Source organism: Delphinapterus leucas, chromosome 19 (assembly GCF_059928025.1).
Source record: "Delphinapterus leucas isolate spDelLeu-1000000601 "Yukka" chromosome 19, BTC_Dleu_Yukka2, whole genome shotgun sequence".
Lineage (NCBI taxonomy): Eukaryota > Metazoa > Chordata > Mammalia > Artiodactyla > Monodontidae > Delphinapterus > Delphinapterus leucas.
In genome coordinates this window covers 52005641-52076635 of record NC_143147.1, presented here as the reverse complement: position 1 = coordinate 52076635, position 70995 = coordinate 52005641, and the positions used below count along the sequence as shown (strand labels likewise).

At 50.7% G+C, this 70995-nt stretch overlaps 1 protein-coding gene across 1 annotated transcript; it reads left to right on the top strand.

Moving 5' to 3' along the window:
• The first annotated feature begins 31618 nt into the window (after window positions 1-31618).
• MEOX1 (mesenchyme homeobox 1) lies at window positions 31619-54750 on the top strand. The gene is made up of 3 exons (XM_022565206.2): window positions 31619-32672; window positions 46905-47077; window positions 48248-54750. The coding sequence occupies exons 1-3, from the start codon at window positions 32204-32206 to the stop codon at window positions 48368-48370; spliced, it is 765 nt and encodes a 254-aa protein (XP_022420914.1). The 5' UTR covers window positions 31619-32203; the 3' UTR covers window positions 48371-54750.
• The last annotated feature ends 16245 nt before the right edge of the window (window positions 54751-70995 follow it).

Here is a 70995-nt window from a genome sequence, read left to right as displayed (position 1 = left end):
AAGAGGAAAGGGGAAATTAGACAGGAAAGAGGGCTTTGTGTGACAGATTAAGGATTTCTACTTTATAAATTGGCAGTAAGAGCTAATGGATGGTATTACACAGGGAAAAGACATTATCAACTTGGGGTTCAGGGAGGTGAGTCAGACAGCAGTGAAACTGTTGCTACTCATGACTTTTAACCATTAGGTGTCAATTTTAAAAATATAGCATCTATTAATGTAAACTACTTAGCAACATGGCATCCTGGGGAAGGGATTAAAACCTGGTTTTATCACTTACCAATGACCTGGAGGAAGTTAAGTTCTCTATGCCTCAGTTTCCTCATTGGCAAAAGGGGTATAATAACAACAGCTCTCTAGGTTTGTTGTGCCGATTAAATGGATTTATACATGAAGCAGGGGAGTGTTTGCTGAAGTACCCAGGAGCCGGGACGCCTCAGGTTCTGGGGGGGGACCTCTGGCTCTCGCGGCACAGCCAGCCCGAGCAGTGACCCACTTGCTCACTGCCCTCCGCAGCCTCTCTTGGCTGACAAACAGGAAGGTGGCGGGGCTGCCTGGGTGCCCACCGCCCCTCACAGCCCTGTGTCTGGCCCCAACCCTCCGCCTCTACCCGACGCTGCGGTGAACTTGGATGGTGCTACTCTCACCACAAGCCACAGCCCATCGCAAATTGCCCTGTGGCGAGTTGCAAGCACATTTATAATTGATGAAGTCGGGGTGGTGGTGGGGCTCATTGCTGAGGTGTTTAGTAAACAAAACTCTGGGCCCTTGGGTGGGGATGGGGATGCTTGAGAGAAAATGAGGGGACAGAAGAGGGGGGGGCAGCTCCCTCCAAGAGCACTGGAAAGGCTCCACCTTTTGTTTTTATTATTAAACGTATTCTGAAATTGTTCAGTCCTACAGAAAAGGTGCAAGGATAGTATAAACTTCCGAACGCCTGTCACCTAAATTCACCCAGTCTTAGCATTTTGCCGTATTTGCTTTAGTTCTTTCTCACTGTACATATGTATATCTAATATAACAAAATACACACTATTCTTCTTAGCCTTTTATCTTGCTAAACCATTTAAGAGTAAGTTGCAGAGATCACGACCTTCCCCGCTAAATATTTCAAGGACATTTTCCTACATACCTACAGGAAAATGATCAATCTCAGGAAATTGAATAGCAACACAACACTATAATCTAATTTCCAATCCATTTTCTAATTCCACTGACTGTCTAATACCCTTCCTTATAGCAACTTCCTGTTTCAGTCCAGCCCGACAAAGTCTTCAACAGTCAAGGTCCCAGGAAACAGACCCCCTTTGCCCCTCGCCCCATGGCTGGCCAGGACTCTGCAGTCAGATAGGAGGAATGAAGCTGTGATCAGGTCAGAACACAAGGCCAAGCCTGGGATGGCAAGTGGAGCCAGACATAAGATCTGGCTAAGCTTGGGGAGTCCTGGAAGCTTCCTCCAGAGGGTCCCACGGGATGGAGTCCAGGTGAGCAGGGGAAGGGGCACACTGGTTCTCAAAGGTACTTGGAGCCCAAGGGAGACAGGAGGCTCCCATGCCTCCTCTTACAGCAGCCAATTCCTAGGCCCAGATAAGTGGGGGCAGGAGAGCTGTGTCAGGGAGATGGGGAGACCACCAACCTTTCAGGCACAGGAGCTGGGAGGAGAGGGACAGCTTTGTCATCTGAATGCTAAGTGGCTAGTTTGTATATTCATTCAACAAACGTTTATTACACCCTTGCAATGTACTGAGAACTATTCTAGGTGCTGGGGATAAGGCTGGATAGGGCCCCAGCCCCAGCCCTGTAATGTTTATGTTCAGCTGGGGGATGTGATAGTTTGGATTGTGGTATGGAAATAGTCACTCGCCCACCCGCCCCCGCCCACCCCCACATCCACATTCACACACCTGTTGTAAGAGGTGTATATTTCCCCACTCTGCTTATGTTAGACTTGGCCGTGATGCTTCTTGTTTTGTTTTTTTTTTAATGGGTCTTTATTGGAGTATAATTGCTTCACAATACTGTGTTAGTTTCTGTTTTACACCAAAGTGAATCAGCCATATGCATACATATGTCTCCATATCCCCTCCCTCTTGAACCTCCCTCCCATCCTCCCTATCCCACCCCTGGAAAACAGTATGGAGGTTCCTCAAAAAACTAAAAGTAGAACTACCATATGACCCAGCAGTCCCACTACTGGGCACATACCCTGAGAAAAGCATAATTCAAAAAGAGACATGTGATGCTTCTTTAGCCAGTAGAATGTTAGCGGTGTGTCATGAGCATCCTTAAATGTGCTGCGAGGTTCGGCTTGGCTTTTAAGTTCCTGTCATTCTGCATGGAAAGAATAAGTCCCACTAGTCCAAGGAGAATGAAGAAATACTTGGAACAGACCTACACTGAAGGCACTGCCTGGAGCTGCACTGCCTCCGCTGACCCACAAACTCATACATAAGAAAAAGAAATGCTGTTGTTTTAAGCCCCTGGGGTGGTTTGTTACACAGCATTATTTCAGTAATAGCTGACTAAGAAGGGCAGAGACAGAACATAAACAAGCCAACTAGCAAATGCATGACGTCAGGTGGTGAGAGAAACAGAAAGGCAAAGAAAGTTGGAGAAGAGGAAGAGAGCGGTGGGTGCTGCCGAGATAGGGCAGCCAGGGAAGGCTGTCTGATAAGGGAGCTGAGAGCTGAAGGAAATGGGGAATGAGTCATGTGGTTATCTAGGGGAGGGAATTTCAGACAGCGGAAACAGCAAGTGCAAAGGTCCTGAGGCAGGAATGAGGTGTCTGGAGGAGCAGGACCCAGCGGAGGGGCAGGGTGGACGTGATGCGAGACGGCTCAGGGAGGGGGCTGGGGCCAGACCCTGTGAGAAGGATGTGGAATTTTATTCACATCATCTAGTATAGCTTGTTTCCAGCTGTCTGATGAAAGAGCCTGAGAATGTGTGAAAAGGCAGAGGGGGGGTGGGGAGGCCACTGGCTGAGCCCCCTGCTTTGGGATCTGTAAGGAGAGGGCCAGTGTAAGCCACAGTCGGGCCAGTGTCCCGGTGCCTTTTTCCAGCTTCATCCTCCTGCTGGCGAGGCTTTCCCCACCCCTTGCCTCGGTGACCCCTCCCTACACTCACTCCCCTCCCACCTTTCCAACAGCCCCAGTGCCTTCTCTGCTCCCCGAGCCCCTCACTGGGCCTGCCCCACGCTCAGCCCTCAGCTTCTTGGTCCTCTCAGTCAGCCCGTCTCGGCTCTCGAGGTGGGGGCGACTCCCAGCTCTCCAGCCCCACCCTGTCTCTGGGACCCTGGGCATTCCGTCAAGAGCTCCCTGCTTGGCTGTGGCCCCCGGGGTGGCCTCTCACCCTGGACTTGGCTTACAGTGCGCCCATCACCGGGGAGGACTGAATGAAACCCAGGAGCTCCGGAGACCCCTCCCCACCCCCACAGTCCATTCAAGTTCACAGCTCAGCACCCCTGGGCCACTGGCTCCATTTTCTTCAAACGCTGACCCCAAAGTGTCGCTCCTCAGCCGCTGTGTTGGGTGGCTGCTCTCCCCCTGCGATGGGGGAGCCCTTCAGGGCCGGCACTGAAAGGCTTCTCCGGTTGGGTCTCAGCTGGCCTTTGCTCCCAGAGTTGACCCTCCCCTCCAGCTTAGCAGGAACCCCCCGCACTCCGCCCCCTGCCCCGGCCTCCAGCACACTTTGCACCTCGGTCCACGCCTTGCCTCAGGTATTTACTGAGGGCCTACTGTGCACAAGGCACTGTCCAGAGTACTGAGGGGCAGAGGGGTACCCGCAGAGCCTACAGCTCCTAGAGCCCCCCAGGGTGCCCCCACAGCCCTCCCTGCCCTCCTTCCCGCCCCTCCCTCCATGCGGGGCCACTCAGGGCCTCAGTGACCAATGCCCCTCCTGCCACTTGGCCTCTTGGCACTTAAGCATATCTTGCCTTGGGTCTGATTGTTGTTTTAGATGAAGATTTCCTTAAAAAAAAAAAAAAATTGTATAGCCAGGACATGGAAGCAACCTAAGTGTCCATCGACAGATGAATGGATAAAGAAGATGTGGCACATATATACAATGGAATATTACTCAGCCATAAAAAGAAACGAAATTGAGATATTTGTAGTGAGGTGGATGGACCTAGAGTCTGTCATACAGAGTGAAGTAAGTCAGAAAGAGAAAAACAAATACCGTACGCTAACACATATATATGGAATCTAAAAAAGAAAAATGGTCATGAAGAACCTAGGGGCAAGACGGGAATAAAGATGCAGACCTACTAGAGAATGGACTTGAGGACATGGGGAGGGGGAAGGGTAAGCTGGGACGAAGTGAGAGAGTGGCATGGACATATATACACTACCAGATGTAAAATAGATAGCTAGTGGGAAGCAGCCGCACAGCACAGGGAGATCGGCTCGATGCTCTGTGACCACCTAGAGGGGTGGGATAGGGAGGGTGGGAGGGAGACGCAAGAGGGAGGAGATATGGGGATATATGTATAGTTGATTCACTTTGTTATAAAGCAGAAACTAACATGCCATTGTAAAGCAATTATACTCCAATAAAGACGTTAAAAAATTGTAGAAGTAATGTATGCTTATTGTGGAAATATGGAAGATACAGAAAAGATAGAAGAAAAAAATCGCATAATCTAAGAACAGTTAAGTCTTCCCTTAAAAAAAGGTGTCTTCAGCTGCTGGTCTTCCACACCCCTTCCTAGCAGAGAAGGGCAGCGTGGATTTCCCCGGCAGGAGATGGGGCCGGCACTGGGGACCCCACAGTAATTTGGGCGTGAGCTACGGTACGGTGCAAGCGACCAAATCAAATCCTTTTCTGGGAACGGGAAGAGTTTTCCAGGGGTGGGAAGAGAAAAGAAAGAACGTTAAGAAAATTGAGTTCTTAATGGAAAGTTGGGGGGCCCCACAGAGGGGAGACCCAGAGTCCGGGAAGTCCAAGAGAGCATGGTAGGGGCTTCCCTGGTGGCGCAGTGGTTGAGAGTCCGCCTGCCGATGCAGGGGACGCGGGTTCGTGCCCCGGTCCGGGAAGATCCCACATGCCGCGGAGCGGCTGGGCCCGTGAGCCATGGCCGCTGAGCCTGTGCGTCCGGAGCCTGTGCTCCGCAACAGGAGAGGCCACAGCAGTGAGAGGCCCGCGTACCGCAAAAAAAAAAAGAGAGCATGTTAAAATGGAGAACAGAGCCCCGAGAAACACCAGGAGGACCTGGCTCCTTCCCCACTTAACTGACCCTCAGCCTCTCTGAGATGCAGTGTTTCCCTTGAGAATGGGCATCACCACACTTCATAGGGAACGGCACGTGCCACAAAATCCCTTTGTAAACTGTAATGTCCAGCACAAATGGGAGGGTGTGCTGCTGTCCTGTGCATGTCCAGCTGGTCTGTGTCCCATATTTCAAGGACAAAAACCACATTTATTCATATTTCTCCTCTGTGTGCCTTCGTGCCCAGCACCGGGGAGGATGGGAAGACAAACGTTTATTATGCACCTGCTGTGTACTAGACACCCTGCAGGGGTCTCACATGGATGGGTAGAAGGAACCTTGGGGCTCAGATCCACCCTCTGCACAGAAGGGGAAATCAAGGCTCACAGTGGTGACTCGACACTCCCAGGTAGTGACGGAGCTGGCACTCAGGCCCTGAGGAATGAGGGAGGGAGGGAGTGAATGGAGCATGAACGAGAGTGGATCCATAGTGAGTCTTAACCTTGCCTTTGCTTAGTGACCATAGCACTACCGCTGTCTCTCCCGGGTGTGGACTTGCGTCAGTGGGCCTTGCCATGGGCTGCCCAGCTTTGTCACCCTGCTTCAGGAGCTCCAGCCTCTCCCTAGGGCGCAGGATACCACCCCCGGCCACTCCGGCCCAATTTCTTACAGGCTGCTCTGGGATGGCAGCGTCCCAGCACTGCTATAAATAGCATCTCTCCTGGGCCCCAGACGGCCAGTTGGCAAACACTGTAATTTGCTGAAAAGTTTGGAATGTGTCTAAAAATGAAGAAGGCAAATGAGACCAGCCTTGAGGGGGTGCAGCCAGCGTATCCATTTCAGAGAAGCGCTGAGCTCCTCTCCTGCCCCTCGCCGACGTCTTTGTGAGGACACCGAAGGCAAGGCTTCAGGGACGGGGGACAAATGTGAGTCTAGGAAGCAAGTATTATCGTTTCCACCGACAGCGGCCACCTCCTGTATTGGCCTCACCCCTGACCTTCCTGTCTGAAGAGGGAGAGGGGCTGCCACCACTGGAAGGGGGTTGCCATGGCTTAACCCTTTCTTGGACTGTGCGTGCTAAATCAAAGGGGATGTGGTGAGCACGTAAGGATTATGGGAGCCAGAAGGAAACCCCCCAAATAATTTTATCCAGCTCCCCCAGTTCGCAAACGAAGAAATGATTGGATAAAAGCCAAACAGCAAATTGGAGCAGAACCAGATTTAGGCCGAGGTCTCTGGGATTCTGGTTTGGTGCCAAGTCTTGGACCCATGGCCTCCTGTGAGGGGCCACCTCTCTTAGGGAAGGGGGAGGTGTGCAGGGGAAGGGTCCGTGGCTCTCTGATCACACTGAACATTGACGAGTCTTTCTGATGTTCTGGTCGGACCCTCACTGCACTCCTGGAAGCCACAGCCCCTGTTCTTCTCATGGCCCCAGGGATGGAGATTCATCCTTATCCACAAGCCAGAGAAAGGTCAAAGGGGAACTCACCCATCTGTCCTCAAGCCAGGATCAGGGTTTTTCCCAACTCTGCACAGAACTCACTGACTCAAAAGCCATCTTTTATTGTTCTTTGTGCTATCTTCTGGGGTTTTGATTTTCCCCTGAAGGAAGAATCAGAGCATTGAAGATAGTGGTAGAACAAGAAGCAGGAACTCTGAGCTGGAGCCCCAGATCCAGCAGCGTCTCACTGCATCACCTTGCGCAAGTCACTTCGCTTCACAGAGCCTCAGTGAAACCATATATAAACTTATAATGACAACGAAAGCTTCCATTGATGGAGGCCATAACCATGTGCTTTGCATGCATTCATTCTCTTTCTCCTCATAACAACCATACACACAAGATATATTCTTATCCCATTTTACAGATGAAGAAAGTGAGGCCAAGAGAGTATATAACTTGTCCAAGACCACACCATTTATTTAAAAGTTTGAAACCCACTGCACTAGATGTTCTGAGGTCCCTTTCGACCCTCATAATTCTGCTTTTGGTGGCTCTAAACAAAATGGGAACTAGTAATAGCTCAGTTGGTAGCTCCCAGCTCTTGTCTGCTGAGAGGCTTTGGGGCAGGGGCAGGCCAGGAGTTGGGACAGTTCATATCTGAGGAGAGGCTATACATAGCGAAGGAACCGGGATTATCGAAGCCTTGGTCCTTCAGCAAAGGCCGTGTCTCTGCAGGGTCACATAGTGGGGAATTGTGGCCGAAAAGCTACATCTTGTGGCCAGTTTTAGAACTGCACCCCAGCAGAACTCCGTTCTTAATTTCCAGGGCGGGTCTAGAGGACAATGAAGAAGCAGGGAAAATAGTATATTATAAATATTATAGCCTAGGATGGTCATCTAAATTCTTTGTAGAGTTTTTAAAACACAGGCTTCAGGGCCTCACCACAGACCTAGAGAACCAGAACTTCAAGATAAGGGAGCGGGGAGTCTGGTTTTTCGGTTCAGGTGATTCTGCTGCAGCCTAGCTGAGAAACCCAAGTATAGAGCAGTTAAGGGGGTGCCACAGTGCTGGTCAGAAGACCTTCTCAGTTGCAGTGGTCCAACCGGTATTTCACTCCTTTCTGAGCCACTGGAATTTTCTAGGCTGCTGACAAAACTAAATCCATTAGGTATTATTTACAAAAGGAAGTCTAGCTGCACCTTAAATGTGACTTGTGCTATACTAGGAAATAAAATGGCAGCTAATAAAGAAAATGATCATATGGAAATGGAATCGGTCATTTTAGATCAATTTCAATGAATTTAGTCCATAGGCAGCAGATACAGAAGTCTTTCTTTCTTTCTTTCTTTTTAATGTAGTGGTTCTCAACTGGCAAGGGGTGGCTCCATGAGTCCTTCAAACACTAGCAACAACAGAACTCGCACTGTGGTTTATACTTTTTTTTGTGGTACGTGGGCCTCTCACTGTTGTGGCCTCTCCCGCTGTGGAGCACAGGCTCTGGACGCGCAGGCTCAGCGGCCATGGCTCACAGGCCCAGCCGCTCCGTGGCATGTGGGATCTTCCCGGACCGGGGAACGAACCCGTGTCCCCTGCATCGGCAGGCGGACTCTCAACCACTGCGCCACCAGGGAAGCCCTGTGGTTTATACTTTTCAAAGCACTTTTCATGTACTTTACCTAATTGATTCTTTCCAATCGTCATGACCTCCCGTTAAACGAATAAGCCTGAGTCTGAGGCTTGGGCGGTTATGACCACCTCAAGCCACAGAGTAAGTTAACAGGAGCATCTGTTTTCTCATGTGACCTGCTGCCTCTCAGTTCCTCCCTCACCCCCAGTTGGATTGTCATCCCGCCCTTCCCCTGCTCAGGAAGCTGCTCTGTCTCCCCAGCAATCAAGTCCTAGTGCATAGGCCTGGTTTCGAGGCCCACACAGCCTGGAACGACCTTCTCTCCACTTGTATTTCCTGACTTTTCCCAGCTGGGCTCCTCCCCCTACCCCTCCCCCCTCCCCCCTCCCCCCCACTGCTGATATTCAAGCTGTTCCCTTGCAGAGCACCCCTTGGAGGGAAAAGATGACACGGAGAGGAATAGAGGGAGTGCTCTGCGGGGTCGGGGTGGGGGGATGCTGGCAGTGGGTCCCCTTCACAACACTTTCAAATCCCCATGCATCACTTCTTCAGCCCCTACCAGTCCCTCCTCCTCCAGGAAGCCTTCGTGGCCTTGGTTGAATAACCACTGCCCAGCAGGGCATCACAGCTGCTCATGGCCTCCTATCTGCTCTCCCCCACATGTATGTCACACATACACCTGCCATTTGCCCTTTCTGCCCAGCACCTTAATTTTTTTGAGTTACTTCTCTTTGTCCCCTCTGTCACCTGAGGGGGTGGGTGGATAAGAGAGTGCCACCGTCCATGCTGGAACCCACTGTGGGTGGGTTCATGAACACAATGGGGGTGACTGACAGGGCCCCTCCCTCCTGCCACCCCGCATGCGGGGCATCGGCAGAAATCACTGCTGGCTACTGTGACCTCTAGGGCACTGGTCAGCACTACAGAGTGACCCAGGGGTCTGCTCTCTGGCTCTGGTTGTGAAATAATCAGAGCCAGTCTGGGGTCAGGAGGGCCAACTGGGAGTGGGGGGCTGGCATGGGGGAGGGGGCCGAGGGGCGTGGAGTACTTGCCACGTGCCACTCTCATGCCATCCTTGGGGCACAGAGGCAAAGATTTTTACCCAGTACAGGTGAGAAAACAGAGGCCGGTGAGGCAGCACTGAAATTCACAGGCAGCCCTTTCCGCCTTTAACACCTGAGCTTGGCCCTGAGGCCAGAGCTTCTCAGCCCTGGCGGTGCAATAGAATCACCGGACGCCCTTTAAACACCCCAAGTCCCGGTCTGCACCCAGACCCTCTGTGAGTGGGACCCAGGTGACAATATTTTTCAGGTCCCCAGGGGATTCCGGTGTGCAGCCAAGGGGAGAACGGACACTAAGGGCTGAGATAGCACTTTGCAAACTGTCCCTTCGGGTCACTGTGTGGCCCCTCGTCCACCTGAGCCTCTTCCCTGGCCTGTGAAATGGGGATAATTGCAGCCCCCTGAGTTGACGAGTTGAAGTGCTTCCTTAGTTAACATCACGACCTGCACACTTGGCTCCCTTTACCCCGCTCCTCTTGCCAAAGCCCTTATCACATGCAATCATACTGTACTTTATATTTTCCGGAGTTATCATGTTCACACATTCAAGATTGACACGCCTCTACCTCTGCTAGGACATGGTCCGCATCAGGGCTGGGATCTTCGTCTTTGCTTCATTTTATCTTTTGCTGGATCCCAATCACCAAGCAACTCACACAGCACTCGGCACATGGTAAGGGCTCAATAAATATTTGTTGAATGAATGAATGAATCACTGTGCTGGCACCACAGCCGGCCTCTAATAAATGTCACTGGCATCACTGCTGCTGCCATGGTCATGGCCACAGCCTTCCAGCCTGAACTGCTCACCTCCCGAGCTGTGCGCAATCCTAAAGCCGCCCAAAGTCAAACTGACTGTCCCTTCCCCTAGAAACTAGCCTCTGTGCCCTGCTCCTCAGGCCCCTCCTTTCTGGGCACCACCTGGGAGGAGCAACAAAGTTTCAAGATTTCATTTGTAATTCTTCGTAGATGAAATGTCAGAAATATTGGAAAGGCAGAGTCATAAATCTATCCTAATATAGCATAGAGCTTATTAATGAAGAATAAATCACCGAGGGAAACCTCCCCAGAGTACTTTGCCAGGGCCTGCAGGGAGGATGGCATATTTATGTGCAAGTGTATCAGGTCTTTTACTTTCTCAGATATATAGGCAAGGCAGATTTGTCAGGGCAGTAGCCTTAACATCCACCAATTATATTTTTTTTCCTAGTAAAAGTTAATCTATTCTATAGAAACCTCCTAAGCATTTATTGGATTAAGACCACATCCAAATGTAGAAAATTAAATATACATACACGGCACGACACACAGCACTGTAGGAATTTGGCAAGCCTGGAAATAGAACGACTATACGCCTGGCCCCAAGAGGCTCCCCCAGCAAAAAAAATCAGGTTGAAGGAGCTGGAAGGGCCCATCCTCACTGCAGAGGTGGGGAAACCAAGGCCCAGAGAGGGGACATGCCTTACTCATGGTCATGGTCACCAACTTGGCTAAGGCTGATGTGAGATGAGAAACCCTGGTCCTTATTCCCACCCCCAAAAGATGTCCACATCCTAGGGAATTCCCTGGCGTTCCAGTGGTTAGGACTCTGAGCTTTCACTGCCAAGGACGTGGGCTCCATCCCTGGTCGGGGAACTAAGATCCCACAAGCCATGTGGCATGGCCAAAAAAAAAAAAAAAGTTCAAAAGATGTCCACATCTGAATCCTCTTGATTGCCCTAATGTCAATATGTTACTACACGGGAGGATAGACTTTCCAGGTGTGATTAAACCAAGGATGGGGAGATTATCCTCGATGGGTCTAATATAATCAAAAGGGTCCTTGTAAAGGAAAGAGGGAAGCAGGAGAGTCAGAGAAGAAGTGAGAACAGAATAGAGGCCAGAATAATGTGGCGGCTTCTAGAAGCTGGAAAGGGCAAGGAAGTAGAATCTTTCTTAGAGCCACCAGAAGGAATGCAGCCCAGCTGACACCTTGGTTTTAGGACTGCTGACCTCCAGAACTGTAAGAGATTAAATCTATATTGTTTTAAGCCACTAAACTTGTGATCATCTGTTACAACAGCAAGAAGAAATTAACACGGTGTTAAAGAGAAACTCTGTCCCAGGAAACTGCACTGGGCAGTGTGTGCAGACAGTGCTAGACAGGGAACCCCATCCCTGAGGGTCACCCCACGTGATCCCCGGCAGCAGGTGGCTCCTCCTGTCCAGAGGCCACGGGCCACTGCCTCCCACCTGCTCTCTGTGACACTCTCACCCTTCCGTGCTGGGTTGCAATGGGCTCTTTTCCCATTTGCTTGGTCCCTTGTCTGCAACTTTTCTGCAGCCTGACCCACCCCAATCTTGGGAGAGGAAGTCACTCCCCTCCAAGGGTTATCACTACGCCCCCCTCATTTTCTTACCTCTGAGAAGCTAAGGAAACAGCAAGATTGTCCAGGGCATCCTTCCCCCCAACCCCTGCAGCCTCTCCTGTTCTCAGCTACCAGCCCTGCCACCCCTCACGGCCTCGGGAGCCACAGAGCCAGGAGGCCCCTTCTCGATGCCTCTTTGGGGACCTGCTCCAGTCTGGCGATTGCTCTCTCCAACCCTGGGTCCTCAGGGACAGAGTTGTGGCTCAGGGCTCCCAGGGGGAGCACCTGGGGAACAGACCCAAATGGAGGGGAAGAGGGAAAGTGGAAATTTGTGAAAAAGAGGTTGGCAGCGGCTGTGGTAGTCGTTCTCGAAGTCTGGCCGGTGGCCTGCCTAGCCTGGCTGGTGGCTTATTAGGGTGCATATTCCTGGACACCACTCTTTTTTATTAATTATGGAAAGGGTGTGAGGTCAGCCACTCCGGGCTGAGCCCTCCCAGTGTGGGAAAGTTAGGCAAGCTCTCCAAGTCCCAGTGTCTCTTCCATAAAGTGGGGGTTCTGATTTGCACATGACAAGAATTATGAGGATTAACATAAATACATAAAGCACAGAGGCAGAGGCTGTGGTTACCCTGCCTATATCCCCCAGGGCCCTATCATCTTTGAGCCCAAAGGACCTAACTTCTGACTGTCTGCGGGCCTGGAAGTGCCACAGAATGAATGCCCCCGGCCCACTCAGCAGGCTCACACAAGGACAGAATGGACTTGGTGTATAAATACCCCAGCTCCCTCTTCCCTCAGGCAGATCACTCTGAGGTATGGCTCCCACACTGGCTCCCTAAGTCCCCCAGTGAGATTAAGCCCCAATCACTCACAGGGGTAACCTGCCTGGTAACACACCCCTTGTAAGCTGCCTTCCCTTCCCTGCCTCACTTCCCCATGCTCCTGCTGGAGCTGGCTGTGAGCACCTCTCGGATAAACAACTTGCCCTTGATTCCTTGTCTCAGGTTGGTGTCTGGGGAACTCCGGGCTGAGATGAGCCCTAGCACAGTGTCTGGCAGCCAGGAAGTGAATTCTGTTTGGCTCTCAGTGTGGAGATCAGGTTAGTCCAGATCAGGGGACGTCACTGCAGGGCCTTAGGTAGTGCTGTGGCCTGGAAAGGGTTGTGCAATCACTGCTGTCCAGGAATCCGCAAGGATGGGCCAAATGCAAGAAAGCCATTGTGGTCCCAGGGAAGTCACTTACCCTTTCCTTTCTTAGATCCCCAGTTTCTGCTAGCCAGAGAGCTGAGCTATATTCGCAACTCCAATAAGCCCATCTCCCCTGATCCCAAACTCCTCCAACTGGATTCACCCCTAACCACCACCGTCTCTTGCCCCATCTCTTTTCCCAGTTCCTCCAACAAAGCAAACACTCTTCAGAGACACCTTGCCTCTAAATCTTGAAAGCGCCGTGCGAAGCCCCAGCTGTCTGGACCCCCAGCCACATGAATTCTAGTCCCTAGGGGCATTGAAGTCACCTCCCCGAGAAATCCCTATGATTTCATCTTCTATTTAATCTTTATTTCCCTCATACTTTTTAGAACTTCAAATAATTTCTCATTTGTAGTAACTAGGAAGCCATAAATCACCCCTTTATGTCTGAGGAAAATCAATTGTTATTTGACATTTTACCTTAATATTCCTGACTTCCTTCAACTGTAATAAAGCTTCCATCTGCCTTTTCTTTTACAGGCAATTAGTAAGTCACCTTTTAAAAATTTCTCCACATTTTCTATCAAATGAATGCCAGGATCGAAAGGCGAGAGCTGTTTTATGGGATTGAACTCACCGAGTAGAAGGGGTTTATCTGTAGCTTTCGAGGTACCAACACTCATTAATGGGTTTTATTGATTCGGGGGCTTTTTAACCCTTAGCAATAATACAGGTGTCACCTGCCTGTGGCACTTGAGAGGGGGCAGGGATGCTGGGAGGGGCAGGGAGAAGCCCACAGTGTCCAGAGAAACCCTTTGAAATGTGATCACTCCCGGCCCAGCTATACTCTCAGAGGTAAATCACAGGCCAGACGCCCTCTTTTTCCAAGAGAGAAAGTTTGGGGATTTTTTTTCTCAAATTACCCAGGGGAATGTGACACTGCTGCCCTCCCCCTGTGGGATCAAAAGAAGGAGGCCTGTTCTTGGGGTCTGAGGAGCTGGGCGTGTTTCCCGGGGCTGCCTCTTTGAGCCTTGGGCAGGTCATTGAAAGAAAGGAAGGCTTAGTTTCCCCAGCTTCGAAGTGGGGAGAAGACTCTCCTCCCTGCCCCCACCCAGGGCTGTTGGGGTCTGCCTGCCAGACCACATTGTGAGAAACGCTTGGAAGAGCATGGAAGATGGAAGAAACTATACACGGAACTAACCAGAACTATGGCCAAGGGTAGAAATCTCAGTCCACAAACTCCAGAATGACACCTTCCTTGCTTTTCTAGAACTCACCCTAATTGGTTCTTCACCTCCACTCCACAGGGCCTTTCCCCAGCATGTTCTCCAGAACCCCCAACTGCCTTCCCCCTCATCCACAACGCCCTTTCCTGCAGGCCACTGTGTGACCCCAGAACACAGGAGGCCTTTCTTGGTCCAGACAGCAGGGCTGGAAGCTTTAGAGAGGTTAGCAAGAGATGAGGAAGCAAATATAGGAAATGTTCTTGGTGACAGGTGTTCTAAAATTCTTTCAACATTGCTAGATGCTTGAGAGTTTTGCATTAAAATGTTGCAGAGGAAAAAGAGCCCAGTCTGGGGCAAATCTCCCCCAGGTGGAGGGCCTGCCTGTGATGGGAGAAGGGAACTGGTTTGAGCAGAGGAAGAGGAGGGCAAGGGCCTTCTGCATCCAGAGGAATCTGCTTGCAGGAACTGCTGCATTATTTGTAGGCCCAATGCAAAACGAAAATGCAGGGTCCCTTCTTCATACATGACTAAGAATATCAAGACGGCAATAGCAGAGCATGAAGCTATAAGTGTGAGGCCCTTTTAAGGCAGGGCACACCAACGAAGCCCTGTCTGCTTGGATGAAAGGTCTGTTTTGACCAACTCTTTCCCACGCATCTCTCTATGTCTGATCTTAAAAGATCAGTACTCTGAACCTAGCATCTGATGAAAGTGGGTAGGTTGGGGCCTCTTCTAATAATAATAAGAGCTACTACTTATGCAGGCCTTGCCGTGTGCCAGGCACTGTTTCAGCACTTGACATTGTATTAACTCATTTAATCCTCCCAACAACAGATGAGATTGGACTATTATGACTCCCATTTCACAGATGAGGAAACTGAGGCACAGAGAGGATAAGTCTTGCCACAGGTCTCAGAGCTGATAAGTGATAGAGACAGGCTGACAGTCTGGCTCCAGAGTCTTGCTTTTAATCACTCCTCTCTGCTGCCTCTCTGAAAAGATAGCCAGGAAAAGCCCGACGGTGACAGCCCCCTGGCTGGAGTTTTTGCTTGTGTTTGGAGGGCCACCTTCTCATCATTTCTAGCTCAGTGCTTCTCAACTACAATGTTACCACACACCATCTTGAAGTATGTCATAGGTGTCATATTCCTAGTTTTAAAGTACCAAAGTCTGTGAAGAACTGAACTTGCCCTTCATGGTCCTTGAGGTAGATTCTCAGGGGAGTAGGGCACCAGCCAATATCATCACAAGGTGTTGCAGGGCAGGAGAAGCAAGAACTGCAGCTCTAACCTCATTAATGCAGGATTGGAGGAGTGCTGAGAGGGCCTCTCTCAACACAGCTGCCCTAGGGACACCACTGACACCTGGTGGCCACCAGTGGGATTGCAGGCCCAGTGTCTGGGAGAGACAGGGCAGGTTTGTCCTCCGTCTGCTAGCCAGGGAGAGGATCTATATTCCCAACTCAATAACCCCATCTCCCTTAATCCCAAATCCCTCAGTCTGAAATTGTCCCCAACCACTACCTTCTCTAACCCCATCCCCCTTTCCTAGTTCCTCAAATAGAAAGAAAATCCAGCTGTTTCCCCTCTTCAGAGTCACCTTGCCTCTAAATCTTAAAGCCACCATGCCAAAGGGTAGTCAGTGCAGTCACAGAAGGGAACAGTGTATCAGCTGTGCTTGGGTGAGTCAGGAAGACCCCCTGGGGATGAGGCCCTTAAGGATGGGTAAGAATTAGCCAGGAAGACAACAGGGGAAGGACACTCCTGGAAGAGAGGACAGAACTGAGCCAGGCTTTGTAACAAAAGGATATAAGGCATGTTTTGTACCAAGGTGCATGCTATGGTTATTATTTCATTTCACCCTCACAAATAACCTTGCTCACCCTTTAATAGAGGAAATTAAGATTCAGAGAGATAAACTTACCTGCACAAAGTAATCAGATATCTAAGTGGCAGGGCCAGATTGTCTGATGTGAGTTGTGGAGGACTTGAGCTGGTACAGATCAGGAAGAACTCTAGATCACCCAGGAAAAATAATTAACATTCAGGGTGGCTTTCAAGCGCCTTCATAGTCCTTGGTTCTGAAGCCTGCCCGGTCCTCAGAGGCACTGCCAGGACGATAAGGATCCCACCAAGGCAGCTGGCACTGGCTGGGCTCGGCTTCCATGCAGGACAGAGAAGGCTGCCGACATTGAGATTTATGATGGTCGTGGCCTTCATGACTTAATGGTCAGGAGTTGAGCTATTTCATCTCATCACACAGTTTTGCCTAGAAATAGCTGCAAACCTGCATTCCAGGATGGCTTTCAGTCATGAGAGGGTGACCTGTGTCTCTCCTAAATCATATTAATGCTCAAGGCAGCAGGCCTGTGCTTCCTTCCCTCTGCAGTATCTTTCGCCTTCCGCCAGCCATATTCTTCTCTGAAGGAAAGTCTCTCTGGACCAGCAATGCTGAGGAACACAGAGGAGGGGCAGGAAGGCCACTCTGGTGTGACCCATCCTTGGGCCATCTGCCCCCAACACACACACAGACCCAGGCAAACCTTCGAGGAGCAGCAAATTGGCTTGGCCTCCCCCAATCTCTCTCTCTGAGGATTAACATAAATCCCCTCCCCCACTTCCCTCCCTCTCTTCTTCCCTCTCCCCCCTCGCCCAGCCTCACCAAGCTGCCCCGCCAACCCCGCTCCCACCCTCCAGGACCTCCCTGGGGTGGGACCACTTGCTGAGCAGTTCAAATGAAGGCATGACCCCTTCCTCCCAGAGGACTCAGTCCTTGAATAAGACCCTTCAGAAGACCCTGTGTGTAAGGGGGTTCCCTGTGTTCCCCTGAGCCCCCCTCCCAAGTACAGCTCCTCTCCCCACCTGCCTAGGAGTCCAGGGACTTGCTTTAGGGATCTAGAGGTCCAGGTAATGGATAGAGAGAGAGAGAACTTCCCATCCTGGGTGCGGACTTGGGGATCCAATGGCAGGTCCCTGGGCACAGACAGTGGGGCCATCTCGGCCGTGGGCATTGGCTGGTGATGACTCTAGTAAACAGTGTCCTTGCTGATCCTTTTCACTGTCCACTCACAAGCACTTCCTGACTCAGGAGGGTCCTTGTGAGCCACTTCCCCAGATCTGTCCCTAAGTCCACCCCCTTGCTTACTCCCCCTCCCCTCATCCTCCCCTGGGGTCCCACTCCACACCCTCTTGGACCTCCATGGAAAAAAAGCTCCTTCGCTTTTCTTTCACGATATATCTTGATGGCCCATTAAAAGCCAAAGCCAAAGTCAAATCATTAGCAACAGACAGTTGCCCTTCTCTAAAAGCAGGCAGGGCTGGTCTTCAAACCCTCCCTGGGAGGTGAGATTCATTTGTATCCTACCCTGTTGGAATCATGCCCTTCCTTCACCCTCAACCCCCAGAATAAGCAGTAAATAAACGGAAGAAAATGAAAACAGACCCGTGTCCATGATGAGACACAGGATGACTCCCCTGGGACCGGTGGGCACATCCCTGCTGATTTCTGGGGGGTTGCACCAGGCAAGGCGGGGGTGTAGCTCTGGGATCGGCCAGCAGGGGGAGATGGGAGGCTGTGGGCGGCCGGCTGGGCGGCCGTGGGACCAGGAGTCCGCTTTCAGCGCCCAGAGCAGGGACAAATGGGACCCGTGGGCTCCTCTCTCCAAGGCTCCCTGGAGCCAAAATCTGTGGGCAGGTAGGGGCCAAACACTGCCAGGGCGTTTCTCTCGCATCGGGAAACTGGGAGTCCCTGGACACCGCCACCGCGTTCCGGCCGGCTGCGGAAAACGGGAGATGCCTTCTCAGTGTTGCCTCTTGGGTTCTGGGCCCAGTCCGTGATGGAAAGGCTGAGGATTTCTCGGTGCCTCTGTTGCCCCATCTGTGAAATCTCAGGGTTGGCGCACCAAATATCCCTGAAGCCCTGAAGGCAGTGTGTGTGGAGGGGAGGGCGCTTGTCCTCAGCTATTTCAGAAACCCAATTGAGGGCACACATCTACCTTCTAGACGGCTGCCCAGAGTTGCCCAGACAAACCCAGGTGCCAAGGGCTGACCGCCCTGCAGGAACTGGTGCTTTCTGTGATCCTGAACTAGGAAATGTCCCTGATGATCGATATGAGAGATGAAAATAAATGCAAGTACATGCAGCTTCTTTGGTAAATAAGAATATCAACTCACAGAGCCCATAGGAATTGCGGGTTGGTGTTGGTGGTCAGCCTTCCCTTCCAGCTCTCCCAACCCTGCCAGTCTTTCATGCTTTCTCCTCTCTCCCTATGGAGAAATTGTCACGAATCTCCTTAGCCTGGATGTTCCGTGTCCTCCCCACTCCCCCTTGCCAAAGCCATCAAACCTCATTACCGGAAACAGGGCTTTATTCTAAGAGGAATAAAGTGGGGCTGGAGGCTGAGTCCCCACAGGCTCTGTTTCCTCTGGAAAAAAAAAAGTCGGAGTGCTTGGGACACGGTGGCGAGGACCCCCGTGGCAGTGACTTTGCCCAGCATCCTGTGGTCGAGGAGGGATTCACGGTGCAAACTCTTCTCCAGGGCAGGGACAGGTGACCCAGGCCTGGAAGAGGCCAACCGAGTGCACAGCGGTGGGAGCCGGCAGGACTTTGCTGTGGCCTGGGATCTGGGAGCAGTCACCACCATGCCTTCCTTTAGCGAGGAAAGAGGCACAAACGTCCTCCACCCGACCCTGGGGCAGTGTCTGCGTGGCCTGCCTGGGGCCTCAGAGCCTCTGGAAGTGGAGCTGCCTGGGAACCTTGCTCACCCCAGGGCAGCAGCAGCAGCAGCAGGACTCATGACCTTTCACCTTGACCTTTCACCACAGCCTGACCCCTCTGAGGTGGGAGTGAGTGCAGGGGCACAAGGTGGGGGGTGTCCATGTCCGAGGAGAAAGGGTTTTTAAACCAGAGAAGTTGGAGCACTGAAGACAGTCTTAGCAGCCACCTCCTGGATTCGCGGGCTTACAGGAGTTAGGAGGCTCCAAGATGCCCTCAGGCATGACCCTGGTCCCAGAGCCGGTGAGGGGCAAAGCCAGGCCTCCAACCTTCTTTTCTGATTCCCAAGTGAAGAAAGAAAAGCAGACGTGTTTGCAGCCAGAGGAGCACCAGGCCGTGCCCATCCTCGGGGTGGCAGTGGGGGGAGGGCCTGCTCTGCCCTCGGGCCCCTCCCGCCTGGGATCTGATTGCTCTGCAAGTTCAGTGACCTGTTTAGCGACAATAGACAAGGCGGGCTGGACTGCTCCCGACAAATACAGGTGTGCCCCGCCCCTGAATTTATGCGACCCCCAGACCTGGGGGGCTTGTGGCAGTAATTCAAGGAGCCATCTGCAGCCCGAGGAGCATTCCAGAGACCTGTTGAATCCAGAGCTGCTTCCCCAGGGACCATTAATGGGCACAGATGCCTCCTGCAGAGTCCTCCGTGGCCCTGGCCTCCCTGCTGCCTTCCCCTCCCCCTCCTACAGCCTCCTTCCCCCTCCAGGTCCTGCCCCTAGTCCACCCTCAGGGCAACCCCATGCCCTGTGCAAACACTCATCTCCCCCACCCCCCACCCCCACACACACAAACGACTTCAGCACCTTCCAGTGCCCTCTGACTCTTCACCCCGCATTCTCCATTCTGCATTCTGCCTCTCAGCGACCCTTCCAACGTCCTCTCTCCTTGCTTTCCACCAGAACCGCTCCTTCTGGCTTGTTCCTGTTCCCCACTGCCCTGACGTTAGGATGCCCCGTGGGGCCCCCAAGGACCCCCCGCAGGACCCCCCGCAGGAGCTCCCAGGCCAGGGCCTCTTCTCTGATCTCCTAGGGAGGTGCTCAGTGCCTGTCTACGGGTCGACAAGTGTTCTTACATTTACAGTCGTCTTCTCTGAGCAGCGCAGGGAGAATGAGATGGGTTCTCTGAAATTTCCACTCCTGCGTTTTGCAGGGACAAGCCTGCTTGGAAAGTGCATTGCAGGGGAGGCAGGTCAGGCCGCTTCATCCTGAGTGTGGACCCCAGCCCTGTCCTGCTGGGCCATTTGTCCTTCCACAAACCCCACTCTGCTCACCCATTCTCAGCCTCAAGTCCCAGTCTCTATCTGGGGTTAATGGATCTGCCATCTTCCCTTCTCTGGACTGCGAGCTCCTGGGCAAGCGTCCTATCACCACCACAGCACCCGGCCTGTCACTGTAGGCCCCATGGGTGCACCACCTTTGCTAGTGGTGTAGTTACCATGCTGCCTTAAGGTTCAGAGAGGTTTGTGGGCTCAGCATGGGTCACCTCGCCAGGAAGGGGCTCAACTGGGGAACAGTGCCTGGCTCAGTAAATACATGTTAAATAAATGATCAAGACACTTTCTATTGTTCCTGAAACGTGGCAGATTTTATTCTCAAAGTGACACTTCCCATCCCCTGCCATCTTTTGCCCAGACTGTGCCCCCTCCTGACTGCCCTCTCCCCTCTCCTCCATGCTGCCATGCCAGGCTCACACCTTCGTGTCCTCCATGATGACTTCTGGGACTACTCGGAGCCCAAATGACCTTCCAGGCCTCCAGTGCCTATGGATGCCACACTGTTTGGTGTGTTTCTTATATGCTTGGGTCTCTTATATCCTTTGTTATTATTCATATGAATATGTCTCATCTCTGAAATCGGACTGTATGACAGGTGGAGGAAGGGACTTACCATTTGGTATCACCAAGTGTTCAGGGTGGTACTGAGTCCCTGCCAGTTTCTTCACGGAGAATGCCCAGAGCTGCCTTAATTTCCATTTTGGAACAAGATGGGTAGCAATGCGTAGTAGTGTGCCCCTCCTCCCCCCCAGCTATGTCTCTGACTACATTTCTGACCACTCTCCATCTCGCTCACTCTTTTCCAGCCTCCTTGCCATTCCTTGGGGTCTCCAAGTGCCCCTGTGCCTCAGGGCATTTGCACGTGCTGCTCTCTTGGCCCAGACTGTTTTCTGGATATCAGCATGCTCCCTCCATCCCTCATTTCCATCAGGTCTCTGCTCAAATGTCACCTTTTCGGAGAGGCCATGCCTGAACTTAGTAAGACAGGGATTCTTTTCTCCATATTAGAGATTCTGCCTGTGGCAGGTACTGTGCCAGGTGAATTTGTGGGCCCGGGCAGGTGAACAAGGCAGATGCAGGCCCTGAGAGCATCTGCCTTCCAGTTCTGCCACTGGGTCTCACTGGAAGGGACACTGCAGGCCTGTAGTGGGGACAGCTGTCCACCCCACCCCCCGGCTTTATCTTCCATTTAAAATCCAGAAAACAGAAGCTGGGACCGACATAAGCCTGGGGTGCTTTGGAGGGGAGGGGTTCAGTAAACAGCAGGTAGCTCTCTTCCCACTCTCTGTGTCTGCATGCAGCTGTGGGGCCACAGACACTACAAGGGCTTGATACCCCATCCTTCCCCCACCATTCTAGTGTCAAAAGCAGGTCCTCACACTCTGGAAGAGGTCGAAGCTTAGACCCGGGTTCATTGTAGAATGCGCTGCAGTTCTTCTTCTCACCACAAGATGGCGCCTCAGAGCCCAGGGCCAGTCCTTAGCTCCAAAATGTTTCAACCTTAAACCCTGAACCCGTTTTTCTTACTCTTCCTTTCCTTGTATAATAGGTGGAAGCTCCTCCAGAGATTATAAAGCAGGACCCTTTGACCAGGGTGTGAGATGCTTTGAAGGTCCAAGAACTGGGACATTAACTGTTTGTGTGCTGAACGTGGGAGTTGGGTTGTGGGTTAAGCTGACAGAGGAGATGAATGCTGTTACTGTTTGAAAACGGAACCAGCAAAACTAACCCAAAGGCTGAGGACACGCGTCAGTGTGTGCATGCGAGTGTGCGTGCACGTGTGTGTGAGACCAGAGCGCCCATGTACATCGGGGTTTCAGAGCTCATCTCTTGTGTCCAGCTGTCTGAGAACTTGGACTGATAAAACCGTTCCTTAGAGGGTTGGGGAGGGTGAACATTCATATGTGTAGAGGGAGAGGGATGTGGGGACACTTCCGTCCTGACGTGCCTTCTAGTGTGTCTAGTTGTGTGTGTGTGCAGGTGGGAGTACCTAGATCAAGCATTTGTGGTTGTGCCGTGTGTGTCTGCCTCTGCTTTGGTATTTCTGCCCAGATGACGAGGGCTCTGCCCTAAGCATGAGTAGGTCACCCAGTAGCTGCTCTGAGAGCATCTGCCACAGACACACATACAACTTCCGGTGCGCTGAGCCGCTCTGTACTTGATTTTGCGTATGTGTGTGCTCTACGTAGGGACTCTCAGGGCCCAGGCAGGAGGTGTGCAGGTGTGTCCGCATGTTGATATGTGTGGCATACCCCTTGTGACCTGCCTCCCCTGGGGCTCAGGCCAGGCCAGCTAGCTCTTTGGCTATTGTACTTCTCCACGACCCAGTGTCCTCCCAGGCTTCCCCCTCCTCAGTCAACATTGCCCCTGCCTTTCCCCTTGGCCAAGGATACCTTAGGGGAGATTGTTTATTTCTTCAATTAAAAGAAGAAGGGCCCTGGGAGGCTGCACACTCAAAATTACCACATTTTAACATGCTCTGACCTTCATGACACCATAAATCTCACAGGGGTGTCTCAGCTACCCTACCCCCTAACCTGGGTTCCTCCCTGCCCTGAACTAAGGGGTTCACAGCCTCCCCAGAATTGGCTGGGGAGATCTGAGCTTTTCTTCTCTGTGGCCAGAGAGACCCCGTGTGTCTCTGTTTGCATGTGTAATTGTGTGTTAATCTTTCGGTTCCTACAGGTCTTTTCTGCCTCAATGTGGTATTCAGGAAAGTCTAGAAAGCAGGAAAACCAGATTCCAGCACCCCTTCCCTGGCTGTGTGACCTTGGACAAGGCCCCTAACTTCTCTGGGCCTCAGACTCCTCCCTGGTAAAATGAAGCTGATGTACCCTATGATCGGAAACTCCTTCCTGCTCTGTTGCTGTGAGATCTGAGATCCTTTAAGTAGAACCTTACACAGTGAGTATAGAAGGAGTCAGCATCATCCCCATTTTACAGATGAAATGCAGCAAGATCTCTCCTGGGACACTGCTCTTTCCACAAGGCCACCCTGAAACAGGCAAAGATGGAAAGAGCATCAAGAACACAGACACACGCTCACCACTGTGGGCTGCGATCTTTTAGAACACCCCCAAATAGCCAGGAGGAAATTGATGAGAACTTGTCTCACAGCCCTACACAGTAATTATTAGTGTTCGTAATGATACCCCAAGGCATTACATTCCCCTGAAATGCCTTCGGAATCATCAAAGAAAGATTAAACCATGCCTAGTATAATTGCTTTTTGAAATATCTTCTATTTTATTCTCTTGCTTGGAAAATTGATAACCTATGGATTTTCAATTAACTTTAAGTTACGAAGAACATTCAGTTTACCCAAGTAACCCATCCATTTTCTGTTCCCTTTTAGGAGGGGTTTATTATCCATCTCAGGCTGAATCCCCCAAAGATGACAGTATTTGGGGGCTGGAAAAATCATGGATCGGTCATTGGAGCCCTAGCTCCAGCCCTTTCTAAGACTGTTGATCCTGCAAGTCACCTAGCCTCTCCCAGCCTCAGTTTCCCCACCTGTACAAAAATGGATTAATGCCAGCCCAGCTCCCTCAGGGTCATTGCTAGAATCAAGTAGGTTATGGGTGTGTTTGTGAATGTCATGTCTGTGCAAATGAGAGATACATGGGAAGCACTTGAGAATTGCTTGATAAGACCTCGGGCTCAGCCAACAAAACTGCTAGCTTGGGCAAGGAACACTGGACAGGCTTCCTGGACCCATGGTTTTCCCAACAGCAACCTGTGCAGCTCTGGGCAAGTCACTAGGCCTCCCTGGGCCTCGGTTTCGTCATCTGTAAAATGGGAGCAGGCAGACTTGGAGGAGACCAGAAATTGCAAAGTGGCAGTTCAAGAACCAAATTCTGAGGGACAAAGTGAGAGGGTGGCATGCATATATATACACTACCAAATGTAAAATCGATAGCTAGTGGGAAGCAGCCGCATAGCACAGGGAGATCAGCTCGGTGCTCTGTGACCACCTAAAGAGGTGGGATAGAGAGGGTGGAAGGGAGGGAGACGCCAGAGGGAAGAGATATGGGGATATATGTATATGTATATCTGATTCACTTTGTTATAAAGCAGAAACTAACACACCATTGTAAAGCAATTATACTCCAATAAAGATGTTAAAAAAAAAAAGAAGAACCAAATTGTGCCCACGGGCAGTTTTTTTTTTCTGCTGCACTGCACAGCTTACAGGATCTTAGTTCCCTGACCAGGGATTGAACCCAGGCCCTCAGCAGTGAAAACCCTGAGTCCTAACCACTGAACCTCCAGGGAATTCTCGGACTAGCAGTGTTTTAAATTCATTACCAATATTTAAAAACTGAGAGATCATACAATTACCACATCAGAAAAAAAAAACAAAAAAAACACAAGAAAAAAACCTGATTAAAAAATCGGCAGAGGGGCTTCCCTGGTGGCGCAGTGGTTGAGAGTCCGCCTGCCAATGCAGGGGACGCGGGTTCGTGCCCCGGTCCGGGAGGATCCCACATGCCGCAGAGCAGCTGGGCCCATGAGCCATGGCCATTGAGCCTGCGCATCCAGAGCCTGTGCTCCGCAATGGGAGAGGCCACAGCAGTGAGAGGCCTGTGTACCGCAAAAAAAAAAAAAAAAAAATCGGCAGAGGATCTGAATAGACATTTTCCCAAAGAAGACATACAGATGGCCAACAGACACATGAAAAGATACTCAACATCATTAATCATCAGGGAAATGCAAATCAAAACCACAATGAGATACCACCTCACACCTGTCAGAATGACTATCAACAAAAAGACAAAAAATAACAAGTACTGGTGAAGCTATGGAGAAAAGGGAACACTCGTGCACTGTTGGTGGGATTGTAAATGGGAGCAGCCACTATGGAAAACAGTATGGAGGGTCCTCAAAAAATTAAAAACAGAATTGCCATACAATCCAGCAATTTTACTTCTGGGTATTCACACAAAGAAAATGAAAACACAAATTCAAAAAGATATATGCAGCCAATGTTCATTACAGAATTATTTACAATAGCCAAGCTATGGAAGCAACCAAAGTGTCGATTGACAGATGAATGGCTAAAGATGTGAAATATATATATATATATGTCATAAAAAAATGAAATCTTGCTGTTTGTGACTACATAGATGGATCTAAAGGGTATTATGCTAAGTGAAATTAAGTCAGACAAAGACAAAACAAAATCTGTACAATCTCACTTATATGTAGAATCTAAAAATCAAAACAAACAAACAAAACAAAATGAAAAGAGACTCATAGGACTTCCCTGGTGGCGCAGTGGTTAAGAATCCACCTGCCAATGCAGGGGACACAGGTTCAAGCCCTGGTCCGGGAAGATCTCACATGCTGTGGAGCAACTAAGCCCATGTGCCACAACTACTGAACCTGCACTCGAGCTCACGAGCCACAACTACTGAGCCCATGTGCCAAGAGTACTGAAGCCCACATGCCTAGAGCCTGTGCTCCACAACAAGAGAAGCCACTGCAATGAGAAACCCACACACCGCAATGAAAAGTAGTCCCTGCTCACTGCAACTAGTGAAAGTCCACGCACAGCAACGAAGACCCAACGCAGCCATAAATAAATAAATAAATGTATCAAAAACAAAAGAGAGAGAGAGACTCATAGATACAGAGAACAAATGGGTGGTTGCCAGAAATAGGTACAGGAGATTAAGAGGTACAAATCTCCAGTTATAAAATAAATAAGCATAAGGAATATATTCAGTAATATTGTAATAACTTTGTATGGGGACAGATGGTTACTAGACTTATCATGGTGATCATCTCAGAATATATGCAAATGTCAAATCACTATGTAGTACACCTGAAACTAACATAATATTGTACATCAACTAGATTTCCCTTTTAAAATAAATAAATATAAATAAATGAATAAAAATTGAGAGATTACATTAAAAATCTAGAATCATGGTTTTGAAAAAAAAAAAAGAAAGAAAGAAAGAAAAGGAAAGGTCTGGTTAAACCAAGTCAAGATCTTGCAAGGCAAAACTGGCCAGTGTCAAGCAGCTGTTAGGCCCCCCCTATCTCTCACTCTACCCCTGTGTCTCCCAGCTGGCTCTCCTAGCTTGTGTTTACTTGCCCACCCACCCCTCCCCGGCCCCTGTGGGTTCATGACCCCTAGACCTAGAGGTCTCAAAGCCTTTAGGCCTTGACAGTCACAGTTCCCTCAGGGATGCTGCCCTTTGTCCTAAGGAGAAAGAGTGACACAGGAGCTGCCCAGGGCCACTCTACTCACCTGGCCCCGAGCTCTGGAAGGGCACATTCCTTTTGCACCTTCCAAGCCGATGCAGAGCAAAGCACCTCTGAGGAAACCCCCACCCCCCCCACCCTCCCCAGCCCTCACAGACCTCGCAGCCAGAGCCAGTAACTCACAGCTGTGGTTACCCGCACGCTGATTTCTGTTTTAAAAAATACTGCTGGATAAACAGCGAGGGAAACCCGAGCTGTTCCCACACCACATAAATCCCCGGTTTGCTGTCCTATCTGGTTAGCTGGTTTTCCCCCAAATAATAGCACTGCTGCCTTGCATCAAGGGCTGGAAAAGTGCGTCCTGGGAAGTGGGCCTGGGAGTCTCCCAGGCTGGCGCCCGGCCCAGGCCTCCCTCCTTCTCTCTTTCAGCACTTCCTGCCCAGGGCACTCACCTTTGCCTCACTCCCTTCACCTGCATGCCCTTCCTCCTCCCCCTCCTCCTGTCTGCTTTGTCTCACTCCAAAGGCCTCCATGGGAGACCTTCCTGGGGGACCCTGGGCTCCTCTTGCAACCAGAAAGCCCACAGCCAAAGTTAGACCTACCGGACCACCATCCCTCCCCCTGGAATGCCCCCTTGAGAGTTTCCTTCCAGAGCCTTCTGTCAAAGTGCAAATATCCTGGCTCAGAAAGTTAGGTCAGAGCCTTCTCCATCTTGAAGATTAATTTTGCCTTAGATTAGGGTTTCCAGACCTAGGGGGCAGAAAAAGACCCCCAGTTAAATTTGAATTTCATATAAACAACAAATACTTTTTCAGCTTAAGTGTGTCCCCAGTATTGCATAGAACGTATTTAACTGGGCTCCCTGTATTTTTTCTGGCTGCCCTAACTTAGAGCCTTCCCTTGAGATCAACTTGCCTTTAACTCCTTCAGGCACAGAAGCTCTGCAAGGGGTGCATTTACTGAGCACCTATTGAGTGCATTTACTGAGCACCTACTGCACATCGTCTATACAGCCAGCTTCCACTTTTCAGTTGAGGAAACAGAGATCATGTGACCTCCGGGAGCTGGGGTCCAGATGCAGGCCACTGTGTGCATTATTGTGCCTTCCAGTCATCTGCCCACAATCTTGGTAGCAGACAAGTGACGGTTGCACCAAAGGTTTAAAAAATATGTACACAAGAGAGAAGTTTCATCTGAGGGAACTGTCTCTATTATTAACGCAGTATTTTCTGGGATTTAGGGGAAGACCCCGTCATCAGGTACCCCTGGGACATTCCCCTGAAATGTCTTGGAAGCTCCCTGGGAGCACCTGTGACCGTTGTGAGGACTCTATTCCGTGGTTTACTCAACTCCGACCCGTCCATCCAATTGGTTGAGCCTCACAAGAGTCCTATAGGTGAGTAGTAACCCTTCTGCCTCAAAGTTTTCTGAGACAAAAAGGACATATACATTCCAAATAATTCCCAGGACCAGCAATAAACATTCTAGTCCAAAATGATTTCCGTCATATTTAAAGCTTGTCTGTCTCCCCTCCCATCCCTCGTGGTCTTGCTAGGGATCAGGTGTCTTATCTGATTCACATGTTCTGCTACATGAGTGAATGCTAATGACCTCACCTTGTCCCTCTCAGGTGGCCTTCTGGAGTTGTCCTCAAGGCAAAAACCTCAGGTATTTTCATCATCAGTATCCAGACGTTACCACTAAACACTGTACACCAGGCTATGGCGCAGGATTTCCTACATCACCTCACTCTCTTCTCAGCAACCCAACGGGGAAAGAAGAAAAAATTTATTCCCACTGTACAGATGAAGAAACCGAGGCTCAGGAATTCCCTGGCGGTCCAGTGGTTAGGACTCGGTACTTTCACTGCCGGGGCCCAGGTTCAGTCCCTGGTCAGGGAACAAAGATCACACAAGTCACTCGGCACGGCCAAAAAAAAGAAAAAAGGAAACTGAGGTTCAAGTGATAGAGTTGCCCAAAACCATTCAGTTTATTAGTGGCAGAGGTAGGATTTGAACCCATGCTCTCCTGATTCCCAAGGCTATGATCTTGACCCCCTGTTATGTTACCACAGAAGAAAGTATGGGGTGAGGAGGCCACTAGGTTGGGCTGTCTTCACCCTCCATGGAGCCGTGACCTGCCCCGTAGTCCAGCTGAGTAAGGAAGGGGAAGACATAATAATTCCCCAGGTCCATCGCCCTTTACAGTCAGCCAGCTCTTTTCACAGACATCAGGTCATTTATCCTCATAACAGCCACAGGAAGCCAGTACTGTCATCTCTACTTGGCCAGCAAGAAAACTGAGGCTCAGAAAAGGGGTGTGACTTGCCTGAGGCCACAGAGCAGAAGAAGGGCAAGGCCACACCTTGAATCGGAGTCCCTGCCTCCAGGCCCCGGGTTCTCCCCTGACACCCCTTTAAGTCCAGGCACAGGTGTGTGGGGGGGCAAGTGCGGAAGCAGGTCTGCAGGCGCCAAGGGCACGCCTGCTTGTCGAGCACAATGGGGGAAATTCCGAAAGTTCCTTGGGATGGCTCAGGTCTGGCCAAGCCCACCGTCCTCCTCAGGGACCCTCCTCCTGATGCAGCCTTTTCCTCTTCCTCCCCTGCCTCCCCCAACAACAAGCCGAAATGGGGTCCCCTCCCTTCCTGTAAGCCCTGCTCCCCTTGGCTGCGCAGGGATCCTTTCTGCCATGTCCGTCCACCTCTGTCTCACAGGCCTCGGGGCCTTGGCGGGGACACGCTGACTTGGAGGAGGTTAAAGGTGCCGGTGCTCGGCCTTCATCTAACAAATGCGTCGCCGTGAGGGGAGGACCATTGTTGTTCTTTCCTGGCCTCAGAAGAGGGGCCTGTCAGGAAGATGTAGAGGCCGGCAGGCCCCCCCGCTGCGCCCCGCAGGGAGGCTGACAGACGCCAGCAGCTGTGCGGGCGCCGGGGTGCCAGGGCCCTGCCTTCTCAGCACAGAGTGTCCCCCGTGCCCCTCCTGACCTCTCAGCGCCCCCCCACCCCCGCCACGACCCAGGGCCCACCCTTCCAGGGGCAAAGGGCCAGGCTCTGGGCCTCCCTGGGATGGGGTCCCTGGCCAGATGCGGAGGCCAGAACAGGAATCCGATTACAGCATGCGGGCCAGGCCCCGGGGAAGGCTTTCCTCCCTCCCAGCCCCCTGTGGATTCCTTCCAGAGCCCTCACAGCCTACAGCCCCTCGAGGGACCTCCCGAGGCTGTTTCTGTAGAATTTCCTCAGTGCCCCCCGCAGTCCCACACTCTCCCTTTGGAATCACTGAGGTTGAGAACTAGATGTACTAGGAAGGGAGCCACATGTATCTATTACCTACTTCGCACTTCACATAAACGATTTCATTTCAAATTCTCCAGCGTCTGTGGGGTGGGCATTCTGATGCCGTGGGGTCAGGCTGCCTGTGTTTGAATCCTGGATCCTCCACTTCCCAGCTGTGTGACCTTGTGCAGGTTACATAGTCTCTCTGTGCTTCAGAGTCCTCTTCTGAAAGATGGAGAAGGTGAGAAAAGCTCTTACCTCCGAGGGCTTCTGTGGGTGTCCACTGGGGAATGTGTGTGAGGTGCTAAGATCAGGGGATGAATGGCAGCTTTAACTACCATCCCAGGTGAGGAAATGGAAGCTCAGAGAGGTGAGGTGAATTGCCCCAGGGCACACAGTTGGGAAGTAGCAAACTTCAGATTTGAACTCAGACCTGTCTAACCCCAAAGTCCGCACTCCTTCTTCCTCTGCATCAAACTGCTCCAGACTGGACAGCCAGACACCTAAGGGCAATTCCTCCTTCTGCCATTTCTTTCTTTTTTTTTTTTTTTTTTGCGGTACGCGGGCCTCTCACTGTTGTGGCCTCTCCCATTGCGGAGCACAGGCTCCAGACACGCAGGCTCAGCGGCCATGGCTCACGGACCCAGCCGCTCCGCGGCATGTGGGATCTTCCCAGACTGGGGCACGAACCCGCGTCCCCTGCATCGGCAGGTGGACTCTCAACCACTGCGCCACCAGGGAAGCCCTGTCATTTCTTAACTGTGTGATTCTGAGCAGCTCACATCACCTGTCTGAGCCTCGGTTTCTTCATTTGTAAAATGTGGAGCATAACTCTTACTTTACCCACAATAGGAGAGTTGTGAGATTCAGAGGAGAGATGTGTGTGCAACAGGTAAGTCCTGGACAAAGCGGAGAGGTGAGTGTGGTTTGTGGCTATGACCCCATCTCCTCTACCAGCTGGCAACACCCTGGCCACCTGTTCTGGAAGACAGGATGCCTATTTCATGAAGAACATGTGTGCAGCCTCCAGTCTGCAGAACTGAGACCTGTGGCCCCTTCTGGGGGAACCCTGGGCATCTTTGAAACAAGCCAGCGGGGACACTGTTTTTCTGGTCCATTCCTATTTCAATCCCAATCCTGCTGCACTGGGCCATGGAAATATTCAGTGGGAGAGGAGCTCTGGCCCCATGTGCTTAGAAAGTTTTCCTCCAAGAAATTATATTAACCCTCCAGAGAGGCCAGCAAGGTCATGGGGACTGATTGCCCAGTTGAAATGGCAATGGGTCCTCCTGTGATGGGCACCAGCCCGGAAGACCATGCAACCGTTTGCCGAAGAGAACTCCTTTGGGAATGAGAATCCCCTAATTCCTATTTCCATGCCCAGATTCCATGGAAACCTTGGCCTCTGGGGGTGGGGAAAGGGAAGCAGGTGGGTGAAGTTTACGGGACCAAAGAGCAGGTGGGGGAGGCCTGGACAAACTTCAAGGAACTTATCTAAGTGTCTTTCCTTTGCCGTGGAGAAAAATGACTTGAAACGCCTCTGGAGAAGAGTGTGGCTAATTGGCATGTAAGTTGGGGGTTAAAGAGCGGAAGGAAGAATCTGATTGTTTTTTTAAGTTACTGAGAAAGTGAGAATGTCACTTTGGGCCGAGAGAAATCATTTTTTTCTGGGGTGTGTCTTTCTACTACAGACCATAGTGGGCCGCTGAGACTCGCAAAAAAAAGATTTCTTTTAATCCACCTTCCTTTTTGCAAGCAGCAGTAGAAGGGCCTTTAAATCAAATGCAATCAGCGAAATTGTCTCTTGCGCTCATTCCCCGCTTCACTCCCTGGAACTTGATGGATTCTGGATATGACTTAAGTCTTTTTCCAAATCCAAGACTTGGGGAATTTTGTTAACAGTGCAATAAAATAACTTCATAGTGTTACAGGAGAAACATTAAAGAAATTGTGTGTGTGCTGCTCTCTTTCCTTAAAAAAAAAAAAAATACAGACAATGTTTCTTTAAAAGACTCCATCTGCAAATCCCATTAGTTGCCTACTCGGGTTTTGGTTGGAGGGGATCGTGTGTGTGTGCTGGTTAACCCCTCCCTCTCCTCTCTCACATTTCACTTCAGAAATCTGTCACTCTCTCCCCTACCGAGGGATTTAAAAGTGTGTCTCAGCAGCCCTGGACCAGCTCTGTGCAGGCATTTGCTGCGGGCTCCAAGACAAGCACTCTTCAGCTGGTACGTCTGGGCTGGACAGTGAAAACGTCTAGTGTCATCGGAGACAAATACACGTACAGGGGACCCCACTAGGCAGGTTGGTGTGTCGGAGGGGGGGACCAGGAAGCCAGGAACGAAGTCCAACATAGGTGCGGGCACACGTATGTGTGGCCAGACACATGTGTGCGTAACTGTAAGGAACAACGTTAGCTTTGGCTTTTGTTTTGGTTCCTGGGGTGAATTTTCTGTTGAACCTTTTTCCCTCCTGTTAAAAAAAATTTTTGTTTTTTGCATTTTTAACACTTTGAATATAAAAAGTGTAAGACTCCAGCCTTTGAAAGGACTGAGGCGTGCATCAGACAGCAGATGGATCCAGTGGCCAGCAGCTGCATGAGGGGCCCCCATCCCCCGGCCCCGGTCTGGGGCTGCCTTCGAAACCCTCACTCAGAAGGCAGTGGGGCCTCAGGCCTCCCCCACTACCCGCCAACCCCGTTCTCCTTCCACCAGAAACCAGACTTCCCAGGGACAGCAACAGCAGCGTACCCTGACTTCTCAGCCTCCTGCCTAGCAGCCACCCCACACAGCCTGCCCCGGGAGGAGCGCGGCTTCACTGAGCAGCACCCCGCCTTCCCACAACCTCCCGACTGGCACTTTCCTGTCTCAGAGGCCCGGCATAGGCTCAACCCGGGCCCAGCAGGGGGCTCCAAGGAGATGGGGGCCAGCAGCCCAGGCCTGGTGGACACCACGGGAGGCCCAGGCGAGGACTACGAGGTCCTTGGGAGCACTGCCAATGGGACGGAGAAGAAGTCAACCAGGCGGAAAAAGGAGAGTTCGGGTAAGTGCCTGAGGAACAGCTGACCGTTCCTTTGCTGTGTGACCTTGAGGAGGTTGCTTGCCCTCTCTGAGCCTCGGTATCCTGACCATGAATGCAGAACAATACGATCTAATCTACCCAAAGGCAGGAGACTTAGAACAGTTACCTTTGGGGTTGCTTCTACTCAGAGTTCTAAGATTCTCTGGTGACGGGGGCTATGTCTGTGTCCTCAGCTCTCCTGGGCCTTGGGAAGGATGTGCCGGCAAGAGAACGAAACAGGATCCACAAAGATTTGAAGGACATGTGGGACAGAGCCTCTGGGTACAGGCTGGCAAAGGCTGGAGAGGGGCTTTCCTGAACCAGGCTGCCTCTGGGTCACGCTTCTCCCCACCATGCTCCAGTCAGCTCCAAATGGTCCCAGAGCCCCAGGGCTTGCTCCCCAGGGGATTCAGCTGAGACCAAGGCTCGGAGGGCGAGGACCAAGGCTGGGACCCCGGGCAGTCAAGTAGAACCAGGACTCCGTGTCTCCAGGAGTCTAGAGGGAGAGAAGCAGACATAGCGCAGGGACGCAAGAGGCAGGCAGTAAGAATTGGGGCAGACTGCCCATGAGGTATCGCCCTCTGCAGCTGGGCTGTGCCCAGGCCAAGGGGCAGCTCAGCATGCTAAGGTCTGGGTGACCCCCCCAAAAGGCCACTCCTCTGAGGAGCCCTCCTGAGGGATCGCCAGTCTTGGAGAAAGTCGGGGAGGCAGGCAGCAAAGGGTAAGCACTGGACCCCAGAGTGCAGGTAAAGCCCTGCTCGGCGCTGGAGCAGCAGAGGCCAGATGATGGAGCTGACCTGCTTGTTCAGGTCCCAGCTAAAGTCCATCTCCTCCTGGTTGGGAGGACCTGTTGTTTCCTCATTTCCCCGTGGGACTGCCCCGCCCCCCCCAGCCTCTCTCACTGCCCATTCACCTTTTGTCTGGTTTCCTGTCCCCACCTTGCCCGGAACAAGACAGTGCCCTTGCCTCCTGCCCCCACTGCCCCACTACGTCCTCCTGACGGCCGCCCTTGGGGCACATCTGTCTGTCTGAACCTACAGAAGACCTTTCATGGGGCTAACAAGGGGCAGGCAGCAAATGAGAGGACCGACTAACCAACGAGAACACTCTCTGCTTTGCTTTACGAAGCACTTTCAAAGTAGCAGATTTCCCGAGCATCTTTTTTTTTTGCCAAGCATTGGCAGAGGTCCTGGGACTGCAGGGATGAATAAGGTGGTCTCACCCCCAAAGAGTTCAGACTGAGAGGGAGGAGAAGCCAGCAGATACCTTTCCGGCAGTGGATGTGCTGTGATCTAGGGGGTTCGAGGTGCTGCAGGAAACATACAATAAGTCTTTTGAGTCCCACAAGTTTTCGAGTTTGGTACAGCAGGTCTTGTCAGTGACTTGATTCTTTACACGTGGAAAAGGAGAGACTGAAAAGTCTGAGGGGATCTCTGCTAGCATGGAGTCAAAACAGAGCGACCCACTCATCTCGACGTACCCAGGACTTTTCTGGTTTTAGCATTGAAAGTCCAGTGTCCCCGGGACAGTTGGTCACCCTAGAAGAAAGCTCAAACCCCAGACTTCAGACCCCGAATCCCACACCCTTCAGTAGATTTCAAGCAGAATCCTCATTTTGAAATATCTGGTCTCCGTGCTTGAAGAAGCCCCTCATTGTGCTCACAGTGGATGATAAAAACCACAGCCTTCCCGGCTACTAAATAGAAGGGCCCTTTAAATCCCCAGCCAGTCGAACCCTGAACTATTCCTAAGCCTGGATGGAGATTTGCAGAGAATGGGGCACTTTCTGCTTCTCCTCTCCAATGAGCTGTCAGCCACTTGGCTCTGCGCCTAGTTGAAGAGCTCTCCCCTCCTTGGCGCCTGCCACTGTGGCTCCTCCATCTCTGCCCACATCCACCTTGGCTGCATCCAGCCACTTTCCAGGGACCTGTGAGCCAAGAGCATTGGGAAGGCATGGGCAAAGCCAAGGGCTGGGCTTAGGCAAAAGCTCATTCCATGTTTCAGCAAGACCCAAATGCACCATCTTTCCTTTTGGCGAGTGGCCCATGGATGGCGCTGCTCACTTGCCAAGCAGCTGGCCACCCCAGAGCACCCTCTTCATAGGGTCAGCCTCTGGTGGGGGGAGTTTCCCACCCAGGAGGGAGCCTGGGCTCTCCCTCGAGGTCCCCTCAGAAGCAGCAGCAGGAGTAGCAGTCGCACAGGACAGGGCACAGCCAGCTGACTCTCATTCATTCTCTGGGGTTCCAGACCCTCTCTGGTCAGCATGGAAACCTTTTTTGCACGGCTGCTTGCATCTTCCTTCAGAATTTAACTGAAGGGGAAGGAGGCAGGAAAGATCAGTGTTGTAAGAGCCTAAAGAAAAGGGAAAGCGATGGACAAGGCTCACAGCCAACTCCAGGAGTCTGGAGTTCAGTTCACAAGAGACAAACCCACGAAGACCCCCGCCCCACCCTACCAATCCTGAACCACTGGTTGCATTCTCTATTTTCAATTTTGACATTCTGCTCATTGTGGATTTTTGTATTAATTTTGATTTTTTAAACCTTTGCGTTAAAATATTCTTTCTCTTGATTACTGAGGTTTTTGGCACCCCTTGCATTTTGCATTCATCGTGTCTCACGCACCTCACCCTGGCCCCTGCTAAGCCGTCTCTGGAAGGTTAACCAGCATTGCCCAGGAGTGTGTTTTCCATCGTGCTTCACAATCAGGCAGTCAGGTTGCAGGGTCGGCACTGCCACTTTTGGCTGCTTGACTCTGGGAAAGGTCTTAAATTCTTGGAGCCTCTGTTTCCCCAGCTGTAAAATGGGACTATAACAATATCACTCTCCATATGGAGTCACTGTGAAGGTTAAATTCTGTGATCTGTGAGATTAACACTGTGTCTGGCACATGAGTTCGATAAATAGCAGCTATGAATGGTCTTAGGCCCATACTTCCAGAACCAGTCTTCAGAACATAGAATCTGATAAATAGCCCTACGTTATGGGCGACAGTGGAATTGAATATTTCAAATACGCTGTCTCAGAAATTCCTGAGTCTGGGGTATAAGATGTGGGAATTTCTCGCAATCGTCGTTGGTCCTGAAATCCAGTTGCCATTCATTAGGAGCCTGGAGCTCAGAGATCTGCCAGAGAGGCTGGGGTAGGGGGTGAGTCACGCCTGGTAAATGTGTCCCACACTGGCTGGCCTGGCCAGGCGGGCCCGGTAACAGAAAGTTACTGAAAGTTTGTTTCAAAAGGAACGTTCTCTGCTCTCTCCTCTTCTTCCTCTGCCAGTCCCAGCTGCTCCCCCATCACTCCCCATTACTGGAAGTGGAGCTGATTTGCTCAGGGAAATGGTCAGGAAAGCAGGGGTCCTCGGCTCCTACCCTGAGACTTTCTGTTGGTTCACAGCACAAAACTGATTTAGGAGACAGCTGTGATAGTAACTCATCCCAACGGCTCCCGCCCTGGGGCCAGGGGGTGTTAAAGACCCCTGCTGGCAAGGACAGCTGCAAGGCCACTCTTGTTTGCCCCCAATCTGTCGTTGCTACCGTGGTCGTCTTTAATTTATGGGAATGAAGGATTTCGCGGTGATTTCCTGACGGGGTTCAAGGGAAGGTCGCGCGTGATCAGCCCGGCTACAGGTGAATCTGATCGCCCGCCTGGGAGAGTCGCGGTGCCCCGGATCAGCTCAGCGCCGCTCGCCGACACTCACTCTGCCTTCATCAGACTCGCTTTGCCCCATCCTCCTGCAGCTCCAACACGCGTGCCTCCCAGGGCTCCTCCTTCCCCGATTTCTCCCCTGCAAGATCTGATGTCCACCTCCCCGTGCCCAGCTTACGCGCACTCTCAATTTCCCCTGAGGTTGAAAAACCCTCCACAGATGACCTCTTTCCCTGCTTATTTCCCGCTACAGGCCACCCCTCCCACCTCCATCTCCACTCACCTTGCCACGAAACCATACCAGTTTACTTGTCTTGCAAAGGCACCCCACTTTTTCTCCCCATGCCCCCGCCCCCCGCATTTGCTCAGTTCTTCGCCTTGCCTCAAAGACCCTTCTCTTCCCGGGCTCTTCTGCCTACTTATTTTAACATCCAGCTTGAAAGCCACCTACTCCAAGGACCCTCCCTTTCTTTCTTTCCTTCCTTCCTTCCTTCCTCCCTTCCTTCCTTCCATCCTTCTTTCCTTTATGACTCCACTTGTACCTAGCATCATTTCAGTGAAAGTTACAGTTTAGAAGTTTCAAACTATAGCATCGCTAGAACCTGTGCTGATTTTATAAATACAGCTTGTAACTTCATAAAGGAGCTCCCCTGAGATTTCTTACCTTTGGACATCTTGCATTTGAAATCTGCTTTTTTAAAAATTGTGGTCAAGAACACATAATGTAAGATTTACCATCATAACCATTTTTGACTGTGCAGTTCGGAAGCATTAACTATATGTACACTGTTGTGCAACAGATCTCTAGAACTTTTTCATCTTATAAAAGGAAAACTCTATATCCGTTGAAAAACAACTCCCCTTTACCCTCTCCCCACGGGCCCTGGCAACCAGCATTCTACCCTCCGGTTTCTAAAAATTTGATTACTCTAGATACCTCATGTAAGTATCTTGTCTTTTTGTGACTGGTTTAGCTCAGCACAATGTCCTCAAGGCTCATCCATGTTGCAGCACATGATAGGATTTCTTTATTTTTTTAAGGCTGAATAATATTCTATTGTATGTGTGTGCACATTTTCTTCATCCATTCATCTGTCATTGGACACTTGGGTTGCTGCCACCTCTTGGCTATTATGAATAATTCTGCAATGAACATGGGTGTGCAAATATCTCTTCGAGATCCTGCTTTGAATTCTTTTGGATATATAACCAGAAGTAGGACTGCTGGATCAGGTGGTAATTCCATTCTTAATTTTTTGAGGAACCTCCATGCTGTTTTCCATAGCAGCTGTACTATTTTACAATCCCACCAACAGTGCACAGAGTTCCAATTTCTCCTTTCTCCATATCCTTGCCAACACTTGTTATTTTCTGGGGTTTTTTTGATAGTAGTCATGCTAGTAGGTATGAGGTGATACTTCATTGTGGTTTTGATTTGTATTTCCCTAATGACTGGTGATGTTGAGCATCTTTTCATATACTTATTGGCCATTTGTATATCTTCTTTGGAGAAATGTCTATTCAAGTCCTCTGTCCAGGTTTAAATTGGACTGTTTGATTTTTGTTGTTGACTTGCAGGAGTTCTTTGTATATTCTGGATATTAATGCCTTATCAGACGTATGGTCCACAAATATTTTCTCCCATTCCTTAGGTTGCCTTTTTATTCTGTTGATTGTTTCCTTTGCTACACAGAAATTTTTAACTTTGACGTAGTTTTGTCTATTTTTGCTTTTGTTGACTATGCTTTTGGTGTCATATCCAAGAAATCATCACCAAATCCAATGTCATGAAGATTTCCCTCCATGTTTTCTTCTAGGAGTTTTCTAGTTTTAGGTCTTACATTTTTATGCCTTTAATGCATTTCGAGTTAATTTTTACATATGGTGTAAGGTAAGGATCCAACTTTATTCGTTTGCCTGTGGAGATCCAGTTTTCCCAGCACCGTTTGTTGAAGACTGTGCCTTCCCCACTGTGTAGCCTTGGCACCTTTGTTGAAGATCATTTGACCATCTACGTGAGGGCTTATTTCTGGGCTCTCTATTCTGTTCCATTGATCTAAGTGTCTGTTTTTGTGCCAGTACCATAATGATTTGATTACTGTATCTTTGTAATATGTTTTGAAATCAGGAAGCCTGAGGCCTCCAGCTTTGTTTTTCTTTCTCAAGATTGTTTTGGCTATTCAGGGTTCCTTGAGATCCCATGTGAATTTTTGGATGATTTTTTTTTCTATTCTTGCAAAGAAATGCCATTGGGATTTTGATAGGGATGGCATTGAATCCGAAGATCACTTTGAGTAGTATGGACATTTTAACAATATTAAGTCTTTCAATCCATGAACACAGGATGTCTTTCCATTTATTTGTGCCTTTAATTTCTTTCAGCAATGTTTTGTAATTTTCATTGTACAAGTCTTTTGCCTCCTTAGTTCAGTTTATTCCTACATATCTTATCCTTTTTGATGCTATTATAAATGGGATTGTTTTCTTAATTTCCCTTTTGGATTGTTCATGTATAGAAACACAAATGATTTGTGCATGCTGATTCTGTAACCTGCAACCTTGCTGAATTTATTTATTAGTTCTAAGAGGCTTTTGTGGAATCTTTAGGGTTTTCCACATACAAGATTATTTCTATAAACAGAGATTACTTTACTTCTTCCTTTCTGATTTAGGTGCCTTTTATTTCTTTTTCTTGGCTGAGTGCTCTGGCTAGGACTTCCAGTATTATATTGAATAGAAATGGTGCGAGTGGGCCTCCTTTCCCTAGTTTCTGATATTAGAGGAAACTATTTCCCTTTTTCACCACTGAGTATGATATTAGCTATGGGCTTTTCATATACGGCCTTTATTATATTGAGATAATTTCCTTCTACTCTTAGTTTGTTGAGTGTCCAAGAATCCTTTCATGACCTCTCTCCCCTCACACATGGAGCATACCTTGTTGACATCTCCATCTTAGAATCAAACCACAGTTGGCCCATATCCAGAGTTCTAGATGCATATAGCTGCCTTTGTCCTTAAAATTGAAGTGTCTAGAGGGCTGGGATGCTATCTGATTCACCTGTGCAGTCTCCCTAGCACCTACTGAAACATGTGTACACAGGAGAAGCTCATTCAATGTCTGGCCAATAGCCTCTAGTGCAGCCTGGCATTCACTCATTCATTTTCTCACTTTCTCTTTGAGAGTGGCTCCACCGCCTGGCATGAGGGTTTTCACCATGCGTAATGTGCTTCTGGAAAATGCATCAGGATTTTTACAGTCTCACTCACAAAAAAGTGTGCAGAGAGCCAGACTTCAGTCATAAAACCAGCCCAGGGTCAGGGTGAGTGCTGGGTCAGAAAGATGTATAATATTCACACGCAGGTTGGACTTGCAGGAATCCGCTACAGGGTACCGGGGTTGCATCCCAAGGACTCCCATGGCTGGAGCTGCTGTGGCTGAGCAACAAAGGGGACCCACCACGGCCAGGCAGTTAGGGAGGCTCACGGCTGGGCAACGAGAGGGCCCAGCTGCCACATGGACAAGTGACTGTGCTCTCCAGTCTAGAGGAAATGGTACCTTTTTCTGATTTGCAGAGCCGTCCCTATGGCCTTGCATCAGCCTTGCCAAGCACCCCTCAATGGCCTTGCTCCCTCTCTCTCCTCAGCGATAAGCACGGATATGGGGAGTTGGGGGCATCTTAGTTTGCTTGGGCCGCCATAACAAATACCACGGACTGGGTAGCTTAAACAACAGACATTTATTTTCCCACAGTTCTGGAGGCTGGAAGTCAAAGATCAAGATGATGGCAGGTTTGGTTTCTGCCGAGGCTTTTCCCTTTGGCTGGTAGACAGCCGCCTTTTTGTCATGTCTTCACGTGGCCTTTCCTCTGTGCGTGCACATCCCTGGTGGCTCTCTGTGTGTCCTAATCTCTTCTTATGAAGACACTAGTCAGATTGGATTAGGGCTCACCCTAACTGCCTCATTTTAATTTAATCCCCTCTTGAAAGACCCTATCTCAAAATACAGTCACATTCAGAAGTACTGGGGGTTAGAATTTCAACATATTAATTGGTGGGGGGACACAGTTCAGCCCATAAACAGAGGGTACAGGGACAAAGTTCTAGCAGTGGGACAAATGCTCCAGTCCTGGGTCTGTTGGCCATTAGCGTTTGTCCATTCAGACAGAGCGTTGCTTCTGGCCACAAGCAGATCTCCGCATTCTTATCTTACTCCCATCAAGAGAGAAGAAAAAAAGTGGAGACTGTTTTACTAATGAATCTCTAAAAAAGCAGGCTGTTGGACAGAGGAAGAAGGAAAGGAGGTAATAACAAAATAAATGGACAACCTCAGTTGAGTGTCGCCTGGGTCACAAACGTGACACCGAGTATCAGGCTGAGTGATCTCAAATCCACACTCACCCCTTTCTGAGGGGCAGGACTCGAGGCCCCTGCAGACCCCTGGGGCCAGCTTCCCCGGTGCCCACTCCACTCACGGAATCAGGGTGCTCTGGCCTCTGGCCAGGATTCCTCTCGCAGTCCCCACCCCCATTCCAGACTCTTCTATGTCATGTTATCCTTGAACTCAGTGGTGGAGAAGCAGTGTGAGCAGTGGGCCCTGGGTCTTGAAGCCTACGCTTCCTTCGGTGACAGCTGAGCGTGACATCTGGAACTGATAAACACAAACAAAGCCCAGCGCTGCTCTCGCCTGCCCCAACCGTCTCAGAAACTTGCTGCTGTTCCAGCCTCTCATTTCCACCGCCCCCGTAACCCCTCCACTTCTCTGCTCCCCTCTTTCACGGTCCCCACACCCCATCTCCTCACCCAGTCCATTCCACTATCCCTCATCACTGCCCATCCTCACCCACCCCCCGCCACCTGGGACTCTCAGCAAAGACGACTCTAGCCCCAGGTATTCCCCTCCCTGAATCCCCCAGTAGCACTGCTGGGCTCCTCAAAGAGGCTGGGAGCCTCACCAGGTCTCTTCAGGCCCCCATGGGAGACAGAAAGGGCCCGGACATTGAGGTGGGTCGGAACCCAGAGGGAAAGTCAAGCCAGTCCCAGGAAGCCAGGGAGGTCTGGATGCAAACGCCCATCTGGTCTTGGGACTGGCTCCATCCAGGTCTTGTCTATTTTCAGGGCTTTCACTCCTCCCTCTGAAGTTGAAAGTATCAAAACTAACGAGCACATTAAAGGTCTGGTCTGTAGCCCAGGAAGCTGTAGACCCCATTTTCAGAGGATCTGCCAAGGGGAGTCCCAGGGAGGCAGACCTGGACCCAGACCCAGACGCCATCCCTGGAGCGAGCACAGCTCCATACTCATCACCCCTGCAGTGCAGTGTGACGTAGCCTGAACTGGTCCCAGGGGACTTCTGGCAAGCCATTTAGTCTCTGGGTCTTAATTTCCTCGTCTGTTCCATGGGCTAATGTGTACCTTACCTACCTCACAGGATAATTAAGAGGACCCAGTAGGAAGCAGCCTAACAGTCAGGAAATAGCTTCCTATAAAGGAAATCTGGGTTCTCAGCCCAATTCTGCTGCTAACTTGCTGTGTGTCTTTAAGCAAGTTTCTTACCTTCTCTAGGCTCACCTGTAAGATATAAAGGCCACATCAGATCATCTCTAAGTCCCCTTCCAGGTCTACTATTCTATGATTCTGTAGTACAGAGGAAAGCCCCAAAGAAGTTTATCTCTGGGGGAAAGAAATCCATTGTCAATTGTCAACTGCAAAGTGCTACCCGAATATGGGGCTTGTGGCTGTCTATCTGGTCCTGGATAGAAATTTATGTTAACTGGCTGTTAGAGTTGGGGAGTAGGAATACAGGACTCCAAAAAGGCACGTTCCCCAAGGTCTATCTGAACCTCCCCGTAGTTCCGATAAAGCTGTCTGCTAACTTTAAGAAGGTCTGCCAAACGTGACAGCTACTTATGAAATAATTTACCTCGGATGGTGTAAAAGCTCATGGTGGAAACCGCAATCACACACACATCCTGTTTGCATTTCTCTGGGTGCTCCGGACCATTCCATCATGGCCCTGCTCCCTCTGAGGGTGTGCAGAGGGTGGGGCGGGGCCGGGGGTCTCCTCCTTAACCACAGAGGCAGCCAGCTGAGCACCGGCCTCCTCCCTCTGCAGTCCTGGAAGAGGCACCTGCTGGCCCTGAGGAAGAATCAGGACCAGGAGGACTGACGTGGATTGTCACGCTGATAGTGCTAGTTACTGCGCCTGGAAGCAATAGAGACACGGATTCAAGTACAAATGTGCAAAAGTAGTGGAGAAGGGAAAACAGTTAAAAGGCCAGACGTTGAAAAGGCATCCCTTTCACACAGCTCTGGAGATGTGGTGCCTTGAGATGCACTGTGTTTTGTCTCCGCCTGTGTCATCTCTCCAGCATCATCTCCAGTAGAACCTCTTCCGGTGGTTCTCCAAAAGGAGCCTCAGCTGTGCGCCAGGCACTGCGCTAAGTGTTAACACACATTACCCATCTCGTTTTACCTTCTCAGAAGCCTTCTGATCACAGGGGGTGAGGCTATTCTGTTTTACAAATGAGGAAACTGAAGCTCAGAGAACTTAAGAGACTTGCCCAAGGTCAGAGAGCCCTTTCTTGGAGCCAGCTAAGGCTCAGGCTCTCCAACAGGTCCTCAGAAATCTCTGCAAACACAACTCCCTTCCACGCAGCTCCAGGCTTGGGGTGCTGTGCATGTCAGAGGGAGAGAGAAATTCCCCAGCATAGCCCTGATCTTTGGGCTGAGGGCCTTGGGAAGGCTGCGGAGGGCCTTGGGACAGAACACACAACACACTGTTCCTTCCTGCTGACTGAAGGGTGTAACCTGGGGCCAAGACAAGAATCTTTGAAACTGGAAGGGACCTCAGATTCCAGGCCGGGGTTTCTCAACAGAAGAGGGAGTAGAGAGAGAAGAGAGTGCCAGGGTGGCGTATTAGAAAAGAACTCTGACAACAGCTCGCCCAGGGAAAGAAGGCCCAGCCCAATCCCATACTTCTACCCGTGGGGAAGCTGAGGCCAGAGAGGGGAGGGAGGCTCCCCAACAAAGGGATCAAACCATCTTGGGGGTAGCATGCATAGGAACTGTGCATGTGATCCAGCAGAATGGACACCCCCTGGCCAGAAACGGTATAAAAGTACTTATTTTTCTTTGTCTTTTCCTATCTTGATGAAAATGTTACCATTTTTTATACTATTGTAGAACAAAGAGAACCATAACTTCCACTTTCGTTTTCATAGCTAACTTGCCATACTTCTGACCCCTTTGTCATTTCTTTCTTTCTTTTTTTTTTTTTTTTTGCGGTACGCGGGCCTCTCACTGTTGTGGCCTCTCGCGTTGCGGAGCACAGGCTCTGGACGCGCAGGCTCAGCAGCTATGGCTCACGGGCCCAGCCGCTCCGCTGCATGTGGGATCTTCCCAGACCGGGGCACGAACCCATGTCCCCTGCATCGGCAGGCGGACCCTCAACCACTGCGCCACCAGGGGAGCCCTGTCATTTCTAACAGTGATCAAAGTTCTTACCCCTCTGGGAAGCTGATGAAGGACAAAGGTTCTTCCAGTGCCAGTTGCCACCCCCTTTAGCGGGTGTTGCCCCGAGGTTCACACAGGGGCTCAGACACTCAATTCCCAGCCCAGGCTCCTTTGTCTTATTTCTTCTTTCCCATCCTGAGGCCCCAGTGCCTAAATCAGGATACTAAGAGGTGAGAGAGGACAGTGGATAGGGAGGGGTTTGGCCTGGTTGACAATGGTCAGCTGCCCCCATAACCAGTCCAAGACCAGCTCCAAAGGTCTCCTCCCTTTATCTCCCTTCTTCTCTCTAGGAAGGATTATGTGCAGAACTGTGTGTGTGTGGTGGGGGGGAGGTATTTGGGGGGTTTCCATAGGGGACCTGTGCACACCTCAGCAGGCCTGGGAGAAGGGGAGGGTGGGTGTGGGCATCAACCCAGGGCCCACAGGAGCCCTGGAGGTGGAGACGAGCAGAGCTGCGATGGTCCAGGTCCCGCTGCCAGCCAGCCGACGCAAGATGGAGAACCTGACGCCAGGGTTGATGGCCAAGGCTCTAGTCAGGTGGATCTGGATTCGAATCTCGGTTCTGCGGCCCAAAAGCTGCCTGGCACACTGGGCAAGTTCCCGGGCCTCTCTGAGGCTGCTTCTGCCTCTATCTACTGAGAAGGATTTAGCAAACGTTTAGCAAGAACCTCCTAAGTGCCAGGTACAGTAGCAAGTGAGAAAAAGCAGTTACATCCCTGGGGAGAGAGCGCTATTAATCAAATTATCACACAAATCCACACGACAAAGCTAAAGGGATAATAATACTACCTACTCCTACGTGTGGTGTATGGGGAGGATTAAAGCAGTGACTGCATCTTAGCACGTGGGAGCCTTTAAGAAACGGTAGCTATTGCCCCAGCCCCTCAGATGGCGTCTCAAGGAATTGAAGAATCGGAAGAATACTTTATATTTATCCAGAGCTTTAGAGTTTTAAAAGCATTTTCCACACACAGCAGCTTGTCCAAGCTTCCCAAAACCTCTGGGAGGTAGATTTCTGGATGAGAAGCCCAGAGAGGTTAAGCGACTTCCCCAGAGGCTCCAGAAAGAAGATCCAGGATTCAAACGTCGGGGCAAGTCCTCTGGGTTTAACACCCCCGCTGCTGCGAAAGGTTAGAGCTGGGAAATACTGAGCTCCAGGACAGGAGCGGATGAGAAATAATCCAGGTTTCCCAGCCTCGCTCTGGGCGCGCAGGCGAGGATGTGCTCCGGAATGGGCGTCCCTCCGCGGCGTGACCGTGACCGCCCCTCCCTCCCGGGCTCCCGCCAGCCAAGGCTGAAGACTCCTGGGGGACCCCAGCCAGGCGGCGCGTCCTTCCCCGCCAGCCCCGGCTCTGCTTCCGGAGGGGTCTGGGCAGACAGCCCGGCAGGAGAACTCGCCCCCTTCCTTCCCGCCCCCGGGCGCGCCCGGCAGGCGGCCCACCCGGATCCGGCACGGGCAGCCGAGCATCGGGGTTGCGGGGACCCCCGGTGGCGGCACCCGGGCGGCGGCCCCTACTCCGCCTCCTCTGCTTCCCGGGGGACGTCGGGAGGGGACGGGCGGCTCCCCCTTCTATCCGGCTCCCGGAGGCGTGGCGCGGGGGCGGAGGACGCGCAGACAGAAATGCAAGGGGGACTGCGTGGAAGGCGCTAGAAAGAACCGGCGGGCTGACGTTCCCATCGGGAACGTGGGGTGGACGAGGGGGCTCCACATCCCCGTCCCGCTCGGCAATCTGGCCCCTTGGCCGGGCTCCCTGTATGTACAAGGGCAATGAAGGGAAAGACTTCTAACTTTTAAGAGCGCTGCAGTAAAACGTGCTTCCGGGAGCCCTTCCCGGGCCACGTGGCACGCGTTGGTAGTTCATTGTGTAGGTGTGTCGGTCTCCTTCCTGTGTGCTTCTCCATCCACCACCACCCCTTCCCCTGTTCAGATCACGATACAGTCCTTTCTGGGTGCACGGTACTTTACAGTTTGTAAAGCCTTCCTACATATATTTCATTGGAACACTGTGTGAGTCAAACCGCCTGAGTTGGATTCCTGTCCCCACCACTCACTGGCCAGACGAACTGGATGAACTTGGACAACTTGCTTCACTTCTCTGTGCTTAGTTTTCTGGTCTATAAAATGGGTCTCATCCTAGAACTCGCCAGGCTGAATTACTGTGAGGTTTAAGTGGCTGATGCATGTGAGGTGCTTGATTCCTGTACCCGTTACCAGCTATGGTTGAGCCCCTGCCCTGTCGAACTCAGAGCCTCCTTCGTAAATGAACTTTCCAGACCTGGCCCCTCCTGGTGTCAGAGCGTTGGGGGGGGAGCGGGAGAAACTTAAGGCAGCACTTCTCAATTTACACGTGCACACACCTCCCCTGGGAATCTGGCTGAAATGCGGACTCTGATTCGGTAGGTCTGAGGATGGAGTGAGGTGGAGATCCTGCAAGTCTGACAGCTCCCTGGCCACACTACTGCTGCCACCGGGCACCCTCTGAGTAGCCAGGTCTTAGAGCAGAGGTTTGTAACCATGACCATGTGTCAGACTCATCGAAGGCTTGTTAAAACAGATCACTGGGAAAAACAAAAAACAAAAAAACAGATCGCTGGGCCCCACTCCCGTAGTTTCTGATTCAGCAGGTGTGCGGTGAGGCCCAAGGATCTGCATCTCTAACAAGTTCCTAGGTGATGTTTCTGTCGTTGAGGACAGAGAACCTCAGTTTTAGAGCATCCTGCCCCACAAACTTACAGCCACTGCTAATGTCAAGCTGTGGGTAGGTGGGGACTGAGGTGGGGTGGAGATCATTAAACAGCCAAGGGCAGTTTCTTGTGCTTTGGGAATTAAAAACAGTTGTGGGGGAGGTGTGCCTGAGGTTGATATCCAAAAATCTTTCCAGTTCTCTGGGGGTGAGGACGCTAGAATGAATGATAAAGGGACACCGTGGGTTCTTTCTCAGCATCCTTTCAAAATAAGAGCAACAGGGGAACGCTGCCCCGCTGCCTGAGGACAAAAAGAAAGGGAACCAAGGCCCTTGCGGCTCACTTCCTCCTGTTTGGGGCCCTCTCTCCCCAGACAACCAGGAGAACCGAGGGAAGCCGGAGGGCAGCAGCAAGGCCCGCAAGGAGCGGACGGCCTTCACCAAGGAGCAGCTGCGGGAGCTTGAGGCCGAGTTTGCTCATCACAACTACCTGACCCGGCTCCGGAGATACGAGATAGCCGTAAACCTGGACCTCTCCGAGCGGCAGGTGCCCCTCCTCTTCTGGCCATCCCTTCTTTCTTGTGCTCTGTCATACCCCTCTCTTCCCCCGCTTCTCCCAGAACCTTCTTCGTCTTCTCCCTCTGCCCCAGTCCAGTGGTCCTCAACTCTGGCTGTACCTGACAATCACCTGCGGAGATTCTAATAACACCAGTGCCTGGGCTCCACCCCCTAGAGATTGTTTTCATTGGTCTGAGGTGAAGTCCAGGCATCAGAATTCATCGAAGGTCCCCGAGGTGATTCTCACATGCAACCAGGGTTGAAACCTCTGATCTGGTTATCCCTAGACTTGAGTGTGCAGTGGAATCATCCAGGCCCTGTTTAAAATGCAGCTTCTGGAGCTCCACAGAGCGATTTTCCAGTAATAATGAGTGGGACCAGGAATCTGCATTTCTAGTAAGTTCTCCACGTGATTTGGATTTGCAGCTGGTTCCTGGACACACTCTGAGAAAAGCTTCCTAGCCCTTTGTTTTGGGCTTTCTCTCAGAGCATTCCATCCATACCCGTGCTCTGACATGGAATAAAATATTATTATTATTATTATTATTGATTGCAGCTTTCAGTTGAGAAAGCATCTGCCAAAATGTTGGATTTAGAATCAGAGGACTTAGATTCAGATCCCGCCTCTACCCTTTCGTAGCCCTGAGACCTCTGGGACATGTCTTCTCCTAACCTCTCTTGGTCTCCATCTGTAAGGCAGTGTCATAACCCCACCCTGCAGGTTTACCTGCAGGTAAATGCTGAAGCTCAGATGAGAAAATGTCCAGACCAGAGCTATCTAAGCTGAAAAGTGCTTTATAAATGTGCCTAAGGGTGAGGTTGGTGATCCTGTGTTCCCAGATGCTTGGGTAATAGAAGCTACAGGGAGAGGGTGTTGGCACAGGAGGGGAGGGGCTTGTGAAAGGGGGTGGGGCCTGTGTGACTTTTAGAACTGGTTCTTCTGTCAGGCTTTCTTTATCTGGAGACATAAGACAAGCCTCTGGGCTGATTGGTGGGCCTTCCCTTTCAATTCCTGGAGCCTTTGGAGGCGTGGGGAGGGGCAAGCAGAATTTCGAGCTGGGGGGTCCCCAGAGCTGCACCCCAGGTAGCTTCAGCATCAATATGAGGAGATGGTCACACCTGCCGTGAAGCGACCAGGCTCCTCTGCTTCCTTCATCAGGTCAAAGTGTGGTTCCAGAACCGAAGGATGAAGTGGAAGCGCGTGAAGGGGGGTCAGCCCATCTCCCCACATGGGCAGGACCCCGAGGATGGGGACTCTGCCGCCTCTCCAAGTTCAGAGTGAAATTCTCCAGGGAGAAAAAAAAGACTGAGGACTGAGCCCCATACCAACTACCCCCACCCCAATCCTACCTTCACCTTCTCCCACCCACCCAGGGCAGCCTCTCCACATCTCGCAGTGACTCTTGGATAGGAAGCTGCCCAGGGTTCCCGGGAGCCTTGAAGTTTCCCAGAAAGCTCTGTCCAGCATTGCTCTATCTTAGCAGCCCCTTCCCCAGGGCCTTTGCTTCTCACATTTCTCATGGAGTCAGTCATACGGCAGCCAGAATGGACCCTAGTGAATCCCGGGGATAGCTCCAGGGACACTGTTTCTCGGAGTCTCAGCTGCCACTCATGAACACAGATGCCCCCAAAGAAAGGAAAGGAGACACACACACCCTAGACCACCCTTCCTTTCTGGGCTCTATATCTGAGGCTTTGGGAGACCTCAAAGGTCCCAAAACCCGAGGGGAAATCAATGTGAGGAAGTTGAGGTCAGAAACTTAGCTGCTACAAATCAGAAGCCATCCCTGGATCCAAATTTGCTGGTGAAATGGGCAAGTTCATGATCACTAGCTAGAAGCAGACAGTCAGCACAGCCTGGTGTAGGTCTCTGTGGTCCCCACACAGGCCTTTCACGCTGGCTTGACTGGGTTAGGAGCATGGACCCAGGACAGCACCTGCTTCTTCAAAATCAATTCAGGGATACACGCAGGACTGTTGAGCAGGACCCCCAGAACACCGGAACAGCTATTCCTTTTAAATCTATAATTTCTGGATTGAAAACCTATCCAGATGCTCACATTATTGGGGTGAGGGCTGGAGAGGTTCCCCTATACTCTACGAATGAAGTGATTGCTTCATGAAGCGATCATGAAGCGATTGAGGTAAAGGCTGCTGGGTGAGGACCTAGAAATGTGGAACCCTGTTAAGAAAGTTTCTCCAGCTGCAATGTCCTGTGCTTTCAAAGAACTCTGACCGCAAATAAGGACCAAAAAAAGTCCCCCTATCTCCATGGGATGCATCTGAGGCCATCCAGTGTGTTCCACAAATGTTGTTATGACTGGAAGAGCTGCCACGTTTATGTGTGTGGACTGCCCAGATGCCCTGGGACTGTTGGCCAAACAACCTGGGGTGACTGACGCCTTGAGAGAGACCCCCTGCCTGCCTCAGTGCTCTGTCCCCCAACACCACCTGGTGTTGCAGAGGGAGGTCAGTAAGAGTTTGGAGCTCTTGTATGTAGATGTAATCATTCACGTGTAAAAAAAAAAAAAAAAAACTCACCTCCCCATCCCCGAAAGGACAGACGCTGTGGAAAATGATTGCCAAATGGCTGGTTAGAGCGTGTGTAATTTTTTCTAAAGCATACTTCATCTATTTTCTTTAGATTACATCAAGTTAACTGTGTAAGGTCAATTCACTTAGTAAGAAAACTCTTCGAGAAATAAAATCAATAAGAAAAAGCCAGGCTCCTCGCAGAGCTTTTTCCTGGCAGAGCTAAGAACCACAGCTCTGTGCGCAGTCCTCTGCTGCTCATGTGATGATTGGCCAGACAAGGTCTAGAAGCAACGAAGAAATGGAAGAAATCCTCTGGACCAAGGTATCCCTTGGTTCCTCCAAAGGTGGTGGTGCAAATGTAATTGATGTAAAAGAAAAAAGCATCTTGTCTTCCTTGCAACTGTATAGTCTGCATTTCCCATTGAAAAATTTTAGCTTTCAGTTTCTCTAACCCATGGCTTATCAAATAGACAATGTTCCGTAAACAAAAGATGAACTCTTTTGTTAATAAAGGAATCTTGACCACAAACTAACCAACCCTAATTTTTAAATTCAAAGTTTGAAGATTTTTGTTTTTCAGGGTACAACAATATACACCAACGGTAATAAAAAAAAATGACATAAGAAAAAATGTCCTCAATTCTGTGTCTTTTTAATGAAAAGAGATTTGTCTCACCAAGATGTCAGCCGTGGACAAAAGAGGACTGGCTAGAGAGGAGGGGAGGGAGGGACCTCGGAGAAGAGACCTGGCCAGGATTTGGCATTGAGGCAGTCTGGGCCTGGTGTTGGCGGTGACCAGAAATGATATCATCAGGAGCTGGCAGAGGAAAGCAGACCCACCAAAATCAAGGTGCCAAAGGGAAGGTTCAGGTTCAAAGCCAAGCAGAGCAGACATCCTCAGGCACTCCAACACTCCCTCCTAACTCAATTCCTGTGGCTTCGGAGGACATCAACTTCTCTTGGTTTTCTTGTGTGTCTAGAATGTTCCTTCTCTGTCTTCCAAGCAGACTTAATCTCCCTTTCGCAATGCTTTTGCCCCCACTGGTGGTTCCCAAGTTTTCCACTTTCTGCCCACCACCCTCTTCTCCTCTTCTTGCCCTCCCCAGACAATCCCATCCACCTACATTTATCAAGTGTTTACTCTGTGTCGGACACTGTTCTAAGCGCTTTACATGGACGAACTAAGTTACTTCCCTTAACAGTCCTAAGAGGCAGTACTGCTATTCCTGTCTTACAGATAAGCTAAGCAAAACAGAGAGAAGGTGAGTAAATCCCCAAGGTTTTATAGCCCATTAGTGGTTGTCATAGGTCATATGGTTGGGCCCAACGATTTTCTTTTCTCCCCACTAGATGAATACTGCTCGCTGACCGTTGTCATATGCTGTACCTCCGGTGGGAGGAGTGTATGTCCCCACCTGGCTGACTTCAGACTTGCCCATGTGACCTGCTTCGGCCAATAGAATGTGAGCAAATGCACCGAGTGCCCTGTCTATGCAGAAGTTTTAGGGTCATCTCATGGCTCTGCCATCGCTCTTTTCCTTCTGCACGAGGCTGGGCTGAGACGGGGGTTCCACCATTACCCTGGGTTCCAGAATGAGAAAGACATGGAGCAAAGCCAAAGCTAGCTCCCAATTTTCTTCTATGTCAGTGAGGATATAACAGTTCACCGTTGTAAGCCACCGGGATTTGGGGGTCATTTGTCACTGCTGCACCACTTTGTGGAAACTGACCACTCCAGTGATGACACTGGGATTTGCATCCCAGCACGCTGGTACCAGACCAACATTCCCCTACCCCTGATGTGGGAGCTTAAAGTTTCATACTCTGCTGCCTACTGCCCTTTGCCACCTAAACGGCTACAGGCACGTCAAACTCAAAATATCTGAAGGGGAATCCTCCATTCCCCAGCTTAGGCTAGCTCTTCCGCCTGCATTCTGAATCATCTATTTTAGTTGGCGACACCACAACCTACCCGTTCACTCATGCTAGAAACCTCATTCACTCATGCTAGAAACCTCACTCACTCATACTAGAAACCTGGGACACATCCTTGATACTACCTAGCTGCTTTGCAGAACCAATCGGTTACCTGGTCCTGTTCATTTCACTTAACTCGTAGGTATCTCTCACACCCACGCATGCTTTGTCTTCGAACCACCATTGCCTTTGCTCAGGCTGTCAACATCTCACAGTTGAATTAGAACCTCTAATAGCTCTCAAAGTCCATCCCCTACAGCAATCACACACACACAAATTCAACCTTGTCACCCCTGATTTAAAACCTATCAATGGCTTCCTATCACCTACAAAATCAAGTTCGAAACCCTTTATATGCCTCCAGGTTCCCCATGCTCTGGCCCTTGCCTAACTCTACAACCTCGTTACACCACCCCCTGCCAAAAAACCCAGCAATACCAAGCCACTGGCCCTTCCATATACAGATACCATGTGATTTCTTACCTACATTCCCTTGCTCATTCCCTTCTGTTTGGAAAGATCTCCCAGACCTGGACCCGCCCCCCAAGCACTTAGGCATTCTGCTGGCACTTAAAGGGACGACTTGAAAGGCACACAGAGGAAGTTTTAGTGGGTCAGTGTGGCCCAGTTTTCAACAGGAGGCCGATGCCTGACATCAGGCAGCAACATTATCCACTTTCTAAAGTCAATAGAAGAAAATCTCTTTCAATATGAGAATTTTAATTTCTCCAATAATAGTTAATAAATCCATGGAGGAGAGTCTGATAATGAAATTAAAGGTGCACGCACACATCAGTCAAGTTTTCTGGTTTCTTTTGAAGAGTCCCTGACTCTTCCCACTCTTCAGTGTTGGCATTTGACTGAACAGTGCTAGGTGGACAGTAGCTGGGAGCAACTGCTCCTCAAGCTGGTAAAAATCTTCTGCTTTTTCTCGGGTGCAAAGCTGTGCGAGGGAAGCAAGCCCACTCACTGGCGACTCCCTGATGGGAACCAGTGACTGTGACCAGAGATGGTGGCTTGGTAGGAATCCAAACAGCCAAGAATTCTCCGACAGTAACTTTTCAGTAATGGGTTTCTCCATCCTTCAGAGAGCGTTGAGGACAAGCAAGTATGTAGCTGCCCTTTGGAGAGAGGGAGAGAGAGGAAAGTAAGACGAAGTATGCAGAGAATCCATTTCCAAATGAAAGGGCCTGGAAGGACTCAGGGCTTCAGAAGTCTACCCCTTTGCCTGGGCCAAACCCTGTGGTGGATGCATTTCTAACAGCTCTTCTATTCAAAAAGGAGAACAGTGTCAGGCAGGAATCCACTCTTTCCTGTCTGGACCCCCAAAGTGTCACAGCGCCAATAACCAAGAAAACCCATGGTGGATGGCTTTCTTTCCTTCCATTGAGTAGAAATGTTTTCCACTGAGAGCTATATATTCTTCAGCCAAGTAGAAGGGCCTGTGCCAGGTAATCCCATACAACTACCAACATAGCAATTGCAAGTGGTGTCCTCTCTTAGCCACCATAGCATTAGGCTCTCACCACGTTCCTTCTCTCACTGGTTGTGCCTTCTCAGTCCCATTTGCTACAAACCATGAATAAACCTTCAAAAAGTATCGCATATCCATGCCCTTCTCTGATGCCACCATCAACCCTGGCCACTACTATCCTTTGATCTTTGTCTTCTCACCTTATGTGTGTTCCTTTATGGCTGTTACCACAATTTATAGTTCTTTTATTTGTTGTTTGCTTATTCATTTGTGGTCTGTGTTCCAAGCTGGAGGGAAGAAAATGAATTATGGTTCTCTGACCATTTTATTCCCAGCTACTAGCATGATGCCTGGAATATAATAAATGTTCAATAGGTAGTTATTGCATGGATGGATGGATGCAAGGATGGATGGATAGATGGGTGGATGGACAGATGGATAGATGTATGTATGTATGTACGGATGGATGGATGGATGGACAGATGGATAGTGGATGGATGATGGATGGAGAGATAGATGGATGGCCAGATGGATGGATGGATGGGGGAATTGTTAAATTAGTGGTGTCAATTGGCTTCTCAGCTCACAATTGCCCATTGCTGGCCACACAGACCACATAGGGGAATCTCTGGCCAAGATGCTGGTTAAACTGGCTGGCTTGATGCAGTCCAGGCCTTTACTGCCCACCAAGTTTGGCAGGCCATGCCCTTGCCAAAAAAGAGGGCATTGGACACCCACCCTGTTTCTGTGGCTCAGGGAAACTGTCTCTGATTCTAGCCACAGGACCAAACCAAGATTCTCTGTCACTCCCCACCTCACAGCCCTGAGCCCTGAGGTCTAAAACAGCCGCTTCCTTTGACCTGCAGTGGACAAAAAATTAGTGTCCAGGGTCGACCACTGACAACAGCAAGACTCAGAGGTAAACCTGATAAAAGCTTTGTGAGATCCTCATTCAAGCCTCTGAGGGTGACGCTTAATAGCTCGAAGGTGACATCAGGGTCAGTACTAATATGCGACTGAACAGAAAGAGACATGACCTAACTCGTCTCTCACCATGGGTCTGGCTGCGAGAGCTTCTCTTTCTTTATTAATATCCTAATTGGAGCTGCTGGCTCAGGACTCCACCCTGTCCCCAGGGCTAGGGCCCACGGCTGGGCTGAACTCCAGCGTTACTGGGAAGGGCACAGGCTTAGCCAGGTCTGAGAGCCCCTGTGAAGGGCGTCTACTATCCAGCCTGTGCTCATCTTGGCCAGAGCCCGATGCTTGGTTTTCTCTCCGATCCAGCAGATTTACCATACTTTGAGAAAATCCAGTTGGACAATTTTAAATCTCTAAAGAATTCTTGATGGTACCAAAGAAAAAATGGCTGCAGCCTTTCCCAGCACCTGTAAAGATGGTTTTGTTTGTGTTTTTTAAAAGGATTTAAAACCAGTTTTCCAGGAACACAAATCCTTTCTAAGGCACCCAGCACACCTGACTAGGGAGCTGCAGGTCTGTGTCTGAGCTGGCCGGCCGCCTGTGTGGTGGGACCAGGCTTTCTTCGGGTCGTTTTCTTCTAATATGCTCTGCATTGCAGGAGGAGAAATCCCTTATTCCTTATAACCTTCCTTCCCCCACCTCCACCTCCCCCCCCAACACACACACACACACACACACACACACACACACACACACACCATGTTCTAGACAGAGTTTTCTTCTCCTTCTACAGGGAGGCTGCAGTGTAGCAACAACAAAAGCACAGAGCAAGAAGGAGGCCTGGGTTTTAGGATCTGCTGTCCTACTGATTTGCTGTGTGACTTTAAGCAAGCCACTTATGCTCTCTGGGCCAATTTCCAGGTGCGAAAAAAAAAAGCAACCTTATACCTTGCTCTGCTTTGAGTATAAAAGATACGCAGACACCCTGGGCAGAATGTTTTCAAAGCACCAAGCTGTCCAGATAAGAAGCACTGCTGTGGGCAGTAGGGGATAGTGATCAAGGTCAAGTGTTTTCAGGATGCTGGGGCTAGATCTGCTTCTGATACGTTAGCCCAGAACAGAACCCCTGCCCACTGCCACACTGTGGCCTCACACCACAGCCCCCAAGAGAACCCCCTATGATAGCGATTCAGTTATGAAAGCTTCCTTACCCCTATACCGCCCCCAACACATACCCTCCACGGGAGGCATCTCTCAGACCTTGACCCAGTAACCTGGCACCTGGGGTGGAGCAGCCTCTTCAGAGGTGTCCCTGGAGGGAATTAGGAAATGGATGCCCAGGCCCCTGCTAAACGGTGTTCCCCTGGGAAGTTTTGCGATGGCTCTCGGCCCCATAAGTCCTCTCCCGCCAGCCCTCTCTCCCTTCCTTCTGTCTTCCTTGGCACTGCCCCCCAGGACCCCACTTTCCCTCCCCAGAATGTCCAACCCATGGAAACTCTACAGCAGGAAAAACCAGACACAACTGCCTCTTCCCAGCAGCCTGCCTGGCCTTCTCCCCTCCATAAAGGAGACCAAGGGCTAAGGGCTTTTCTTATGGGAGAGGGTGGGAGGGCTCCTGTCCCCTTAAAATGCCTTTTCGTCCTCAGTCACCACCTCTTCAATGGTTTCCTCACCCATCTTGTCCCTGAAAGGCCTGAGGAGAAGCTTCTCCAGAGCCCTGGGGCGCCTGGGAGGACTGGCGGGAGGGTGGGAGTGCTGCGGACGCTGAGGTCTACGAGGCTGGGGGACCCTTCAGCCAGGACCAGGCTCTTTCTGCTCAAGAATCCGTGGCCCTTCTGTGGGCTGCAGCTCAGGACGTGGCGCCTTCGTCCCCCAGATCCCCTCTGAGCGTGCCCCCCGTCGGATCTCTGTGGAGCAGATGCCAGGGGTGTGGAGGCAGACACAATGGCCCTCTTTGTGGAGGGATCTGAGCCGGCAGGCAGGGGAGGAAATCAGACAGCGCTCCTGACAGCGGGCTCTGTCTGGGGTGTCTGTGAAATATGGGCCAGAGGGGCTCCTTCCCGAGACCAGTTCAAGGCTGCCGAACACCCCCAAGCCCGCTTTCGGCAAGGCCACTGCCTGTTTGGAGAGAAATGATATACGACACCCAGCTTCCTTCCCTCCTCCCCTGAGGGGCTTAAGGGAGCTCACAGTCTCTCCTGGGAGGTGTGGATGGACATGCATGTGTGTACACACACGTGCACGGGTGTGTGTATACGTGTGTGTGCGGCTGCGTAAGTGTGCATTGTGTGTATGTTTTCTCTGTGTGTGCGTGTATGTGTCTGCTCATTCCATGGCCAGAGGAGAGAGTTCAAAATGCTGGGCCTCCACAAAAAAACAGCCAAAAAAAGTGCTGGCCAAGATGGCCCCCTGTAGCCGGCCTGCTTTCGCCCAGACCAGGAGGAGGGCCCTTAGGACCCAGAGCCTGAGCAAGCTTAAAGAGAGTCGTGCTGTGAGGAGAAGGGCAGGCATCTTGCTGAGCCCCTGCCCCCTGATTTCATCCTCCAAGTAACCACCTCAGTATAGGAACTGTTTTCAAGATGAGCACAGCGCCCGCCTCACGGAGGCTCCAGGAAGGCTCCCAAGCCAGCCACAGCCTGCAGGGTCTCCAGTGGCCCCTGAACCATTTGTCTTCAGGGGAGGAAATGGGAGGATGTCCCCACCCACCCACCTCCTCCATGGCCAGCCAGGTCTCCACATCTGGGCTGCAGCTGGCTGCTGAGCTGCCCTTACAGGCTAGCTCTCTGTAAATGACAAGAAGACAGAGAGCTGTCAGCAGAGGGCTCTGAAAGTCACCACAACTCTTCAGCCAGCTGGGAGCCATAAAAAAGCAGCCTCAGGGGCTTCCCTGGTGGCACGGCGGTTAAAAAGCCGCCTGCCAATGCAGGGGACACAGGTTCGAGCCCTGCTCCGGGAAGATCCCACATGCTGCGGAGCAACCAAGCCCGTGCGCCACAACCACTGAAGCCCACACGTTCTAGGACCCACGTGCCGCAACTACTAAGCCCACGTACTGCATCTACTGAAGCCCGTGTGCCTAGAGCCCGTGCTCTGCAACAAGAGAAGCCACCACTCGCTGCAACTAGAGAAAGCCTGCACGCAGCAATGAAAACCCGACGCAGCCATAGATAAATAAATAAATAAGTTCATTACACACAAAAAAAGAGCAGCCTCAGTTTCCCCATCCTGTAAACTGGGGCCAAGGGCAAAGGGCAACCCTGCCCTCTGAAAGGTCTGCTGGGAGAATTAAAGAATATAAGGTGTGGAAATATTCAGTGAACTCCAAAGGTCTGTCCAAATGATGGTGACTAATTTATACCCAACAAATGTCTACCAGCTGTGGGCTACAGGTGTCCCTGGGATGGGGGCTGTGAGAGAATAAGAAAGATGGTATATTTTACATCAGAGCCAATGAAGTCTCTTCACTGTTGCTGCCTGTTGAGGTGGGTGGGGGATCTTATGCCCATCGTGCAGACGAGCAAACCGAAGTTCTGATTGTTGGAGGAACTCGCCCAAGGTCACAGATCTACTCTGTGTTGGAAAAGATGGCACCTGGCCTTGTGTCATTTGGGCTGTTGTGTGGGACTCATTCTAGAGGCTTCTCTGGTAAGCCAACCTGGTCAGTGAAGCTGACCATGACCTGAGATGGGGAATGCAACAGGCGTGAAATCATATGCAGGGAGCCCAGGGCTCAAATTCATTACTGTCATGTCCCAGTCGATTTCTGAGACTTCCCTTCCCTGTCTGCCAAGGAGTTAGGCCTTCAAAGCAAGACCCCACGTTTGCCTACTCTGCCATCCTGCCCCTTCTGTCCTCAGGTTGCCTGGAGCCTCACCCAGGAAGAACCCAGATGGCTAGGTGACACAGAAAGGTGATGTAGTGAAGAGAATCTGACCTTTAGAGTCAAACACACCTGGTCTGAATCCTGGCTCCGCCTCTTCCTGGTGTGGGAGCTTGGCCAAGCCATGGTTTCTAAGCCTCAGTTTCCCCATCTGAGATGAGACTTATCCATGGCTCTGAGCTGCTGAGAAAATTAAATGAGCTAATATGTGGAAAAGGGCCAGCTTAGTCAGTGCTTAGGGGGGATGGATTGCCTTTCTCTTTCCCCAGGGAAAAAGTGACAAAAGAGAGACAAGATGGAGTGAGTCCAGGGTAGGAGGAAGGTGAGACCTCATGGGCTCTGCCAACCAAAGGGAGAGGGCTAGAGAAAGGAAAAGGAGTGATGCTTCAGTGAGATGAGCCTAGAAAAGATGGCAGAGAAGACTTCTGGCTGGGGCTGTGAGTCACTGGGAGAAACAGAGACTATGTGTTTCCTCCCTATTGGAGGAATCCTATGAACAAACACCACCATAGGGCAGAGTTGACAAGACCTTGGAGACCAGTTCATCCAGTTCCTTTGATCCACAGGGAAACTGAGGCCCAGAGAGAAGGGACTGGTTCAGGGTCATACAAGGCATTCGTGACAGACTCCTGACTCCCTCCAGTGCTCAGCTAACCTCCCAGGAGGCCTTGGGCGGGGGGGCGGTGGCGGGTCTGGGGAGATAACGCGCTCCTGTGAGTCGACAGTCAAGAGGGACAGGAGGAAGACCTGGGCCAGAGAAAAGAGCCAAAGACTGGGCTCCTGCCTTTCTGTCCAGGGCCTGAGGTCCTCTTGACAGGTCAGATCTGCCCACGGAAGCTGGCTGGCCAGCTCTGGAGGTCCCTATCTGTCTAGACTGCTTGCTGGCCCATCCCACCGAGAAACTCGACTCAAGGCAGGCTGGGGCAGGCGGGATGGCCTTGGAGGTCCCCGACAGCTCCGGAAGTCTGCACACAGAATCTCTGGAAGACTGAGAGGTGTTGTCTCTGCAGAAAAGCCGTCGGACATTTCTGTGTGGCGGTGACACAAACCATTCCTTCCTCCATAATCACCCTCACTGCAGTGCTGGCTCAGGGCAGACAGCCTGCCGTGCATGGGCTTTATTTTCAAATCCCTCTTGCTTTTTAAAAAATCCCTGTGAATGCCTGAACGCCCAGGGCAGAGGAAAACACTCAGATCTGTCCTTGAGTGTGCTGGTGGTGATGTGATGGCTCAGACGGGACCCTCCGAGCTCTGCGGCAAGAACAAACCCCCTGCTGATGTAATTTAAAAGAATAGCCTCCCAATTTTCTCATCTCCCTTGGCTGGATACACCTTATCAAATGACAAGAGAAGCCAATGTTTGGTTAAATGGTTCAGAGGTTAATACTCAACAGATGGAAGATTTTTTTTTTTCCTTTCTTTTCCCCCCTTCCAGGAGATCTGGTCTTCTCCTCTTGCTGGATATATGAGGCTGGAGGGACCCAGGGGCATTTCTCCCTTCATGCCCTTCGAGGGAGCCCATCTCCCACCAGCCGCCACTGGTCCTCAGGGTGTCTCAGGCTGTGTGCACAGCCTCCACAGGGTCTCACCCCGGGGCAGGGCCAGCCCGGGCTGGCTGAACTCGGGAAGCAGAACTGTCTACGCTGCGAGGTAGCTAGGTGGGACACAGGGCAGGAAACAAACCAAGTTCCCCACCACCAGGGGAATGCTGTTTTCCTGGTTTAAAATAAATAAATAAATTTTAAAAGTTCAGGGGGTTGGAAGCAGGTGGGAGAGAGCATTTACCTCCTGCACCTGGTTCTGTTCCAGGCCTGCTGGGGGACTGTCAGCAAACCTCAGGCCAGCTCTGAACCCCAGCATCCTTTCTACGGAATGGGAAAAAAAACCTTCTTTTCTTCCTGGCTTCACTGAAGTGGAGAATGAAAGAAGCCCCTTTCTGGGGCCTCGTTCTCGCAGAAGCTGACCCTGGAACGAGGCTTTGAGGGCAAATGGTTTATTTGGGAGTGAGGCCAGGAAGTACCAGTAGGGAAGGGGGACTGAGGCAGGGAAGAGAAAGGGGTCCCTGAAGAGTGTGTCACAGCATGTTGCCCACGGTGGGCAATTGGGGCCCAGTCACATGGGCGCACAGGGAGACTTGTATGGATCTCAGCGTCCAAGGCAGTACCACTGGCCACTTGTGACAACTGGGCACTTGAAACATGGCTAGTCTGAATCGAGAGGTGTTGTGTGAAATACACACCAATTCAAAGACTGAGGACAGAAAAAGGATGCCTAATATCTCATTAATAATTTGTTTTAGGGCTTCCGTGGTGGCGCAGTGGTTGAGAGTCTTCCTGCCGATGCAGGGGACACGGGTTCGTGCCCCGGTCCGGGAAGATCCCACATGCCGCGGAGCGGCTGGGCCCGTGAGCCATGGCCGCTGAGCCTGCGCGTCCGGAGCCTGTGCTCCGCAACGGGAGAGGCCACAACAGTGAGAGGCCCGCGTACCACAAAAAAAAAAAAAAAAAAAAACTCATAGAACTGTACACCCAAAGAGCCAACTCTAATGTATGATTTTTAAAAACCTATCTACCCATCTAGAAAGAGAGGGAGAAAGTGAATGTGACAAAATGCTGACTACTGTCAGGTCCAAGTGGCGGGATACCAGTTGTGTTGTACTAGTCTTTCTGTTTCTCTGCACCTTTGTTATTTTTCTTAATACAGAGGAAGAAGAGGTGGAAGATTCTCTCTAAAGAGCCTGCCTGGGTCTGTCCCTCTGAAGCACCGGTTCTCTCTCCCCTGGAAGCACAGGGGAGGCAGCCACTCTGCTCGAGGCCTGAGTAGGTATGATGTTTCACCCACACCTCCTCGGCCCCCAAGAATTGACAAAGTGCTTTCCAGGTCAGCTCCCAGCCAGGCTGCTCAGCGTTTGATCAGAATCTTCTTCTGTGGCCAATGCCTGCCTGGTACAGGCTTCAGGAGAATGAGTATATCTGGCCCCTTACTCTTTTTTTCTATTTATTTGTTTTTAATTTTATTGAAGTATAGTTGATTTACAATGTTGGGTTAATTTCTGCTGTACAGGAAAATGATTCAGTTATACATATGTATTTGCTCTTTTTCATATTCTTTTCCATCTTGGTTTATCACAGGATATTGACTATAGTTCCCTGTGTTATACAGCAGGACCTTGTTATTTATTCATCCTATATATAATACTTTGCCTCTGCTAATCCCAAACTCCCAATCCTTCCCTCTCCCAACCCCTCCCCTATGGCAACCACAAGTCAGTTCTCTATTATCTGTGAGTCTGTTTTTGTTTCATAGATACATTGATTTGTGTCATATTTTAGATTCCACATATGAGTGATATCATATGGTATTGGTCTTTCTCTTTCTGAGTTACTTCACTTAGTTACTTTTTACACGCTCATTCCAGAGACCAGATAGATAAGTTCAGGACCCCTGCTCGGGGGTGGTGCTCCCTCAGGACCCCCCTCCTCCAGGTTCCTGTTTCACTGCACACATAGGTGCCTATGGCATTTCTCACACCTCAAGGTCACTGCCTCTGGAACAGGAAGGAAACATCCTTGTTCCATGAGAGGGGCTGCCATCTGAGTGTGCACTCACAAGGATTGGGCTTCCCAGTGTGCTCTGGGGCCCACCTGCCTCAGAATCATTAGATGCTGATGAAAAGGCAGCTTCCTTGTCCCTGCCCTGGACCCATCTGGAATAAGGCCCAGGAGTCAGCATTGGAACCAAAGTCCCCTCACAGAAATCTAAGAACCACTGGCCCAGGAGAGCCGTTCAGTTCCTCTACAGATGAGAAATGCTCTTCTAATGGGTGCATTAGGCTGGGGAAAAAAGCTTCCCCCTCCCTCCTCCCTATAACCCCCACCCAAGTCCTAGCCCACATTAGAGGTCAGAAAACTTTTCTTTCAAGGGCCGTATAGTAAATACTGTAGGCTTGAGGGCCACAGAGTCGCTGACGCAACTATTCAGCTCTGCCCTCCTAGCACAGAAAGCAGCCCTGGACAATTACATAGACAAATGGGTGTGGCTGTGTGCCAATAAAACTTTACAAACATTGAAATTTGAATTCCATGTAATGTTCACATGTCACGAAATCTTCCTTTTTGATTTTTTAAAAACCACTTTAGGGGGCTTCCCTGGTGGTGCAGTGGTTAAGAATCTGCCTGCCAGTGCAGGGGACATAGATTCGATCCCTAGTCTGGGAAGATCTCACGTGCCGCGGAGCAACTAAGCCCGTGCGCCACAACTACTGAAGCCTGCACGCCTAGACCACATGCTCCGCAACTAGACAAAGCCCGCGTGCAGTAACGAAGACCCAACGCAGCCAAAAAAAAAAAAGAACAAAAAAACACCTTAGGGACTTCCCTGGTGGTCCAGTAGTAAAGAATCCGCCTCCCAATGCAGGGGATGTGGGTTTGATCCCTGGTCAGGGTACTAAGATCCCACACGCCGCGGGGCAACTAAGCCCACACGCCCCAACTACTGAGCTTACGTGCCTCAGCTAGAGCCCACGCGCCACGGCTACAGAGCCCACGCGCCCTGGAGCCTGCACACCACAACTAGAGAAGAGAAAACCCACACGCCACAACTAGAGAGAAGCCCATGCACCACAACGAAGAGCCCACATGCCTCAGCAAAGATGCCACATGCCACAACTAAGACCTGACGCTGCCAAAAATAAATAAATGAATAATAAATGTCTTTAAAAAGGTAAATAAATAAAATAAAATAAAAACCACTTTAAATGTAAAAAGTATTCTTAATAGAGATAGAAAGTAAATTAGTGACTGCTTAGGACAAGGAAGATGGGGGAGTGGGGGGCGGGGACTGTGAAAGGGTATGGGGTTTCTCATCGGAGTGATGAAAATATTCTAAAATTGACCGTGGTGATGGTTGCACGTATCTGGGACTATACTAAAAACCACTGACATACACACTTTAAATGGGTGAATTACACGGTATGTGAATGCTCTCCCAATAAAGTTATTAAAAAAATATATGTGTATATATATATATATATATACATATATTTTATATATATATATTCTTAGCTCCTAGACTGTGCACTAACAGACAGCAGGCTGGACTTGGCTCCTGATGTAGCTTGCTGATAAATAGGAAAGATTTAGCCTAACAAGATTTAAATGCTCTGCATAGTAAGAAAACACTATGGGATGGGGACCTGAGGGTAGGTAGAGAGGAGATGGGAGGAAAGGTCTGGAGGAGACAACTTGAAGACAGAGCAATGCCTACACCTGAAAGCTAGTTATAGAGGCAGGGAATGGCTGATGGACGTCTAGCCCAAGGGTCACAACCTACGGTCCATGGGCCAAATCCACCTGCCACCTGTCTTTGTAAGGCCCGTGAGCTAAAACTGTTTCCTAGAGATGATCATGTCAGTTTGATGATGGGGAACACTAACTTTGAACCAACTAAGCAAAATGTTATATCCCCCCCCAAATAATTCCATTCTTCTCCTTAGTAGACCTGTGTTACAAAGAAATATACTCAATTATTACTATACATTGAATTTCATTAACACAAAATTTATGGAAATTTGCTTCCTCTGTTGTTATGTAAGCATACTATACATAATATGCTTGATTTTGCTTGTTGGTCCATAAGCCTAAAATATTTATTATTTGGCCCTTAACAGAAAAAGTTTGCTGACACCCGGTCTAGCAATAGATGATTTTCAATTTCAAGTGGCTTCCTGTCTGGAAACCCCATATTATCTTAAACCTGGAGTGAAATTCTATAAAACACACACCAGCCTATGTTAGGGGAGCTCTGATGACCAGCAGCAAGTTGAACGAGGCCCCAGAGAAAACTGGGCGGGTTCAGAGAGGTGGAGCCAGGTGAGAGCTGAGAGAGAAGATACACAGAGAACTGAATGACCCAGGAGCCCAAGGGAGAATATTCTCCCTGAATATTCTAGAGGAAGTTGGTTCTGGAGAGAGGAAGGGAAAGGTCCTTCTGTTACCTAAATGGGAACAAACAGTTGATTACTTCCCCACCAGGAGGTCAGTCCCCCAAAAGTGGGAACTGTGTCTTATTGATCTTTGTTTTCACCCTATGCCCAGACTGGCATTTAATAAACATTTGATGAATGAATGAATGAATGAATGATCAGACTCAATTGGCCTGAGTGAAGAGGTTGCTCTAAGGGTGACTTGGACTAAGCTCTGATATGTGCTCCTGTTACCGGTCAGGGTTCTTGGCCTTTCCCCAATCAAGAGAATGACTAGAGGCCAGACAAGAAATTTAGGCAAGGCTTTATTGGGGCCCCTGCTGCAGCGGGGGGAGTGAAAACAAGTAGCAGGTTCCCTTGTTTGTAAGGAACAAGGAACCAGGAAGCTGGTTCCTTACATGAGGTGAGGGTAGGGGTGTGTCCAGCGGTCAGGCCAGAGGGGCGGCTCAGGGGCTCTGCCCACCCCTTTGGTGGTGTTGAGGGCAGGGGGCATGTGCAGTACCCTGCTTTTGCTCCCGGCTCTTCAGAAGTGGCAGTTGGGTTTTTTTTGGTCTTTTTGTATCTTGTTGTCCAGAATTTGCCCTGACCAAGCACACACACAGTTATTTTTAGCCCCTTATAGTCTCTTTGTATTTTATTGCTTTGGTCCAGGTGCAAGCACTGCAGCAGAGGGTCCCAGGTCCCAGCCTGTCTCACTCCCACCCCACCTCCCAGCCGCTGGCAAGTTTTAACAGCATTGCCCAAGCTATGTTGCCTCAAGCTGTTTAAAAGTGAGAGGGAAAAAAATGTCTCAGAGATAAATCTGTTTATAAAATGCTGCCTAATGAATCCCATTTGTGGACGGTCTCAATATAACTGCACATCAGCTTCTTAAAGACCCTGAGAAGTCCTGCACCACCAGCTGTTCAGAGTGTGGGAGGGACCTGGGACTGTTTCTCAGATTTCCAACCCATCCGCCTGAGTTGAGCACTCACCCATCTCCCCAGAGGATCCAGAGGTTCCCCAAGGCCACCATTCCTGAAATTCAGGGCATGAAAATCAGATGGGTTCTCAGCTTTCCCCAGGGCTGGTAAGATCAAGTTTTCTTCTGTTGCATATTGTTTTCCTCTCCTGGTCTTCTTGTTCTTGTGGATTTATGCCTTTAACAAAAACCCAAATCCGTTGTTTCCATGGGATTTGGGTTTGGGAGGGAGCAAAAGTTGATATGCATGTTCATTTGCCATTTTTTTTTTTTTTTTTTGACCACACAGCAAGTCTTGCGGGCATCTATAGTTCCCCAACCAGGGATCAAACCCGGGCCCTGGCAGTGAAATCACCGAGTCCTAACCACTGGACTGCCAGGGAATTCCGTCACTTGCCATCTTTCAACACAAGAAAAGAAAGGCTCTGCAGTGGGGTCACGTCGGGCAGCAGAAAAAGATGGGGAGCAGGTAAATGAGAGACGGGGTTTGGGGGTAGAGGGCTTGCCTGGCTTCTCCGAAGGGGAGGATGATTGGCCAAGAGCTTTGCCAGGGCCTGGAAAAGCAAAAATGTAAAAATGTGGAGAAGATTCCTCCTTCAAGGGGCTTAGTGGGTGAGAAGTAAGTAGGTGATTAGAAAAACGAAATGTGGTAGGACACTGTGACAACGGAGTTTGGAGAGGAGGCAGGGGGAGGACAGCAGGGCTTTGAGTACCACCTAGGAGCTTGGGCTTTATCCTGTGGGTGATGTGGAGCCTCTGAGGCTCTCTTGGGCAGCTGAGTGGAGGATGGGCCCAAGGTAGACGGCACTGGAGTCTGGGAGGCCACTTAGGCAGCTGTTGCAAAATCCGGTGAGGAATGAACGATGAGGCTCACGCTCAGGCAGCGAATGTGTTCGTGATGGAGCACTGGGGACAGAGTCAAGGAGGTGAAATCAGTGGTGCGTGGGCTGGGGCGGAGGGAAGGGGAGGGTGGCCTCCTGGAAGTCTCCCAGGTTTCCAGCTCTGGTTGGCGGCTGGGGGAGGGGATGGATGAGCCCTTCCAGCTCCCCTCCCTCCTGCCCAAAGCCCAGAATGTTCTCCCACCACCACCATGAAAAAAGTGTTGGCTCCCCTCCCTGCCCCACCTTCCCTCCTCCAACTGTTTGCCTGGAGCCCCCAGGGAGGAGAGAGAGAAGGAGATGAAATCATGGAACAAAGAGGATTAGAGACGCATTTCTTCCCTCCTCTACAATGGAAAACTCTCAGTTTGTTGAGAGAGGGGAGGCTTTAGGGGGGTGGAGGGGGAGCTTGATGAGGTTATGGTTTTGAAATAGGAGCTGTGGGGACCTGCCAATCTGACAGGAGACAAGGTTCTCATTTTTCTTTCTTCTAAGTGGGAGCTCTACTTGGTTGACCCCAGTTTAGAGCATCCTCTGCTGGGGTGAGTCTGTCCAGTATATTCCCAGCCTGTGTGTGCCCCCTTCCACCTGGCTCACCACTCAGCCTGGGCCCCCACAGAGAAGCAAGACACCACATCCCAAAACAGAAGCAGCTCCCCATGTCAGGAAGGAGGTCCAGGCAGTAGGAAGAGCCAGCAGTGGAGTTGGAGGGTTTGATTTCACCTTGAAGTTCTGCCATTTTCCAGCTATGCAGACTCAGGCCAGTGTCTTAACCTCCCTGAGCCTCAGAGTCTTCATTTGGAAGTGAAAATGATCAGACCCAGCTCACAGGCTTAGAGGAGACCAGAGGTGTTCTGGAAACCAGGCCCGCCCCTAACAGTGGCAGGGCCTGGGGCCACAGTACAGATAGGGGCTCCTCTGCGTGTGTCTAAATCCTTGGGTTAAAAATCAAGTCTAGGGCTTCCCTGGTGGCGCAGTGGTTGAGAGTCCGCCTGCCGATGCAGGGAACACGGGTTCGTGCCCCGGTCCGGGAAGATCCCACATGCCTCGGAGCGGCTGGGCCCGTGAGCCATGGCCACTGAGCCTGCGCGTCCGGAGCCTGTGCTCCGCAACGGGAGAGGCCACAGCAGTGAGAGGCCCGCATACCGCAAAAAAAAAAAAAAAAAAAAAAAAAAAAAAATCAAGTCTAACAAACTCTTAGATGAAATATGTGTTATCCTCCAAACTTGACAAATATTCTATGATAATATTTAAGAAAATATCATAATCTGGAAGGCCAGGTCTGAATTCAGAGTTCCTGGACTCCTTGGAGTAGAACTTGGAACACCACGGCATAGGGAAGCCCGCCACAGCCCACAGCCCATTCCCCCTTCCCTTCCCAGTGCGGCTCCATCCTGCAGAGCGAGGGCTTCATGCAGATGCAGGAGGACGCCCAGCCCTAACCTCTAACCTACACGTACATACACACATTGCAAACAGATATGGACCTAGAGGTCCACACTCTGAGGGCGTCTGAGGAGGATGGATTTGGGGAAGAAGCCCATGCAGATCCTGGGAGAGGCTCAGACGTTCCTGGGTCCCAGGTACACTCAGCATGGTGTAGAAGGGGGGCATTGGTGCTAGTGGGTGCATCTCCTTGGCCTTGCACACTGCTCGGCCCATGGAGAGGGATGTGGCTGGAGGAGGCTGAGCACACAAATCAGGGGCCCCTTTTGCCTGGTCTAAGGTGCTAGGTACTGCTCGAAACTCTAAAGTGATCACAGGTAGGAGGGATTATTATTCTCTCCCCCAGGTTTTGGTATTTCCTTCCTCTCTCTCTCTCTCTGATTCCCCACTCAGCTCTTTTCTATTTTCCTTGGGAAGAATTGGGAGATAATTTACACGCCAGCTGGTCAGAGAAGTGGGAGAGCAGATGCCTTAGGGGACAGATGAACCAGGATGCCAGGAACTCTTGGGTCAGGTCCAAATCTTCCTCGGGCCTCGGTGTTGCTGAGTTTCTTCCTCCCCAGATCTCTGGAATACTTAGAGGCTTGTAATTTATTGTCTGAAAACAGAGAATCTTTAGAGCCTTAGACATGAGCATGGCCAAAAACCTGGGGGGAGGAAAAATGCTCCAAGCACTCACCAAGCACCATGAAATATGTAGTGCTGAATGAGGACATTTGGAGAGACTCAGTGACACCCACCTGGACAGGAGATCCAGGGGGAAGGCTGAACTCAAAGCCTTCCTCTCCCTGCCCCCACATCGGGTGAGCCAGCGCACCCAGGCCCTCGTGAGCCTGGAATCGAGAGGAAGAAGCCACAGGAAGTAACACAGGAAAGATGGAGTCTGGACCAAGAATCAAGAACCAAGTGCCTGGGCCTGGATGAAGGGCTGATGGGCATTCTGGGGAAGAAGAACATGGACTCCAAGACCCCAGACCTACGACCAGTGCAGCTAATCCCACCTACCAGCAAAGTCCCTTCCCTCTCTGAGCCTCAAGTTCCTCATCTGTAAAATGGGGTTCAGGGTGTTTTCATCACAGAGTGGCAGTGAGGATTTAATTAAAGCATGAGATATGCTTAGCTCCGTGCCTGGAATGGAGAAAAGGATCAATACATGTTAACCACGTGATTGTTACTATGATCTCGGCGCCTGGAAAATATCAATCAAGTGCAAGTTGAACTCGTGTGACCTTCAGCAGATCATGTCCCATTTGCAGACCTCGGTTTCCTCATCTGAAGAATTTCTGTTCTTCTCTAGACACATTTCACTGTCAATGCCCAAGGAGCTCCCTTGACACAAAGAACAGCTGACACTTGCAGAGCACTTGCTGGGGGCCGGGCGCTATCCAAAGCTCTTCACACACATGACATCATTTCATCCTCACAATCCCCTTTGAGGGGTCTTCTATTATTTTCCATTTGGCAAATGAGGAACCTGAGACATAGGACGATTAGGGAATTTGCCCCACGTCACCCAGCAAGACTCAGGCAGGCTGGCCGCGCAGTCCGTCCTTCCGATGGCTAATCCATCCTCCTTCTATGGCCAGATGTGGGCCCTGCCTCCACTGGAGCCACCAGGCAGTGCGTTTTGACTGATCCCACCAGTCAGTTCAGCCAGCTCACTGGTTTGGCTGCTATTCCTCACACTGAGCTAGTTATGGGGCCAAATTAGTCATTTTGGCCCTTGAGTCAACGATCCTGCTTCGGGACTTCCCTGGTGGCGCAGTGGTTAAGAATCCGCCTGCCAATGTAGGGGACACGGGTTCGAGCCCTGGTCCGGGAAGATCCCACATGCCGTGGAGCAACTAAGCCCATGCGCCACAACTACTGAGCCTGCGCTCTAGAGCCCTCAAGCCACAACTACTGAGCCCACGTGCTGCAACTACTGAGCCTGCACGCCTACAGCCCGTGCTCTGCAACAAGAGAAACCACTGCAATGAGAAGCCCGCACACAGCAACGAAGACTAGCCCCTGCTCTCCACAACTAGAGAAAGCCCACACAACGAAGACCCAAAGCAGCCAAAAAAATAAATTAATAATTAATTGATTTTTTAAAAAAATGATCCTGCTTCAACGTGTTTAGACTTTCTGACAGTGACACGTCCCTCCGCCTCTGGGTCTGAGAGAATCGGTGGTAAGAAATACTGATTTTGAATAAAAAAGGGGAAAATGGCCATTCCTAAGATCATTTACATCCTAACCAAGGATGCTGACCCACCTTTGTCTCCTGGGGGACCCGCCATCATGCAGTGAGATACACAGGCTGGGACTGTCACCTCATCCCACTGATGAGGAAACCCAGCTGGGACAGAGGGGTACAGTCAGTTGCCCGGGATGGCACAGCCTGCTGGCAGTGGGGGGCAGAGGTGGGATTTGAATCCATGTCTCCTGATGCACCATCCAGCATATACCCAGCTGCCTGGTCGATTCGGTGGTAACACCCTCTTCGGGCCCTGGAGCCCCCAGCCACTTGTGGTATCACCATGAAGGGTGGGAATGGCTGCAGACCATTTGGCCAGGCCTCTCCCATTTGCTCTGCCTTTTGGCAGTGATCTGCAAGGCTACATTGAGCATTCTTTTCTGCGTTGTTTGTGGGCAGGAGAAGCCGGGAAATTACAAGGAACGAAGGCACCTGGCTCCCCGGGGAAAATTTCGGAGTCCATCTCCTCACCTTGTTTATTTGTAAGATGGGAACACAGACACAAATGGTGTATGTTTTACATTAAACCAAAGAAGAGATTGTGCCACTTCTGTCTGCACTTGAGACGTGTTTATACTGCTGGGTCCATTATGAATCTGTTTAATATCCTCCAAATTCTCCGAGTCCTTCCATCCCTGCAGCCAGGAAGTGGGTAATGAGCACATAGGGAAGAAATTTCCAGGCACTCAAGCCTTTAGGTAAATGAGTCTCTCTCTCTCTCTCTTTTAAGAAGGAAAAAGCCTGGTACAGAAAGATTAAATTCTTCCTGTTCAAAATGACTTTTCCAATGATCTTTTCCTTGTAGGAAATTGCTTAGGTCCTAAAGAGATGCCAGGGGAGCCGTCAGCTAGGGGAACCTGCGGTCTATGCTGGTGAGAGCAGCATCCCTTTGCCCTGGAGAGCCAGGGATGGGGACATGGAAATGAATGGCCCTCCAGGGCTGAGAAAGACAGCAGGGATCCACAGCCAGAGGCTCGAGGTTGCCTGAGGGCTGCCTTGCCTGCTGGGGGGCTCCTGGGAAGCCAGCATCAGACATAATCCTGCAGGATTGGGAACAGGCTTCCCACAGGACTGCTGGCAGGCGCAGCTCTCTGCTCGCTGGCAGAACAGAGAGGTATTATTTTAAGGAGAAAACTGAGAATCCTGTTATTGCTTTATTCCTCCTGCAGAAATGTTGGTGTGGCCCATCCAGGGCCAAGATGGGATGCGAGTCGGTGCCAACAGAAGAATGAGCTCATCGTATGTGGGGATGTGAGGTGTTTCCAGCAAGGCACAGTGTGGAAAAAAACTCCCTGCCTGGAATCCAAAATCCCTTGTCAAAGCAGAACCCTTTGACCCTCCCCTCACCTCCCTCTTCCATCAGCTAGTCTGTCTGTCACCTTCCCTCTCCATCATTTCCCACCTCCATTATCTGAGTCCACTGTCATTCAATCCCTCTGTCTTCCTGTATCTGTGACCAAACACCCCCTCAGCACCCTTGAGCATCTGTGCATGTTCTTGTTTGGGGAAGAAGAGCCCAGGCTTTGAAATCCGAGAGACCTCAGTTCAAATCCCAGCCCTGCCACTTACTGGCTGTGTGGAGTTGGACAAGGGCCTTCACCTCTCTGGGCCTCTGC

Bases quoted from the DNA above. Each gene is read 5' to 3' on its own strand.
- MEOX1 (XM_022565206.2), top strand. From the start codon at position 32,204: ATGGATCCAGTGGCCAGCAGCTGCATGAGGGGCCCCCATCCCCCGGCC. The intron at 32,673-46,904 runs GTAAGTGCCTGA...CTCTCTCCCCAG, and splicing joins GCGGAAAAAGGAGAGTTCGG to ACAACCAGGAGAACCGAGGG. The intron at 47,078-48,247 runs GTGCCCCTCCTC...TTCCTTCATCAG, and splicing joins TGGACCTCTCCGAGCGGCAG to GTCAAAGTGTGGTTCCAGAA.